The 72089-nt window shown below is 42.1% G+C and overlaps 2 protein-coding genes and 1 pseudogene across 6 annotated transcripts; 2 read left to right on the top strand and 1 right to left on the bottom strand.

Annotated features, from left to right (window-relative positions):
- Window positions 1-17596: 17596 nt before the first annotated feature.
- oxsm (3-oxoacyl-ACP synthase, mitochondrial) lies at window positions 17597-25718 on the bottom strand. Of its 4 annotated transcripts, none has more exons than XM_038966544.1 (6): window positions 25639-25718; window positions 20399-20481; window positions 19505-20080; window positions 19068-19300; window positions 18652-18879; window positions 17597-18398 (listed from the first exon to the last, which is right to left on the bottom strand). In XM_038966544.1, exons 3-6 carry the CDS (start codon window positions 20039-20041, stop codon window positions 17996-17998), a joined length of 1401 nt encoding a protein of 466 aa, XP_038822472.1. In that variant the 5' UTR covers window positions 20042-20080; window positions 20399-20481; window positions 25639-25718; the 3' UTR covers window positions 17597-17995. The 4 variants fall into 4 exon arrangements, with proteins under 4 accessions (XP_038822472.1, XP_038822469.1, XP_038822471.1 ...); XM_038966541.1 differs by having other exon boundaries at window positions 25586-25712; XM_038966543.1 differs by lacking the exon at window positions 25639-25718 and adding an exon at window positions 21144-21193.
- On the top strand, window positions 24366-28074 carry LOC120022297 (annotated as a pseudogene).
- Window positions 28075-29977: 1903 nt separating this feature from the next.
- LOC120022216 (DNA topoisomerase 2-beta-like) lies at window positions 29978-70372 on the top strand. Of its 2 annotated transcripts, none has more exons than XM_038966096.1 (36): window positions 29978-30457; window positions 35579-35800; window positions 36086-36176; window positions 40860-40923; window positions 43596-43741; window positions 43998-44095; window positions 44561-44773; window positions 45019-45192; window positions 45444-45545; window positions 45694-45831; window positions 46068-46206; window positions 46449-46606; window positions 46920-47045; window positions 47336-47446; window positions 47683-47788; window positions 48010-48119; window positions 48434-48526; window positions 49486-49600; window positions 49965-50086; window positions 53992-54140; window positions 54371-54602; window positions 54948-55082; window positions 55308-55508; window positions 55898-56093; window positions 56204-56295; window positions 56415-56570; window positions 56850-56933; window positions 57237-57434; window positions 57692-57857; window positions 58157-58318; window positions 59244-59540; window positions 59733-59825; window positions 68391-68429; window positions 68752-68892; window positions 69274-69374; window positions 69493-70372. In XM_038966096.1, exons 1-36 carry the CDS (start codon window positions 30416-30418, stop codon window positions 69679-69681), a joined length of 5001 nt encoding a protein of 1666 aa, XP_038822024.1. In that variant the 5' UTR covers window positions 29978-30415; the 3' UTR covers window positions 69682-70372. The 2 variants fall into 2 exon arrangements, with proteins under 2 accessions (XP_038822024.1, XP_038822023.1); XM_038966095.1 differs by having other exon boundaries at window positions 35561-35800.
- The last annotated feature ends 1717 nt before the right edge of the window (window positions 70373-72089 follow it).

Below are 72089 nucleotides of genomic sequence, written 5' to 3'. Positions count from 1 at the left end.
ATGATATTCCTACATTATATTATTATAGTATGAGTTTTGATATGATATAATGAGTGAACACTAATGATAAGGAGGACACCCCGCAGTGTGAGCCTGCTCGTCATCAAGATGAATTTCTTCCTATAGCGCACTCCGTGGCTCAACCATCAACCGTTAACCCTGCTCTCGAGCTCGGCGCCTGAATGCGACGTACTACAGGGTACCCGGCTCCCCTTTCTGACCCGCGCAGCTGTTATTTTCTACATGTAAAAAAATCACTGCCATGATTAAACTACAGTATTTCATTGCGGCATTCATGTAAAGATGTCACCCATGGAACAATGTCCTGTTCAAGTATTTACCAAGGACATAACAGCAATGTTATTGCAGGTATCCTATAATACCATTATTCTAATAGAGTAATAACAATACATTCGATATAGCTACCTACAATAAACAATATTTGAGTGATCAGAGAACATCAATGTAGCTGTGAAGCAACACATTCAATCGTCACATGGCACATGAATAATAATATTAATTTAAAACATGGTGGATTTTGAAATAACCCCCAAAAATGATATATATGACGACCCCAAACCCATCTATTTTCCTTTTTTCCCCTCATATCTGACTAACAACAATCACCAACTGAAAAGAAAAAGAAAGGTGGAAAGCCAGCATGAAAATGAGCTTATACATACGTATGTGTGTGTGCTGCGCGTGTAGAGGAGGTGCGGAGCAACAGGCGACATATGTTTCCATTCTCACCTGCAATAAAAGCAACCGTCAGTCTCTCAATTTCAGACTTTGACATTCTAAACGGATCGTTCCAACGCAATCTTCCTTCTCCAGTAGTTTCCTGTCCTCGTCAAAAATGTTGGAATAGCGCAGTTGAAATTCACATTTTTACAATTGCTTGTTGCTGCTCAGTATTGAACGTGAAAGGAGTGTGACTGAGCTCAAGCTGGCAAGGGAGGGGTTTGCGAGACGAGCATTGAAGGCGACAGTGTTCACCCGGAGCGCGCGCGGGGATGAACGGTCAGACAGACAGTAGGTGTTGCCCCAGTGTCTGTTGGGTTCTTCTGACTAATTCAATCCATTTATAATATATCATCACATACGTTCGGTCTTTTGCATCGTCGTAAAACTAAAAGGAGAGCTGTTGAGTTAAGACAAATTGTAGGTGCATTTCACTGTTAGTCTACACCTGTTGTTTACAAGCATGTGACTAATAAAATTGGATTTGATTTGTGTCCGGGTCAGTCATCCCACTCTATCTGCATAACACTTCAATCAGTCAATGGTAGAAATATTATCCAAAATATTGCTCTTTCAGTGATTCACGTTTGAATTGTAGTCTATCACATTGGTCCGCATTTGAAAATACTCTATACTAAAGACTTTTCTGTGACTATGAGTCTGCTCACACAGTAAGTACAGGTAGCCTACATAATGTGATCAGGAGCCCACATTTACCATGGTACTTAATGTGTAGCCCACATTTACCATGGTACTTAATCTGTAGCCCACATTTACCATGGTACTTACTGTGTAGCCCACATTTACCATGGTACTTAATGTGTAGCCCACATTTACCATGGTACTTACTGTGTAGCCCACATTTACCATGGTACTTAATGTGTAGCCCACATTTACCATGGTACTTAATGTGTAGCCCACATTTACCATGGTACTTAATGTGTAGCCCACATTTACCATGGTACTTAATGTGTAGCCCACATTTACCATGGTACTTAATGTGTAGCCCACATTTACCATGGTACTTAATGTGTAGCCCACATTTACCATGGTACTTAATGTGTAGCCCACATTTACCATGGTACTTAATGTGTAGCCCACATTTACCATGGTACTTAATCTGTAGCCCACATTTACCATGGTACTTAATGTGTAGCCCACATTTACCATGGTACTTAATGTGTAGCCCACATTTACCATGGTACTTACTGTGTAGCCCACATTTACCATGGTATTTATGAGTCACATGAAGCTGTCACATGAAGCGGTCACTGCCATGTGACTGTCAGGGGAATCTGAAGGGAACTGTATTTGTAAAATGGCCATGGTGGCCACCAGCCACCATGCCCATGTTGGCCAAGCAGGATCTCCCTCACTCTCTCACATAACAGGCAGGATCTCCCTCACTCTCTCACATAACAGGCAGGCACTCACTCACTGGATGGTCAGGACTGGGGACACCCAACTGTGACGATGGCATGAGGGGCCCTAGAGATTCCCTGGGGGCCAGACACCACATGACATCAAGTGACTTCTGAGTTTGGTCATAGCCTGACCAGGCTACCATGTGTAGAGTTTAAAATGACATTTAGGACTCAAGAGTTACGGTGCCTTCGGAAAGTATTCAGACCCCTTCACTTTTTACACATTTTGTTACGTTACAGCCTTATTATAAAATCGATTAAATAAATATTTTTCCGCATCAATCTACACACAATACCCCATAATGACAAAGCGAAAACAGGTTTTCAGACATTTTAGCAAAGGTATAAAAAAACAAAAACAGAAATATCTTATTTATATAAGTATTCAGACCCTTTGCTATGAGACTCGAAATTGAGCTTAGGTGCATCCTGTTTCCATTGATCATCCTTGGGATATTTCTACAACTTGATTGGAGTCCACCTGTGGTAAATTCAATTGATTTGACATGATTTGGAAAGGCACAGACTTGTCTATATAAGGTCCCACAATTGACAGTGCATGTCAGAGCAAAAAGGAATTGTCAGTTTCTGAAGCATTGAAGGTCCCCAACTACACAGTGGCCTCCATCATTCTTAAATGGAAGACGTTTGGAATCACCAATACTATTCTGACAGCTGGCCGCCAGATGCTAACTCTGACATAGCTCAAGTGTTCCTCTGAGGAGATGGGAGAACCTTCCAGAAGGACAACCATCTCTGCAGCACTCTACCAATTAGGCCTTTATGGTACAGTAGCCAGATGGAAGCCACTCCTCAGTAAAAAGCACATGACAGCCCACTTGGAGTTACCCAAAAGGCACCTAAAGGACTCTCAGACCATGGGAAACAAGATTCATTGGTCTGATGAAACCAAGATTGAACTTTTTGGCCTGAATGCCAAGCATCACGTCAAGAGGAAACCAAGCACCGCTCATCACCTGCCCAATACCATCTCTACGGTGAAGCATGGTGATGGCAGCATCATGCTGTGGGGATGTTTTTCCACGGCAAGGATTGGGAGACTAGTCAGGATCGAGGTAAAGATGAACAGAGCACAGTACAGAAAGATCCTTGATGAAAACCTGCTCCAGAGAGCTCAGGACTTCAGACTGGGGGCGAAGGTTCACCTTCCAACAGGACAACGACCCTAAGCACACAGCCAAGACAACGTAGGAATGGCTTCAGGACAAGTCTCTGACTGTCCTTGAGTGGCCCAGCCAGAGCCCTACAAACAATACCCCATAATGTCGAGGAGGAATTATGTTTATAGAAGTTTTTACAAAATATAATAAAAAATGTGAAGTCGAAATGTCTTGAGTCAATAAGTATTCAACCCCCTTGTGATGACACAGATTCAACCACAAAAATCAGACAGATTTTCCAATGCCTCGCAAAGAAGGAAACCTATTAGTAGATCGGTAAAAATAAGAATAAACAGACATTCAATATCCCTGTGAGCATGGTGAGAAGTTATTAATTACACTTTGGATGGTGTATCAATACACCCCGTCACTACAAAGTCCTTCCTAACTAAGTTGCCAGAGAGGAAGGAAACTTCTCAGGGATTTCACCATGAGGCCAATGGTGACTTTAAAACAGTTACATAGTTTAATGGCTGTGATAGAAGAAAACTAATGATGGCGCAACAGCATTGTAGTTACTCCACAATACTAACCTAATTGACAGAGTGAAAAGATGGAAGCCTGTACGGAATTGACATTTTCCAAAAAATGCATCCTGTTTGAAACAAGACACTAATACTCCAACAAATGTGGCAAAGCTATTCATTTTTGTCCAGAATACAAAGTGTTATGTTCGGGGCAAATGCAACACAACACATTACTGAGTACCACTCTCAATATTTTCAAGCATAGTGGTGGCTGCATCGTGTTATGGGTATGCTTGTAATCATTAAGGACTGGGGTGTTTTTCAGGATATAAAATAAATGGAATATAGCTAAGCACAGGCAAAATCCTAGAGGAAAACATGGTTCAGTCCACTCACTGACAATAACCTAAAGCACAAGGCTAAATCTACACTGGAGTAGCTTACCAAAAAGACAGCGAATGTTCCTGAGTGGCCGAGTTACAGTTTTGACTTCAATCTACTTTAAAGTGCTACGGCAAGACCTGAAAATGGTTGCCTAGCAATGATCAACAACCAATTTGACAGACTTTGAAGAATTTTGAAAAGAAAAATGGGCAAATGTTGCACAGTCCAGGTGTGGAAATCTCTTAGAGATTTACCCAGGAAGATTCACAGCTGTAATCTCTGCCAAAGGTGCATTGACTCAGGGTTGTGAATGCTTATGTAAATTAGATATTTCTGTATTTCATTATCAACAAATTTGTAAAAATCTCTAAAAACATGTTTTTACTTTGTCATTTTAGGGTATTGTGTGTAGACGGGTGAGAGAAAAAAATTATTTAATCCATTTTGAATTCAGACTGTAACACAACAACATTTGGAATAAGTCAAGGGGTATGAATACTTTCCGAAGGCACTGTATTTACATGCAACAGTCCTTTACTCATATTAAGCAGTTAGTGATAAGTTGAGTTATATCAACCACACACAAATCATCCAGTGATTAATTTGATTGGGTCTAGCTGCCTCCAAGACAAGAGACATTTTCCTTTTCGCCATTAAAAGGTTATGTTTTGTTACGGTTATTTGCATACTGAGTGTTTCATTATTTCCAGCCAATAAGAAGTTATCTGATGGATGATTTGGAGGGGAAAGAATGATGAATGGTTAGGTATATTACCTGTTAAGCATATCTATCAGGCCATTAGCCTTTCTGGGTAACCACAGCGATCAAACTCTGCCCGCAACACAGATAATGTTTATTTAAATGTCATGAGATGGGCCTATAATTCCTCAATTGCCATGTAATGGTTACCAATACATAGAATTCCTCAATTGCAATGTTTAAGCCTACAAGAAATCATTTTCTCAAGCCTGTCATTTCATATAGACTGCACGTACAAAACATTAGGAAGACCTGCTCTTTCCATGACGTTGTAGACTGACCAGGTGAATCCAGGTGAAAGCTATGATCCCTTCTTGATGTCACTTGTTAAATCCACTTCAATCATTATAGACGAAGGGGTGGAGACAGGTTAAAGAAGGATTTTTAAGCCTTGAGACAATTGAGACATGGATTGTGTATGTGTGCCATTCAGAGGGTGAATGGGCAAGACAGAAGATTTAAGTGCCTTTGAACTCAATATAGAAGCTCATCATTGAGAGTGTGATAATGGGTTAATACACAATCAAGTTAACACAATAAAGTTTAACAACATATTCCATTAGGGTCTTCTGGCTTTCATACCAGATACAGACTAATATGATGATACTGTGTGTTTGAAATTGGTGTGGGGACTTTTCTAATGAATCTGAAACATCTAGAGTGATATTCACTTTATTTGTAGAGCCAATACATACCTAGCAATAGTAAGTGACTAAGGGAGACTTATTGGTGCAACGTGTACACTAATAATCAGGAAGCAAGTACAGGGAGTGAATTCAGTAAATAAACGAACATGGAACAAAACAAGAAACAGAGTCAATAACACCTGGGGAACGAACCAAAAAGAGTGACAGATATAGGGGAGGTAATCAGGAAGGTGATGGAGTCCTGGTGAGTCTCATGAAACGCAGGTGCGCGTAACGATGGTGGCAGGTGTGCGTAATAATGAATAAACTGGGAGTAGACGTGACAATTGGAGAAATGTCCTATGATTCCTCATGTGGAGGGAGTGGAAAGACCGCTTCCTCTTCTTCATGCTTCTACACTAGGAGGGGAAAATCCCTATAGATGTGGCAAATTTTCCTATCCAGCTCAAAGGTCCGGTGCCAGCGTAAGCTGCAAGAACATCTGCGTAGAGGGAGAGTTGATGAATTTTGTACAGTAAGACTGTTCTACAAGTCCATTCAACAACCTGGGTGATCTGCACGCCACAGCAGAATGGGTTAGGTATTAGCTTGGAGAACTAAGGGAAGTCTTCACATGTGAGGGAAAGTAATTCATGTGAGTTTTGTTCACTAAACCCAAGTGGCGTAGCGGTATAATGCACTGCATCTCAGCGCAAGAGGCTACAGTCCCTGGTTCAAATCCAGGCTGTATCACATCTGGCCGTGATTGGGAGTGCCATAGGGCGGAGCACAATTGGCCCAGCGTCGTCCGGGTTTGGCCGGGGTAGGCCGTCCACTGTAATTAAGAATTTGTTCTCAACTGACATGTGTAGTTAAATAAAATGAAACATCTTCGTTACACTTAATGGTGGACGATGGGCTGCAGTACTCCTGTTGAGAAGAACTCTGTGGCTGGCTCAAGTTATGACCTCAACAATTTATACCTTCTAACAAGGATGGAAGAGAACCCATTTCTGTGTGCACAGCTAAGAACAAACCCAATCTCTATGCATGGTTCCTCGAAAGCCTGAAAGCTAGCCTTTGAAGTGCTTAGACAGAACTTAACTAATGACTTAGAAAGCATACACTTAAATTAAATACACTGGATCTACTGCATTAGCCAGAGAGAGGATCAAATTGAATTGACATAAAAACTATGGGCCGTTCTATCTCTCCTCCTAATCTGCATGGCAGAGTGCTATCTAATCTCAGTGGATAAGGTAATTACCATTTTGCGTTTGTATTAGATCAGTTCAAATGGCCTCTTTCTCCCTCCTCTGGGCCACATCAGATTGAGTCACTGTCTTCGTCCCAAATGGTACCCTATTCCCTTTTATAGTGCACTACTTTTGACCCGGGCCCATAGGGAATAAGGTGCCATTTGGGATGTGGTCAGTGACTCCGAAGCCTCTTCTTTTAAACATCTTCATCCCCAGTCTGTCTGTCTGGGACCTTGTGGACATTATGAAGAGAATCACTGACCTTGGAATCATAACCCTAGATTGTAGCCACTTGTCGCTGTGTGTTTGTGTAGCCACTTGTCGGTGTCATGTTTGACGGTTTCTGGAGTTTGCCAGGATTGGGCCGTTCTCTTGCCTTGATATCATTTTGTAATCTCTGTCTGCATTGACTGAGTGCACTGTAAATTGCAGCTGGGATCTCTCGTTCCTTTAATCCCTCCTTTCCCTCCTTCACTCCTTCCTTCCACATCTTCTTCCCCATTCCTCCATCCCTCCATCACTCCTTCTATCCCTCCTCATTTCATTCTTCTCTCCATCCCTCATCCCTAAAAACACCCCTTCGTTCTATCCCACCTTATTTTATTCTTCCTTCTCTCCATCCCTCAGTCCTTTCATCCCTTTATAATCATATTCACTGATACATTCAATGTTGAGATGTGTTCAAGGTTAGATCAGCCAATTACTGTCTTTGAATTGACCAACAGCTGTATGCCCTTGGGTTCTCACTGTTGTCAATGTCACATTGAGTGTGAAGTGTGGAGATTTTCATGTGATTTATTAGGATCCCCATTAGCCAACGCCAATGGAGACAGCTAGTCTTACTGTGGTCTGACACATAACGAAAAAAGACATTAGACAATAAACGTAACAATTTTCATACATTTAAAAACATTAACATGTAGTTTGTGTACATGTATCAGTTACACATGTCAGTACATACACACAAAAGTAGGTCAGATGGGGGAGAGGCGTTGTGCCGTGAAGTGTTGCTTTATTTGTTTTTTGAAACCAGGTTTGCTGTTCAATTGTGCTATAGATGGGAGTTCCATGCACTCATGGCTCTGTATAATACTGTTTCCTTGAATTTGTTCTGGACCTGGGGACTGTGAAAAGACCCCTGGTGGCATGTCTGGTGGGGTAAGTGTGTGTCAGTGCTGTGTGTAAATTGACTATGCAAACGATTTGTAATTTCCAACACAATGTTTCTTATAAAAACAAGAAGTGACACAGTCTTTCCTCAACTCTTAGCCAAGAGAGATTGACATGCATGGTATTAATATTAGCCCTCTGGTTACAATGAAGAGCAAGACGTGCTGCTCTGTTCTGGGCCAGCTACAGCTTAACTACACTAGGTCTTTCTTTGCAGCACTTGACCATATGACTGGACAATAATCAAGATAAGATAAAACTAGAGCCTGCAGGACTTGCTTTGTGGAGTGTGGTGTCAAAATGGATGAGGAGGATGAGCAGGGAGGGAGAGAGAGGTGGATGGAGAAGGAGGAGTAGGTGAGGGAGAGGGAGGAACAGATGAGGGAGGAGGAAGAGAGTGAGGAGGAAGGAGAGGATGACTACAGAAGATGTAAATATCAATGGCACTAAATGGAGTGAACCAGAGTTAATAGCGATAGCATCAGCAGCCCCATATAGACCTAACCTAGCGTGTCCAGTTGATCGTATGTACAGTAGAGACCTCAAGTTGCTTGTTGTCTGCCTGTCAAACAAATGTACATATGCTCAATACAGATTCAATATTATGTTATTCACAACAATAGTGAGGTCATGTCTCTCACCCTCACAGCTGTCTGCCACAATTGTTTAATCAATCAAACCATAAACAGTACTGCACTCACTAATAACTACAATATGTAATTGATTTTCTGCAAATCAACTCAGATCAAAAATCTGTTCCCATGCATTGAATCCCAAAATGAAGGTTGTGGGGTTTGCCTGAGCTCAGGAGATGTGCCTGCTCTTGTATCTTTTTAAGAAGTCTGATGGTCTCTCTCTCTCTCTCTCTCTCTGCCTCTTTCTTTCTTTCTCTCTTGGAGAAACAAGCCTTATCGAATAATGTGCCAGATATACACAGAAAAAATCTATACTGCATTGTGGACACCCGACATAACATACAGAGCGTTCGAAACACACAGACCAGAGTAGTGAAATACCATTTGAACCACACAGCATGCAATAGGAAGAATAAAGGCAGTCAATGGAGAGAACTATGTTGGAGCTGAACAACCAAGATATTGTCCATCACATTTTCACACTGGGTGTTTCTGCCTCTTTGTAACGTAAGGTTTGAATCACGATGTGCTCTTTTAACAACGAGGGGAACGGGGATAGAGTGGGTTGATGCCTTGGTCTCTCTCTCTTCCCTGGAATGCATTGCAAGTCCCATGCCACCCTCTCTCAGAACGCAGGGCTTTGAAAGGTCTCTCTGCTTTAAATGTCGGCATTTCGCTGTTCTCTTCATTATAAGTAGAATCCTTCATCCAAGCCAGGCTTCTCATGTATAAAACATAGAAGTCCAGATACAGCCTCCACAGACATGGATGGAGAGGGATACTCCACTATACAGGACCAGTAGCATTCTGACTCAGAATATTACATTTCCTTCTCATGCCTTCCACCAGAGGAATTCATAAAATGGCTAGTAATTCCACATTTCTCCATAATTTCATCTGTCAAAACCCATATTTCACATATTCAGCAAACATGGCATTTGAGGGTAATTACTCCAACTCTGGAAAACTCTTGTATATTAGAGAGAAGAATTCCAGGAATCTTTAAGGAGATAGCATAATTGTCCATGAGTTCTTTTGGGGAAGTTCTTCCCATCCAACTAAGAAAGGACTTAACAGGGATGAGGACATTTATCTAACCGCTCTGTGACTCCAGAATCCACAGGAGCTCCAAGATTCTTCTTTATTCTCACTTCTCATTGTCCCTCTCTCTCTGTACTCTGCCCCTGTGTTCTTCCACACCCCCTCCACCCTTACCCTTTCTCCCTGTTAGCAAGGGCTTCAAGTGGATGGAATGAAAAAGGTGTACGGTACTCATTTTAGGTGCCGGTAGGCTACTCGTTTTAACTTTAGTGGCAATGTTCTATGAGGTGCCGGTACTCAAGCCGTAGAAACCTCAGAGTGTCTGTATACTCTGTACCAGTGAGCACCGGCTCAAGTCAAGCACTGCTGTTCTAGTCTCAGGTCATTAAAATGCCATGGGACAATTTTTCCAATGGATCTCATATGAATCTCCAATGGCTAGATCGGAGAGGGAATATGCATGGTAATAGGTGCTGTTAATCTCTGCTATCATGTTTCCTAGGTGCATGTGTAGAGCAGGTGATTTGTTGGTCAGTTGACCAGTGACAGACCTGGCGGGATCTAATCCTAACAGTTACACATACAAATATGCACTTGATTTTATGAACTGGACTTGTAGGCCTAGTGTCCTAAAAGGCATCTGCCATACAAAATATTATTATTATTATTATTAACTAGCTGAGGAGTGAGTGGGGACCTTGTGGCCTGGTTGTCCATGTAGATGATTCGATTCACATTGAAACTGAACACAAACTCTGCAACAAGTCTAAACAACAGCCTCTCTATGAGCTGAACATCTCAACAGGTACCAAGGATACAGCTCTCTCTCTCTCTCTCTCTCTCTCACACACACACACAATCATTGGAACTGTCCCAGAGAGGATGAGGGAAAGGGGAAAGAATGAGACATTGAACGGGAAAGGAGACACAGGTAATGGATTGTGAAGTGATGGGAAAGATGGATAAGGAAAGTGGGGAAAGTTTGGAATGAGATATGCAGAGGGAATGAGATGCAACACACTTTCCAGGAAAAATAACACGCAATGAAACAGCTCTCTGCTCCTCTAAAGAAACTCTCTCTCTCCCCTCTTTTTTTGTACTTAAAGTAGAGTCAACACCTTTTCCTGTTCTTGGGGAAAATAAAGGCAGAAATGGTAGCTATATTGCAACAACAACAAAAAACTGTGTGACTGTGTCAGACATTTGAACACAAAAAATGCACTCCAACTTTATGGTTTGGAGACAGAAACATCACTGTTGACCAAGAAGTTTCATATGTCATTTTAGAGTTTCATAACAACAGAGCTGAGAAGGCTACAGAGGAAATGTACAACCATATAACTATAACAACCTTGAATGTTGAGAAACTTGTGAATAGCCACCTACACTTCATAGACAAAGACCATTGTGCGGTGTGGAAAAACAGAGGTTTCTGCTTGACAGGAAATTGCTTCTAATGCTCAGGGGGAACTTGAACTTTTTGATCCCCGCTAAATCACAGTGAATGGAGATGGACCCTCCTACCTCGAGGCTATTAATAACGCCACTTAAAAGAGCATAGGTCATTAGCCGTCCTAAAAGGAAGGAAACACAGAGTAGAATAGTGGAGAAGCAAATTAAGGAAACAGAGAGGAATAGTGGAGGCAGGTGAAGGTCTGTGGCCTGCCATTGAACACAATATCTAGAAGGGCAGCTTTGTGTGTGGAAGTCATATATTCATAGGAATGAAGAGGATTGAATTACAGATTTAGGATCTTAATTTGAGCCAGTTTTCTACAGCAGGAAAAGGATTCTGCAGCAACAGGAAATGTATATTATTATGTGGCTAATAATTAATGGACTTTTTTGAAGGGGTTGATTCATTTTTCTAAAGGGACAATCAAGTCTGAAATTTCAAAGTGGAAATTAAACTTCAGAAACCTTTTTAAACCTCAAATACACGACATGTTTTTTCCTGCAACAAAGTGATCAAATTAAGATCCTACATCTGGAGAAACCTATGTGGGCAGTTCTTAGAAATCAATTCAGAAAATTATCCTCCTGTGCAGTCATTATAATACACAGAATAGGTCTGAATGTATGATTTGCTAGATCAACCTTGTAATCTACAGCAGCACAACGACGACGGGGGTGAGGGGGGAGACAGACTCTCAGATTGTTGATTCTGTGAAATAAACACCTTCAGTGGAACCCATCAGAACATGCAGAGAGGACAGAAACTACATCAATTTACACAGGAGAACTACATTGAACAGGACAGGAGTATACATAGAGAGCATAATTTAGCCAAAGAGGATCAATAGTTTCAAAAAAATAACCGTGCATTAAGTTATCACAAGCACATACAGGTAACTGCCAAAATAAAGGAAACATAACATCTCTTAAAAGGGTGTTGCAGCACCATGAGCTGCCAGAACAGCTTCAATGCACCTTGGCATAGATTCTACAAGTGGACCTAAACCATGCTAGGAAAATGTACCCCACACCATAACATATGCTATGTATCTCTCATTTACGTAAGTGTTTCCTTTATTTTGGCAGTTACCGGTATGCCTACAGTCAGATAAGCCAGTTTGGGCAGCATGCAAACCAAATATACAGCTTGTTGCATTGTGGCCATAGACAATACAGTATAATCCATAGAAGGGTTTTGGAACCTCGTACCCTGGCAATAAAAAAAACAAAGCCCCGGAGCCTATGATTTCTTAATCCAGCCCTGCATCTGTCCCTCATTTTAAGGTCAACCCTGTTATGTGAACTGAACTCTCGTTTTAATATGGTGAAACTATTCCTTATTTAAAATAAAAAAAATATTCAAAAGAAACATTGAACATCTAATAGTCAAATCATAGAGTAAAAGCGGGTGAGCTGGTTCTACTCTTTTTGGACAATTTCTGGTGTTTTGTGGTGGAAAACAGAGGGTCGAGCATAACATGTCAATCCTGTTACCATAGATAGACAGGCTAGAAATGTTTTAACATTTACATTTGTTAGGTGAGGCTTGCATTCAATTGCCACTCCCTGTTGCACACTACAAGTTTCCATTTCCCCTGTCACAAGGGGATCTATGGCTGATTTAAGAAGAAATTGTCAACCCTTTTACAGTCAACCGTGTTACTTTATATGGCACTTAATAGGCACTTACTATAGTCTTTTTTAAATTTAACCTCTTGAGATGGGAAAACATGTTTTTTTATTAAGTTGAACATGTGGTCTTTATGACAGAATGTTAAAATTAAGTAAAATCAACAAAACAAAAAAATCTCCAAGTTATACTTCTCAAAAAGGCACAGAATTGTTGGAAGGACCCCTCTGTTTCTGAGGAACACAAGATAGAGAGAGCTACTTAATGATCATAGAATAAATGCACAGTATAATATATGTTCCTTAACTGATGCTCTTACCAGTTAAACTAAACACTTCCACAGTCACATCCAGTTCTAAATATAACACAGATCATTACGTGGGGATACTAATATGCTTAGTATCATCGTTGTGGGTTGTTCGCTGGAGAACCTCCAAGAGTAAACACTGTAGGCTTAGTCTACGTCAGGGAAACATACTGCTTTGTAATGCTACTCAACAGATGTTCAACAACGTGTCGGACACTAGTCACTATAGCCCCGTGAGAGCACGGTTTGTTCAGCCGTCTGTTTGGCCAATCAAATATGTTTTGCAGGACATGAATTACAGTTTATGTTACTAACTCACATAGGGACTTCTCATTGGCTGGTCATTGGGAGTATTGGAGATTTTGTGGAGCGATGGGTAACGACGCTTCGTGGGTGACTGTTGTTGATGTGTGCAGAGGGTCCCTGGTTCGCGCCCGGGTTGGGGCGAGGGGACGGTTTAAAGTAATACTGTAACACTAGTTTAAGTCAGTAGTGCTCCAAGGAGGAAGGATTGCATAGTTTGCCTGTCTCTGGTACAAAACGGGTTGAGAAACACTAAGGTAATAGAGCAACACCTCTGAAGTTTCCATGTGACCCTGCAAGTCACACCTTTTAATATAAAGGCGATGTTGAGTTGCACAAATACCACAGTCACTCAAAGCCACGCAGACCATAACTTCATTTAAAAAGAATGGTAAAAGCTGGATAATGATCGGGCAATAAAATAAATGTCTGTATCTATATATGTAATGTATCTGTATCTATGTAATGTTGTAATGTTCAGGGACCACAATGGCAATAAGTCTGATTTTTTTGTAATATCCCTGTCATGTATTTAAAATGTCTGTACTGTGTGTGTTTTTAACAGACTAACAAAAATGAATCAAGTCAACAAAACCAGTGTTTGTAGCCAAGCCATTGTTAATTAAACCAGGAAAATAACTTACTGACACCAACGGGTTCTTACCTACCGTTTGGGAAACACTGCCCAGTGACACAGCAACAGAGCCTCACACTATACTGTAAAACCATTTTTTTTCTCTTCCCTTTTTTCTCCACAATTTTTGTGATAGCCAATTGGTAGTTATAGTCTTTTCCCATCGCTGCAACTCCCCTATTGACTCGGGACAGGCGAAGGTCGAGAGCCATGCATCCTCCGAAACACAACCCTGCCAAGCCGCACTGCTTCTTGACACACTGCTCGCTTAACCCGGAAGCCAGCCGCACCAATGTGTCGGAGGAAACATCGCCCAGCTGGCGACCACAGTCCGTTTGCAGGAGCCCGGCCTGCCACAAGGAGTCGTTAGAGCGCAATGGGACAAGGAGATCCCGGCCCGCCAAACCCTCCCCTAACCCGGACGACGCTGGGCCAATTGTGCGCCTCCCGGTCACCACCGGCTGCGACACAGCCTGGGTCTGTAGCGATGCCTCAAACAGTGCCTTAGACCGCTGTGCCACTCGTTAAGCCCCGGTTCATTAGTGTCTTTATGAGGTTAGTGGAACACATCTCTGGCCATTCTTTATATATTACCACGCTGTAGTAAAAATCTCTAGGCTAACACAAAGGTCATAATCTGAACTATGCCTTTTGAAGAATGTGCATGGTCTTCCACCCTCCCTGTGTCCACTCTAGTTCGTCATAATATTCCAGAGCCTTTTAACCCGAATATAAACGTCTCTGCCTGTGGTTGTGTGATTCGGTTACACCAGGTGCTACTGTATATTGACCCTCATTGACCCCCTTCTCTCTCGGCCAGTTATAGCCGAGAGAGAAGCTCTAATTTTAGCATGCGTGCGTGTGTCTGTAGATGAACTAAAACCAGTTGCTCTCCTGTGGGACGGTCAGTCTGCTCCGCCTGATATCAAAGGGAATACATGCCGACTCTGTTGCCATGGTGAGCGCAATTCAGCTTGGATGTCTTCTAATTGGAAAGCATGGATGGACAGGAGAAAAGAGAGAGAAAAAATGAATCGGATCATCATCATTAATAAGATGCAATTGTCCCTGGCCTAGTGCAGTGCTCGGGTTGTGGCAGTATCGATAGGCGAAGGGGGAGGAATCAGAAGAGGCTTGTGACAGTGGGGAGGGAGGGGGTTCATACAGATCAATGGAGGAGCTGCTCACTTAGATTGCCACTCACAGTAGAAAGGCTAGGCAGAGAAATCCTTGGAAGCTGAACGTACTGTACGCCACAGATCATTTACATACTCTGGGTCCTCCCTCTAGCTGTCAATGTTTTAACACCTCCCGTTCTGTGAAATAACTGGCAGTGTGAATGCATTACAGTACCAGTGCCGTGAGGTGGGAAGGCAGGGGCACCTACTTCTGGCAGTAGGCGGGAGCTAGCCTTTTGTATAACGCTATAAAAACAAATGGAACTGTAAATGTCAATCTCCAATTTCATGCACCAAAAAGCAGCATTGCAGAATGGAATGAGGAGACCTAAAACTTGCTGCAGCTCTGCTCTGTCAGAAAAACCAACAAACAACAAATGGACCTTAGAGAAAGTCGATTGGAAACCATATTTGTGATCTCACATTTCTATGTCTATACTATACTTGGAATAGATCATTAGCATCTCTTAATCAACAATCAGTCATAACAGCACAATACTGCAGTGTGTCAGTACTTTTGATACATGATGGATGGCAATGCAATGGCAGCCGTTGAGGGGGACGTCAGGTCATCACTGAATGAGACTGCCTACAGTGAATCTTTTCTTACTGTGTTTTGTCTGATAGCCTGCATTATGTCCACTTTCCACCAATGTCGTTCCCAGACACTGCCGCCCAAATTCATTGCGTAGCAATAGACAGGGGAGGGGCTTAACTTCCACAAATAACTTTGAGAACAGCACTTGCTGCTGGGTTAGATCAGTTGTAAATCTAAAAAACGAAACTCTAAAAAGGTTCAAGACACAGATAAGGGATATCCTTCCTTCAAACTAGAAAAAAGCTTCCCATCTCATTTATCCATATAAAATTATTTATAATTAAAATGCAAATTAATAATTGATTTATTCATTAGTGGAAGATGACATCCTGTAAGAGTTAATAAAACTTCATCTCTAAAAATGGCCTTGAGAAAGAGACATCCCCCTGTAATTCATCATGCTAATTATTTTCACATATTGCATCTGCTATTCACTTCAGTCATGACTCGTGAGTCAAGTATTCAAGAAATCATACACTGAAGTGTTTTGTACGTTTCCAATAAATTGATAGAAAGACTGCATTTGTTCATATTAACTGACGTTCTTACCAGTCAATATTTACAGTGAAATACACTACTAGTACTTCATATGGAGTCTACCTCTCTATTGCCACTTTCAAAACAACTGAGAACTCAGCGAAAAAAAACTAGCACCGACTGGGAAAAATCGATTTGAACGTTCATCCAACTCGGAATTCCAATTTGGGTATTACCGCCTCTTTCAAACCTTAAGATCACTGACGTCATGTTTTCACCTCGTATTTTTCAGTTCCCAGTTGTTTTGAACGCGGCAAAAAGGAACGTCTTCGTCTGCTTCTATTCAATCACACTTATAGTAGCTTTCCCTCAGACTGAGCAACCCACATCCAGTGAGCCAGAGGGAATATTAAGAGGATAAGAGATCCCCCCCAAATCACCCTTCATACACAATCATTTCACATCTCCCTCAGGTTGGTTCAAGAACTGTTTTTCTTTTTCACAGAAGAGCGACTAGCACTGTTTATTGCTTTTACACATCGGAGTGGAGAAGAGTAACGAAATGTGAAAGCTTATTCCCCCATGTTTTACCCATTACCTCCATGTCTCCCTTGAGATAATGTATACGTCCTGAATGGCAACCTATTCCCTATAGAGCACATACATATAGGTCCTGGTCAAAAGTAGTGTGCAAGGGGAAATAGGGTGCCATTTGGGACATATGTCCTTACCCTCGATCACATCACTCCAGTCCTCTCCTCTTGTCTGCGGTACTGATGACATGTTGTTCACCCAAAGCCCAAAACATAGGCCATTTAACCCGACAATGTCTCTGAGAATCTCCATTGAAAGCTCTTTTTAGTCCAGGACTAGGCTTTTTCATCTGTTTCCCGGAAACCAGCCACCACAGTATCTAGAATATATTTTACAGGTCTGAATGGACGAACCCTTTAACTACCAGGAAATACACAAAATTCGCTAATTGGATGCATTGCTGATTTAACAAGCAAAACTAAAGCACTTTCAGAAAGAGAGAGAAGATTATTGGAAACATTAGATCATCACTCCAATAAACAGTGCTAAATGGGGCTGTAGAATTACACCAGTGGCTCTTTAGTTACTGTATCCGCAATGACATTTTGCTCAGCCTGGGGTAACCCGTGAGTACCCCCTCATGTGCAATATACCAGTAGGCCTATGTTCCTATGCGTCTTCCCAAGTATCCCCTGGTTTATCCGTACCTCAGGTTGAGAACCTCTGAATTCCACCAATAAAAACCCTGTTTTGGAGGACAGAAATTGCAAACCAGGGCTTTTGAGACCCAAATGAGTGACTGATGTTTATGCTCATGGTGGATCTTGAGAAATTACACTTTATGACCAACCAGCACAGTCTTCTATTACAATAAAGGCCTCGGGGCTAAAGCTGAACTGCCTGTGTAGACTGTATAAAAGGTAATAACCCATAGCCTCTCCAGGGTAGCCTCCATGTGAGACAGTGCCACCTGCTGGTGATAAATAAACATACTGCTGTATTTAAGTACACAAAGCATATCTGTATTTGAATGATCAAAATGGAAACTTCGATCAGAATTGTATGATTGATGTTTGCATTACATGTCCCAATATAATATTGAGAACATTTTGAAACTGAAATACTAGGAATCTATAAAGAATCTGAAATCAATACAAAACCAGTAAGAAGTGAATCCTTCAGACAAGCTTTTCAGACACTGGCGAGACACAGCGATGCGTTAGTCCCCCCAAACCCAAAAGAGTTTGTGAGAGCTACCCGCCTGCCCTCTGTCTTCCACTGCTGTGCTGTGCAGGGCACATAGTTCAGGTCAAACTCTGGCTCGGTGCGGTCCAGGTTGAGGGTGGGTGGCAAAGTGCTGTGGTAACAGGCCAGGGCAGTGAAGGCTGCCTCCAGGGCCCCGGCAGCCCCCAGGAGATGCCCCGTGGCCCCTTTAGTGGAGGAGACAGCCAGGGAGGCGGTGTGCTGCTGGAACAGTCTCTTGATGGCAGAGTTCTCTGCAGCGTCACCTAGTGGTGTAGAGGTGGCGTGTGCATTCACGTACGTCACATGGGCTGGTTCCACACCGGCGTCTCGGAGTGCTGCAGACATGCACCTGGAAGAGATCAGGAGGGAAATGAAAATGGACTGCAAAAATGTCATGACTTCAAATACGTTCACCATTTCATTTAAAAAAGTCAGAACCGTTGTGAAATAGGCTAACATTTGTTACAAATATTTATCTCATGGTCAAGTTGATAGATAGATAATGGTACAACCTACAGTACATCTCAATGGTTCCTTAAATCCTAACACAAATAGTAAGCACCTGGTGAAAGAGTGCTATAAACCCCATCCATGACTACTACCTGAAGGCTCCGTCTCCATCAGCAGTGGGGGCTGTGATGTGGCTGGCGTCCCCTGACAGGCCGTACCCCAGCACCTCAGCATACACCCTGGCCCCCCTCCTCACAGCATGCTCCCACTCCTCCAGGATCACCACCGCAGACCCTTCACCCATCACAAACCCATCCCTCTCTGGGTGGAAGGGCCGCGATGCCAGCCTGGGCTGGTCATTCCAGTGGGTACTCAGAGCCCTGCAAGTAAAAGTTCAAGTTGAATTACACTCACATAGTAGTCAGTACAAACTGAAATCCATGAACATACAAATAGCATAGACATAAGTCTTAATACATATGTAAAAATTGATCAAAGGACAGACTAGATCTATACTAACAACAATAACACAAACAAACAATATTATCCTGGGATCGTCAAGCCTGACCTCGCCCTGGCGAACCCCGCGATTGACAGAGGTCCCACGCAGGCCTCTGTCCCACCCGCTACCATGGCGACGGCATCTCCGTGGGCGATGAACCTGGCTGCGTCACCGAGGGCATGGGCTCCAGTGGTGCAGGCGGTGGAAACAGCGTGGTTGGGGCCTTTCAGTTTGTGCTTGATGCTGATGTGACCGGCAGCCATGTTGACAAGGATACGAGGCACAAAGAAGGGGCTGACCTTGAATACAAATACAATACAACTTTTATAAAATCTATCAAAATGTTTTATTTGCAGTCTGTTCTTATTTAATCCCAAGTTCTCAACCCTGCACTGCAAATAGGACACACTCCTACCTACCAACCCTGCCACACACACACGCACAAACACACATCTGAGAGTTTGGAAGCACCACAGCACACTTCAGCGGAACCCATAACTAACCTTACTGTAACCTTTCGCCTGGAAGATGGCCGACGTCTTGGCGATCTCGTCCAGAGAAACCATGCCCATCCCCACCGCCACCCCTGTGGTCAGCTGCTCCTCAGGGCTGCTGGGATACCACCCAGAATCCTCCAGTGCCAGCTGGGCGGCACCGAGAGCCATGACAGTGGCTGGTGACATACTGTTGATCTCCCCACGAGTGGCAAATCTCTCATCCTTGAACTGGCCCTCTCCATCCCCTCGGGGCACCAGGGCTGCCACTTTACAGGGAACTGTTTTATACATCTCAGAGTCAAGGGCGACGATCCCACTGGCACCACTAATCAGCTGGTTCCAAGGTAGAGTAGTCCCTGTGCCGAGAGGAGAGACAAGTCCTATTCCAGTGATTGCTACTCTCCTCCTGGACGGATTCTTTCCACAGGTGTAGTGTCTCAGATTGGGGATTGTTGAACAAACAGAAGTGCTCTTGTTGAGAAGTGTTCTGGTTGTGTGCTGTGAAGCCAAATATAACAGCAGCTTTGACCAACACGATGACATGCTGTTGTTTTATTTCTCTGCTATCTACCACAGTGGATCCTGTGGTGTAGAGAAAAAGAATAAACAGTTTAGCAGCATAACTCCTTCTTGAGCCATACATACCACCAATCATGTCAATACAGTATGGTATGTACATAGTACAAATGCTTTTATAAACTGGGTGGTTCGAGCCCTGAATGCTGATTAGCTGACAAGATGGCGCCGGAGGAGAGGGCTGCCATCTTATCGGCTCTTAACCAACCATGCTATTTTGTTTGTTTTTTCGCGTTGTTCGTAACTTGTTTTGTACATAATGTTGCTGCTACCATCTCTTATGACCGAAAAGAGCTTCTGGACATCAGAACTGGGATTACTCACCTCAAATTGGACGAGGAGTTCTTCTTCAATGAGTCTGACGCGAGGGATATACTACGGACACCCGACCAGATCCCCGTGATTCGCTGAAAAAAGAAACGTAGGTTTTGCGGAAAAAGATCAGGATGCCTTGTGAGGATCAGGTGACGAGTGGCTAATCTGCACTTGCCTTCCGTTTTGCTAGCTAACGTTCAATCGCTGGAAAATAAATGGGATCAACTGAAAGCACATATACCCTACAAACGGGACATTAATAACTGTAATATCTTATATTTCACCGAGTCGTGGCTGAACGACAACATTAAGAACATACAGCTGGCAGGTTATACACTATCAGCAGGACAGAACAGCAGCCTCTGGTAAGACACGGAGCGGGGGGCCTATGCATATTTGTAAACAATAGCTAGTGCACGATATCTAAGGAAGTCTCAAGGTTTTGATCGCCTGAGGTAGGGTATCTCATGATAGTGTGGTCTACAGCTTATCTACCTCGAGTTTTCATCTGTATGTTTTAGAGGTCGACCGATTAATGGAATGGCCGATTAATTAGGGCCGATTTCAAGTTTTCATAACAATCAGTAATAGGTCATTTTGGATGCCGATTTCGCTTATTATTATTATAATTTTTTCTTTTTTTACACCTTTATTTAACTAGGCAAGTCAGTTAAGAACACATTCTTATTTTCAATGACGGCCTAGGAACGGTGGGTTAACTGCCTTGTTCAGGGGCAGAACGACAGATTTTTACCTTGTCAGCTCAGGGATTCAATCTTGCAACCTTACGGTTAACTAGTCCAACGCTCTAACCACCTGCCTCACGAGGAGCCCGCCTGTTACACAAATGCAGTAAGAAGCCAAGGTAAGTTAATAGCTAGCATTAAACTTAAATCTTATAAAAAACAATCAATCAATCATTCATAATCACTAGTTATAACTACACATGGTTGATGATATTACTAGTTTATCTAGAGTGTCCTGCATTGCATATAATCGATGCAGTGCGCATTCGCAAAAAAGGACTGTCGTTGCTCCAACGTGTACCTAACCAAAAACATCAATGCCTTTCTTAAAATCAATACACAGAAGTATATATTTTTTAAACCTGCATATTTAGCTAAAAGAAATCCAGGTTCGCAGGCAACATTAACCAGGTGAAATTGTGTCACTTCTCTTGCGTTCATTGCACGCAGAGTCAGAGTATATGCAACAGTTTGGGCCGCCTGGCTCATTGCGAACTAATTTGCCAGAATTTTACGTAATTATGACATAACATTGAAGGTTGTGCAATGTAACAGGAATATTTAGACTTATGGATGCCACCCTTTAGATAAAATACAGAACGGTTCCGTATTTCACTGAAAGAATAAACGTTTTGTTTTCGAGATGATAGTTTCTGGATTCGCCCATATTAATGACCTAAGGCTCGTATTTCTGTGTGTTATTATGTTATAATTAAGTCTATGATTTGATAGAGCAGTCTGAATGAGCGATGATAGGCACCAGCAGGCTCGTAAGCATTCATTCAAACAGCACTTTCGTATGTTTTGCCAGCAGCTCTTCGCAATGCTTCAAGCATTGCGCTGTTTATAACTTCAAGCCTATCAACTCCCGAGATTAGGCTGGTGTAACCGATGTGAAATGGATAGCTAGTTAGTGGGGTGCGCGCTAATAGCGTTTCAAACATCACTCGCTCTGAGACTTGGAGTAGTTGTTCCCCTTGCTCTGCATGGGTAACGCTGCTTCGAGGGTGGCTGTTGTCGATGTGTTCCTCGTTCGAGCCCAGGTAGCCTGCGAGGAGAGGGATGGAAGCTATACTGTTACACTGGCAATACTAAAGTGCCTATAAGAACATCCAATAATCAAAGGTATATGAAATACAAATCGTATAGAGAGAAATAGTCCTATAATTCCTATAATAACTACAACCTAAAACTTCTTACCTGGGAATATTGAAGACTCATGTTAAAAGGAACCACCAGCTTTCATATGTTCTCATGTTCTGAGCAAGGAACTTAAACGTTAGCTTTCTTACATGGCACATACTGCACTTTTACTTTCTTCTCCAACACTTTGTTTTTGCATTATTTAAACCAAATTGAACATGTTTCATTATTTATTTGAGGCTAAATTGATTTTATTGATGTATTATATTAAGTTAAAATAAGTGTTCATTCAGTATTGTTGTAATTGTCATTATTACAAATAACATTATTATTATTATTATTATTATTATTATTTTTTTTATTTTTTTTTAAATCGGCCGATTAATCGGTATCGGCTTTTTTGGTCCTCCAATAATCGGTATCGGTATTGAAAAATCATAATCGGTCGACCTCTAGTATGTTTCGTAGCTGTCTACATACCACCACAGACCAAGGCTGGCACTAAAACCACACTCAATGAACTGAATTCCACCATAAGCAAACAGGAAACCGCTCATTCAGGGGCAGCGCTCCTAGTGGCCGGGGATTTTAATGCAGGGAAACTTAAATCTGTTTTACCAAATTTCTATCAGCATGTTAAATGTGCAACCAGAGGGAAAAAAAACTCCACACACAGAGACGTGTACAAAGCTCTCCCTTGCCCTCCATTTGGCAAATCTGACCATAATTCTATCCTCCTGATTCCTGCTTACAAGCAACAATTAAAGCAGGAAGCACCAGTGACCTAGTCTATAAAAAAGTGGTCAGATGAAGCAGATTCTAAACTACAGGAGTGTTTTGCTAGCACAGACTGGAACATGTTCCGGGATTCTTCCGATGGCATTGAGGAGTACACCACATCAGTCACTGGCTACATCAATAAGTGCATCGAGGACGTCATCCCCACAGAGACTGTATGTACATACCCCAACCAGAAGCCATGGATTACAGGCAACATCCGCACTGAGCTAAAGGGTAGAGCTGCCGCTTTCAAGGAGCGGGACTCTAACCCGGAAGCTAATAAGAAATCCCGCTATGCCCTCCGTTGAATCATCAAACAGGCAAAGCATCGATACAGGATTAAGATTGAATCCTACTACACCGGCTCTGACGCTCGTCGAATGTTGTAGGGCTTAAAATATTACGGACTACAAAGGGAAACCCAGAAGCGAGCAGCCCAGTGATGCGAGCCTACCAGACGATCTAAATGGCTTTTATGCTCACTTCGAGGCATGCAACACTGAAGCATGCACGAGAGCACCAGCTGTTCTGGATGACTGTGTGATAACGCTCTCGGTAGCCGATGTGAACAAAACCTTTAAACAGGTCAACATTCATAAAGCCACTGGGCCAGGCGGATTACCAGGGCGTATACTCAAAGCATGCACGGACCAACTGGCAAGTGTCTTCACTCACATTTTCAACTTCTCCCTGACCGAGTCTGTAATACCTACACATTTCAAGCAGAACACCATAGTCCCTGTACCCAAGGAAGCAAAGGTAACCTGCCTAAAGGATTACCGCCCCATGGAACTCACTTCGATAGCCATGAAGTGGTTTGAAAGACTGGTCATGGCTCACATCAACAGCATCCACCCAGACACCCTAGACCCACTCCAATTCACATACCGCCCCAACAGATCCACAGATGACACAATCTCAATTGCATTCCACACTGCCCTTTCTCACCTGGACAAAAGGAACACTTATGTGAGAATGCTGTTCATTGACTACAGCTCAGCGTTCAACACCATAGTGCCACGAAGATCATCACTAAGCTAAGGACTCTGGGACTGAACACCTCCCTCTGCAACTGGATCCTGGACTTCCTGACGGGCCATCCCCAGGTGTTAAGAGTAGGCAACAACATGTCTGCCACGCTGATCCTTAACACTGGGGCCCCCCAGGGGTGTGTACTTAGTCCCCTTCTGTATTCCCTGTTCACCCACGACTGCGTGGCCAAACACGACCCCAACACAATCATTAAGTTTGCTGACGACACAACAGTGGTAGGCCTGATCACAGACGAGACGGCCTATTATAGGGAGATGGTCAGAGAACTGGCAGTGTGGTGCCAGGACAGCAACATCTCCCCCAATGTGAGCAAAACAAAGGAGCTGATTGTGGACTACAGGAAAAGGCGGGCCGAACAGGCCCCCATTAACATCGTCGTGGCTGCAGTGGAGCGGGTCGAGAGTCTCAAGTTCTTTGGTGTCCACATCACCAACGAACTATCATGGTTCAAACATACCAAGACAGTCGTGAAGAGGCCACGACAAAACCTTTTCCCCCTCAGGAGACTGAAAAGATTTGGCATAGGTCCCTCAGATGCTCAAAAGGTTCTACAGCTGCACCATCGAGAGCATCCTCACCGGTTGCATCACCGCCTGGTATGGCATCTGACCGTAAGGCACTACAGAGGGTAGTGCGAACAGCCCAGTACTTCACTGGGGCCAAGCTTCCTGCCATCCAGGACCTCTATACCAGGCGGTGTCAGAGGAAAGCCCATAACATTGTCAGAGACTCCAGTCAGCCAAGTTATAGACTGATCTCTCTGCTACCGCACGGCAAGCGGTACTGGAGTGCCAAGTCTAGGACCAAAAGGCTCCTCAACAGCTTCTATCCCCAAGCCATAAGACTGCTGAACAACTAATACAATCGCCACTGGACAATTTACATTAACCTCCCCCCACCTCCTCCCTTTTGTACACTGCTGCTACTCGCTGTTTATTATGTATGCATAGTCACTTCACCCCCACCTACATGTACAAATGACCTCAACTAACCTGTACTCCCGCACACTGACTCGGTACCGGTGCCCCCTGTGTATAGCCTCGTTATTGTTATTCTTATTGTGTTACTTTATTCTTTTTTTCTAAATGTTTTATTTTAGTCTACTTGGTAAATATTTTCTTAACTCTTCTTGAACCGCACTGATGGTTAAGGGCTTGTAAGTAAGCATTTCACGGTAAAGTCTACACTTGTTGTATTCGGCGCATGTGACAAATAGTTTGATTTGATTTGGTTGCACTAATTGTACTGTTTTGTCCACATAACCTGGTTCAAGCATGAACGACAATACCCAGGAAGAAGACACAGTGACGCTGAAACGTTGGTGGTTAACCCAATAAATTACTGGGAGTTTATGCATAGTGTGCGACTCTTATTGTTTTTATAACTGATTCCTCACCACATGACAACAAACTCCAAGCGTCCAATTTGTCTAACTATGAAATAAACCTCCTTGAATCATCTATTTGCCACTTACCTTGTGAACGCTATTATAGATAGCTCAAGTGATTACGAATATAGTCATTATACCTCTGAAATCCTCTGCAAATAAAAAATAAGTCTCCTTCACACGCTCACAAAATCCATGCAACTAACTAACTGAGTTCATTTCAGGGGGATACTATCCAATTGCCTGCTCCCATACATTGCCTGCTCCCAAGCATTGCCTGCTTTCCATAACATAATATTATCAATGTATACATAGATTCAAGGAAATAGTGCATTTTATTAAATATCATTAGCTGATTTTGCAGTAAATTTGATTATTGAATAGTTATGATTTGTTCAGGCATTGCAAAGGCATCTATTTTGATTGGCGGTTGCTGTTGCTCAGGGTTGCCAGGTTTAGTTGATATTTGTAGCCCAATGACTACTCAAAACCCGCCCATAAGGCCTGAAAACTAGGCCCTTTTTCCAATAACGTAGTCGAACGAGTTAAGAAGGAATATCGACCTCCCTTCTAACCCAAGAAGACTCGAGGATGTAATCGCTTCCAAAGATGCTTCAACAAAGTACCGAGTAAAGAGTCTGAATACTTATGTAAATGTGATATTTCAATTTGTTATTTTTAATACATTTGCAAAAATGTCTAAAAAACTGTTTTTACTTTGTCATTATTGTGATTCGAGGAAAAAAATATTTAATACATTTTAGAATAAAGCTGTAACATAACAATGTTGAAAAAGTCAAGGGGTCTGAATACTTTCCGAAAGCACTGTATGTGAAAACATGTATAATGCTTCACTTGTTATGAGCATATACCTGAAATGTGTGTAGAGACCTCTCACCTGGTACGTTAGATTGTAAACATACAATAACTGTCATTCAAGAGGCATGTTAAATTTATTTTTTAAATAGATTTGTTTTGCTTAATGGCCCTGAATTTGCCAGTCAGCTCAAGAGACGGGGGACAGGACCACGGACTGCCCCATTGGTGAGATATACAGCCGTTTTACTGAGTCAAATAACTGCTTACTTCATTGCATGTTTGTGGACCGACTGGGACCACTGATACGAAAATGTTTGCACGCATGACTGTAGTTGCTTTGACTGTAGTCGCTTTGACTGTATTCGCTTTGACTATAGTTGTTTTGGATGATAGTGTAAATTGCATATATTATTACTGTATCTTATTATTCACTTTAATGGTCCTTGGAGTCTTTTTGATCTTTGGGTTCAATGGGGGCAACTGCTTTTTTTAAACAATGGGTTTGTGTTCCTCTCTCTTTCTCTCCCAGGATGCTGCAGCAGAGTTTGTGTTTGTTCCGACTGAGAAGGTGAAGAGTGGGAGATTATTTCATCTGCAGTACAACTCCACCAAGGATCACTACTGCAGGGTGTCCAGTGACAATGAGGACATCCAGGGACAAGCCTGTGTGGAGGAAAGAGTCTGTGTTCAGGAAGCTGAAGAATGACTGGCAGATGGTTTGTTTTCATCCATGTCATAAGCGATAAGATGCCATGCTCTTAATGATTCAATGCAGTTCTTATATTGACACATCAATGGGAATACTTTGTGCTGCTTTTCTGTCTTTTTTCTGTTGGTCAGTCTTTGTGATTGTTAAAGCAATGGCATTACTTTTTAGCAGAAATAATAATCTATTATTTATTGAGCATTTATCAATCTATCCAAACTTTGGATATGTTGCTTCTATAGGATATGTGTATATCAACTGTAAATGTTCCATATTTATTCTGTCTTATTCCTGTCAGTAAATGCGCGTTATGTCCTGTCAGGTGTATCTAGCTCGTAGAGAGGGCTCATCGTCAGGGAACATCAGTTGGAAGTTGGACTGTGCTCCTGTAGGGATGAAGATAAAGACTGTCTCAGTCAGAACATGCAGCCAGACCTTTCACTCTGGAACCGGCCGCTGGGGTCTGCAGTCTGGACAGAACACAACATCGTTCTCAGGAGGTGGATGTATGATTGATAGATTTTTGTCAGATAGATTTTTGTCTGGTTTATGTGACACATACCTTTCAGGATTAAGTTGGAAGCCTTTTTTCAAATCAATTTAAAGTGCAAATTGTAAACTGGTACTTAGTGATTTGTAAATGTAATAGATATATTATGATTTGATAGTCAGAGAGCTGTGACATTGATTTGCATGTGCACTTAACTGATCAACATTGTTTTCTTCCTTATCTTGCATAACAACAGCTAAACAGTTTTAATGTTTTGTCACATTTTTGAACACAAACAGGGAGATGCATTCTGTTCCGGGTCTTTCTTGATCCTTGGAGCTGGTCAAGGAGGCGGAGCTAGACGGAGGAGAGGGATAGTCGTCATGGCAACACTCCCAGATGTTCCGGCGGGCTTTGAATGAGCCGAAGGAATCCTCGTTTGAAATCCTTGTCAAGATGGAGGAGGACTACGCTTAATGAGTGTGTTCGATCGCTCTGAGCAAGGCGCTACGTTGGTTTGCTAATCTTAATAAAGCAATGCGTAGTTATTTTGGGATGCAACATGATGTATAGATCAGTGATTCTGCTCAGTGCCTTGCTCAAGATAATCACCTTGAATACACCGACTCTGTGCATAGTCATGTATAGTGTGTATATTCATAGGCATCTTGGTGCTTATGAGATAAACGGAGGAGTAGTAGTTTGGTGATATTGTTTGTGGGTATGGATGGATGGATGGTAAGATATTCCAATAATCATTCGGGATCTGTGTGTCTTGAATCAATAATCTTGTATTGATTACAGATCTTGTAATGATGCTGCTTGGATATTTACTACCAGTAATGTCGTGAGACCCAGACCCAGCTTCTGTATGACACAAAAGTCTTTGTTATCTAGACTGTCTCTGCCAAAAGAGGAGTTACTTACTTGACTTAATCCTCTTTGAGCCTTTGGGAGCACATGGCATCCACCATGGCTTTCCAACTCAAAGGGGACTATGGATCAGTATGGCCTGGCTGCAACAACCTGCCATAACAAGGTTCTGGCTCCTGACACAGAATAGGGATATATGACCTGTGAGCCTAAAGTCCATCTGCTATGGAGTTTCCACTCATCTTTTGAAGAAACCAATATTATATGTGTAATTGTTAAATGTAATGTTTGAATGGACACCAGAAAGCCATGTAACTATTGATAGGTTTTTATGTCTGTATCCACTTATGGTTATGGATATACTAGTATTCTACATTTATTTGTGGTGAATGCATGTATTAGTCACATGCACCGAATCCCACAGGTGTAGACCTGACAGTGAAATACTTACAAGCCCCAAACCAACAATGCAGTTAAAAAAAAATACAGATAAGAATAAGAAATAAACGTAACAAGTAATTTAAGAGCAGCAGTAAAATAACAAGAGCAAGACTATATACAGTGGGATACTGGTACAGAGTCAATGTGCGGGGGCACTGGTTAGTTGAGGTAATATGTACACGTGGGTAGAGTTATTAAAGTGACTATGAATAGATGATAACAACAGAGAGTAGCAGCGGTGTAAAAGAGGGGGAGGGGCAATGCAAATAGTCTTGGTAGCCATTTGATTAGGTGTTCAGGAGTCTTCTGGCTTGGGGTAGAAGCTGTTTAGAAGCTTCTTGGACCTAGACTTGGCGCTCCGGTACCGCTTGCCCTGCGGTAGCAGAGAGATTTTTGAGTAGTGAGTAGTCTATGACTAGGGTGGCTGGAGTCTTTGACAATTTTTAGGGCCTTCCTCTGACACCGCCTTGTATAGAGGTCCTGGATGGCAGGGAGCTTGGCCCCAGTGATGTACTGGGCCGTTCACACTAACCTCTGTAATGCCTTGCAGTCGGAGGCGAGCAGTTGCCATACCAAGCAGTGATGCAACCAGTGCTCTCGATGGTGCAGCTGTAGAACCTTTTGAGGATCTGGGGACCTATGACAAATATTTTCAGTCTCCTGAGGGGGATTAGGTTTTGTCGTTCCCTCTTCACGATTGTCTTGGTGTGCTTGGACCATGTTAGTTTGTTGGTGATGTGGACACCAAGGAACTTGAAGCTCTCAACCTGCTCCACTGCAGCCCCTTTGATGAGAATGGGGGCGTGCTCAGTCCTCTTTTTCCTGTAGTCCACAATCATCTCCTTAGTCTTGATCACATTGAGGGAGAGGTTGTTGTTGGAGTTAATGTGTTCTTGTTCAAATATGTAAATTGTGCAATCGTTATAATAAATGTTTATTTTTTACAGATTAAATGTGGTTTCATACAGTTTGCCTGGACTACATGGGTGCATTGGTTAGAGAAAGTACTGCGGTTGGTGTGTTTCTACTACCACCTACTGGTTACAAATTGCAAGTACATGTATTTTTTCATTGGCTGAATTACCGGTGCCTCGAAAAGCGAGCACCGGATTGGTGGGTTACGCTGTTGGGATTGTCGCCGTGCGGATGGTGGAGCCGGATGGAGGCAGGCGGCGGTGTTTTTATTTCTGAATGAACATTTAGGGTATTAAATTACAGCCGTATTAAAAACAATTTTATTTATACATTATTTCAATTGATTTTGTACTACATGAAATGTTGTGAAACTATTTAACGTTTGGAATTTGTACAGTAATTTATAAATCTAGGCAAGTAGCAAGCAAGCTTTGTTGAGGATTTCAGGCCTAGTTCTAACCACCGCTCGTCGATTTTAACAATAGCCGCGATACACTCCCTCATCCGGAACTATTTTGACAAGACATTTTTCAACTGGTACGAACACAGAAAATATCTCAATGTGGTCCGTTGACTGAAATAATTCCTGAGTTTATGGACTATATTGTATGCAGGACTTTTCAGTATTTTATCTGCTAGTAGCATCACGAAAATTTAGGGAAACAAAAGGAAGATGTCCAACGGCGCAGCAGGAAGCGGGGGTCTGACTTGGGTGGTAAGTTACTATTTTGTTAAATGTTGGATTACTGGACAGACTTACTTTATCGCTCCAGGTAGCGTTCATCATTTTGCCACGATGCACGAGAGAAATTCCAGTTTGTCACGAGCTGGACATTCTAAAATGGCCAGTGATGATGCTAACTAGCCAGCAGCTAATACACCCCTTTAAACTAGCATGCGCCTTTTAAAGACGGGCCATACTTTGGTATATTAATTTAGCTATGATTGCCCGGCACAAATACAGTCACAGATTGGTCCAACAACGTCAGAAGATACATTGTTTTTTGTAAACATGATGATGTCATTAGGCAACATTCCTTTCCTGCAAGGCACGGGTGAATGAGCCACTTGGCCAATGGCAATGCCCCAAAAAGTTCTTTGTTGCAATACACGTCAAGTGTGATTGATAGTCAGTTTGCATATTTTGCATGCACGCCGTTTGAATATAGAATCTTAAATGTGTCTCAAAATACAGTTATTCGTAGGTAGCCTAATCTATATAAAAAAATATGCTTACATATTCCTTAAATGTATTTGCACAACATTTGACCAGCTAGCTATAGCAGCTTCCAGCCCGTAAATGCAGTAACACAATTTGGGACCTGTGCGAAGCTAGTCAAATAAGGATTTAGCGACAATAGTGGAATTTGCGGTTCGGCTTCAAAATAAAAATCCACCATTGAAAGTGATTCAAACGGATACAAATAGTGGAATCGTGCCATATTTGGTCAAGAAATTAAACAAAAGACAAAGTTAATTTGACAAATGTTTTTGGTTGACTTTAGAATTGCATTGGGGGCATACCCGCATGCACTGTACAGCCTAACCTATTGATGTTGCACCCATGGAATGGGGAATCAGCCTACTCCGTGACACTCACAAAACACAACTGTCTAGAGATTACACAAATATTAGCATCTTCGCTCTTATGGCAGGACTTTGTGGGAAATCACCTTTCCAGTCAGTCTATTTTGTGTATTACATGCTGACCACACCGCTGGCGTTCCAAAATAAATGTACACATGCATGTTATACAATCATTGCACCCACACTGCTCGCGAGCGTCTGCGTAGCCAGGCGCTAAAATACAACTTGTTTCTATTTGTGACGCTTGACGCGCTGCAAGTCCCGCCTCTCCCATCTCCTCATTGGTTTTTAGGAGGATATACCCACGTGGGTGATGAAAGATTAACTGAGGTCCACACTCCAGTCCAGTTGGTAGTGGTAAGGCACCTTAAAGTTGGTTGCCAGCTGGCATATAAAGTCCAAAGAAGAAGAATCCTGACGGAGGAGAGATTAATAGAAACAAACTCGATTTACCCATATATCTGTGGATTAATTGTCAGAGTAGAGGACCGGGTGCATTTAATTTAAAATGCTAAATTGCCATAAATGTTTAATGCTTTTCGACCTGTCTGCAAGTTAATATAGTTGGTTCAGAGTTCGTTTTGATATTTCAACCTGCGTGTCCTGATCGCGTCTGTTGTGGGTAGACAAAATCAACATGCGCGTGAGCAGTCTGGTCAGCATGCCAGACATTCATATTGCACTGTACAGCCTAACCTATGGATGTTGCACCCACGAAATGGGTAGTCACTCACAGAACACAACTGTGTAGAGTTCACACAAATATGAAGCTCTTATTAGAGAACTTTAACTGTGGGAAATCAGCTTACTATACAGCCTATTGTGCATATTGAACCTTCATATTGGACTGTACAACCTAAAATAGAGATTGTGCACCCATGAAATGGGCTATCAGTCTTCTCTGTGACACCCAAGTATTCAGACTCCTTCACTTTTTCCACATTTTGTTACGTTACAGCCTTATTCTAAAGTTGATTAAATTAAAATGTTCCTCAATCGACACACAATACCCCATAATGACAAAGTGAAAACAGGTTTTTAGATATTTTTGCAAATGTATTCAAAATAAAAAAACAGATACCTTATTTACATAATTATTCAGACCCTTTGCTATGAGATGTGAAATTTAGCTCAGGTGCATCCTGTTTCCATTGATAATCCTTGAGATGTTTCTACAACTTGATTGGAGTCCACCTGTGGTAAATTCAATCCATTGGACATTATTTGTAAAGACACACACCTGTCTACATAAGGTCTCACAGTTGTCAGAGCAAAAACCAAGCCATGAGGTTGAAGGAATGGTCTGATGAAACCAAGATTGAATTATTTGGCCTGAATCCCAAGCGTCACATCTGGAGGAAACCAGGCACCACTCATCACCTGGCCAATACCATCCCTACAGTGAAGCATGGTGGTGGCAGCATCATGCTGTGGGGATGTTTTTAGCGGCAGGGACTGGGAGACTAGTCAGGATCAAGGGAAAGATAAATGGAGCAAAGAACAGAGATTCTTGATGAAAACCTGCTCCAGAGTGCTCAGGACCTCAGACTAGGGCAAAGGTTCACCTTCCAACAGGGCAATGACCCTAAGCACACATCCAAGACAACGTAGGGGTGGGTTCGGGACAAGTCTCTGAATGTCCTTGAGTGGCCTAGCCAGAGCCCGGACTTGAGCCCAATCGAGCATTTCTGGAGAGACCTGAAAATAGCTGTGCAGCGACGCTCCCCATCCAACCTGACAGAGCTTGAGAGGATCTGCAGAGAAGAATGGGAACTCCCCTAATACAGGTTTGCCAAACTTGTAGCGTCACATCCAAGAAGACTCGAGGCTTTAATCACTGACAAAGGTGCTTCCACAAAGTACTGAGTATATTGTCTGAATACTTATGTAAATGTGATATTTCAGTTTTATTTTTTATAAATGAGCGAACATTTCTAAAAACCTGTTTTTATTTGTCATTTATTGGTCTGAATACTTCCCGAATGCCCTATATAATAGGCTGAATGCTTAATGTGGCTCATTTCACACGGGTTTTTAGAGTCTCACAATAAAAAGCTAAGATAATATTTGTGTAAACTCTACATAGTTGTATTGTGTTCTGTGCAACATCGAGGTTAGAGTGGGAATTACACCATGACATTGGGGTAGGGGTCTGTATTGAGCAAGTGCGTCTACATTTTTTTATGGGCCTAATAATAAAGATGTAATTTAAACATACAAATATTTTCCTTTCATTGTGGCATGAACACAACCAGTCATGACATTTTCATCTGATTGTCAAACAAATCACTTCAAAAAGTAGGCTACCTGTGCATGTTCGTCCACTCAAAATAATACCAGCATCCAAACTGCATGCATATTCACGCCATTTGATGAATGGAAATAGACATCTCTTACAAAACACCACGCATAATGGCGTTCAGTGATTGCCATTGGTGAGGCCTATATTAATTGGTGCGTCTTGCTGACAAATTGCTGAAACTGTTGCGGGTAAGACGGGATGGTCAACTGACTAGACTGGGCTACAATGTGTACTACCATGAACTTCACATAGGCCTACCGGTAGTTAGTGGTAAAATAAATAGGTGGGTAAACTGATTCCCGGTCTCGGTGAAAAAAGTAACGCTCCCTATCATTTCAATGCATTTTTCTGAAAAAGGTTGGGTACAAGGCGTTTACCCTCCACTAGGCCTTACACCACTGCCGGTAGCCTACCCTCTCAGCCAAGGCAATTTTTAACACATGGACACACAGAATAGGTAGCCTACATTCAATATAATAAATTAGTTGAATCAAAACACGTTTTACACCCTACTTCGTGAGTTAATGCCTGGAGTCTTCACATCCTCCGTGAGATGCAGGCAGGGATGCCATCTCGAGGTCATGCAGGATTCTTTCAGATCGTTTAAGCAACCAAGATTAGGTTCTTAGCAGACCTAGTATTTAATTCTCTCAATATTGCTTTTTTGTAGTTATCTTATCAAAGCAACTATCCCTGAGTGGTGGACTATCATGTGAGTTAAATGGATGCTTTGGCTTGATAAGATGATTATGACTTGCTGTGAGAGTTGGGGTGAACCATGGACTATATTGGGTGAACTTTCTTTGGTCCACTGTTTGTTACTAAAAGGTTGATGAGCATTGTGAGGGTCTGTTGCTCAGATACCTCCCCATAGAGTAATGTAAACTGGTCTCAAGGGCCACAGGTGACAGGGACTGCATTATTCTCAACCACTGTGTTTGTTATTGCACAGTTTATATATGCCTATTGCATGCTCAAGGGCTCTGGATCAATTGTATACCTTACCACACAAATACACTTTAGATCAGGGATCATCAACTAGATTCAGCCGCGGGACGTTTTCTTTCTTCTTGAGCGGATGGTCAGGGGGCCGGAACATAATTACAAATAATTTGTATACAAAAAAATTGACCGCAATAAGCCCAAACAGATATATTTGACTAAAACATAATAATTTCAAAATGAGAAAAAATAATCTTTTTTTTTTTCTTCTCATTTTGTCTGTCATAGTTGAAGTGTACCTATGATGAAAATTACAGGCCTCTCTCATCTTTTTAAGTGGGAGAACTTGCACAATTGGTGGCTGACTAAATACTTTTTTGCCCCACTGTACAGTATCTCTATTATGCGTGGGAATACTTGGAGCTGGTGTTTTTAGTCTTTTATGTCCAACAATTTACAAAAATATATATTTTTTTTAAGTAGTTTTTTTTGCTCAGAACTTGGGGCAGGATATAAAATCCCCTGCGGCCCAAATTGTTCCCGCCTGCTGCCAGTTTATTTTCCCATGCTTGCAATATTTACATTTTTATTTGATAAAGTTTGCTCCTCAGGTACTGTCACTTTTATGGCCTCTCCTTAGGTGCATTCCTAAGTATTTAACAATGAGATCCACTGCCTTAAACAATGGTGTCTTCTGTGTGCGTGTGTGCCTGGCAACTAGCCTACCCAAGTAAACCTTCCAAGTTGCAACCAACCCACTAATCGAGCAACCAACCAAATCGTAAAGGAGCATTGAAGGAAAAATTTGAGGCTACACTGGACTAGTCGGACTATCCAAACAGTAGAAGTGGGGGGGAAACGGCTACTGCTGTGCCTTTTCTAATGGGCAGCTCTGATAATGAGCTGCTAGTGCCTGCAGACACAGAGTTCAATTATTTATCTTTAGTGTAATTTTTAACAAAGTTGTGCACATGTGTCTAATACCAGACCCTCTTTGATAAGAAGAATGCTGCCAAAAAGAGGGAGGAGGAGGCAGCGGCGGCCGCGGCAGCGGCGGCTGCGAACGGCAGGGGTGATGGGGGCAAGGCGGAGGGAGGAGGTGGAGGAGCCAAGAAGAAGGGAGGAGATAAGATGTCAGTGGAGAGGGTGTACCAGAAGAAGACCCAGCTGGAGCACATCCTACTGAGGCCAGACACCTACATCGGCTCTGTGGAACCTGTCACCCAGGTGGGTTAGGTTCATCATGTCTGTAGATGTCTAGCTTGTGTTCAGGAGGGTGCAACAGAAAACAAAATTGTGCAAATTTTTTTTGGGGGGGGCGGGTAACGTCTTCCTGTTTCACTCCTGTTTTGTGCCTACAGAAGACTCATTTTCTAAACAACATTAGTCACAACAACATCCAGTTCTGTACCTAGATCTAACAGAGAAATCTGGTGTTGCTCTTTGTTGTTGATGTGTAGTGAGGTATTATGAATGGTTAATCAATAAAGATATTTATTTCTCCCCTTTCAGCAAATGTGGGTTTTCGATGAAGACCTTGGGATGAATCTACGAGAAATCACTTATGTCCCTGGATTATACAAAATCTTTGATGAAATTCTTGGTAAGTCTATCAGGATCTTTTAAAACAGAACATACACAGGTGACAAAGTGGTCATTATGAACTAGCTAAAGCCCTCAGTTCATTTTTATTAAGCTATATGTTATTACTGTGATGGCCTCTGATGGGCCTTCCCTCAAGGTAGATTAACGGTGAACCAAAAAGCAGCTGGATTGATTCCCCGAGCCGATTATGTGAAAAATCTGTCTGTGCTCTTGAGCAAGGCCCTTAACCTTAATTGCTCCTTTAAGTCGCTATGATTAAGAGCATCTGCTAATTGACTAAAATGTTTTTGGTTGAGTTAGATTTTATTTTAGGTGTACTTTGCTATGTCATTCGACCAATTTTATATATATATACACACACACACACACACACACACACACACACACACACACACAGTCAAAGGTTAGGACACACCTACTCATTCAAGGGTTTTTCTTTATTTTTGCTATTTTCTACACTGTACAATAATAGTGAAGACATTGAAACTATGATATAACACATATGGAATGTAGTAACCAAAAAAGAAGTGTTAAACAAATCAAAATATATTTTAGTTTCTTTAAAGTAACCACCCTTTACCTTGATGACAGCTTTGTACACTCTTGGCACTCTCTCAACCAGCTTCACCTGGAATGCTTTTCCAACAGTCTTGGAGTCCCCACATATGCTGAGCACTTGTTGGTTGCTTTTCCTTCACTCTGCGGTCCAACTTGTCCCAAACCATCTCAATTGGGTTGAGGTCGGGTGATTGTGGTTGTCAGGTGCAGCACTCCATCACTCTCCTTCTTGGTCAAATAGCCAATACACAGCTTGGAGGTGTGTTTTGGTTCATCGTCCTGTTGAAAAACAAATGATAGTCCCAAGTGAAAATCAAATTGTATTGGTCACATACACATGGTTAGCAGATGTTAATGCGAGTGTAGCGAAATGCTTATGCTTCTAGTTCCGACAGTGCAGCAATATTTAACAATTCCCCAACAACTACCTAATACACACAAATCTAAGTAAAGGAATTGAATAAGAATATATACATATAAATATATGGATGAGCAATGACAGAGCGGCATAGGCAAGATGGTATAAAATACAGTATATACATAGATGTGTGATGCAAGAAATGTAAACATTATTAAAGTGACTATTGATCCATTTATTTAGGTGGCCAATGATTTCAAGTCTGTATGTAGGCAGCAGCCTCTCTGTGTTAGTGATGGCTGTCTTAACAGTCTGATGGCTTTAAGATTGAAGCTGTTTTTCAGTCTTTCCACCGGTCTAATGTCCATTGCTCGTCTTTCTTGGCCCAAGCAAGTCTCTTCTTCTTGCCTCCTGAGTGGCGCAGTGGTCTAAGGCACTGCGCCACTAGAGATTCTGGGTTCGAGTCCAGGCTCTGTTGCAGCTGGCCACGACCGGGAGACCCATGGGGCGGCGCACAAATGGCCCAGCATCGTCCGTGTTAGGGGAGGGTTTGGCCAGCAGGGATGTCCTTGTATCTTCATATTGGTGTCATTTAGTAGTGGTTTCTTTGTAGCAATTTGACCATGAAGGCCTGATTCACGCAGTCTTCTCTGAACAGTTGATGTTGAGATGTGTCTGCTACTTGAATTCTGAAGCATTTATTTGGGCTGCAATTTCTGAGGCTGGTAACTCTAATGAACTCATCCTCTGCAACAGAGGTAGTTCTGGGTATTCCATTCCTGTGGCGGTCCTCATGAGAGCCAGTTTCATCACAGCACTTGATGGTTTTTGCGAGTGCACTTGAAGAAACGTTCAAAGTTGTTGAAATGTTCCGGATTGACTGACCTTCATGTATTAATGTAATGATGGACTGTCGTTTCTCTTTGCTTATTTGAGCTGTTCTTGCCACAATATGGACTTGGTCTTTTACCAAATAGGGCTATCTTCTGTATACTACCCATACTTTTTCGCAACATAACTGATTGGCCCAAATGCATTAGGAAGGAAAGAAATTTGACAAATTCACTTTTAAGAAGGCACACATTTGAATTTAAATGCATTCCAGGTGACTAACTTATGAAGCTGTTTGAGAGAATGCCAAGAGTGTGCAAAGCTGTCATCAAGGCAAAGGGTGGCTACTTTGAAGAATCTCAAATATAAAATATATTTTGATTTGTTGGACACTTTTCTTGGTTACTACATGATTCCATATGTGCTATTTCATAGTTTTGATGTCTTGACTATTATTCTACAATGTAGTGAGTAGGAGTGTCCAAACGTTTGACTGGTACTGTGTGTGTAATAATACAATACCATTTCTAAGTGAAGTAGAAATGTCCTTGTTTTTGAAAAAAAAGCACACACATTTTGTCCATTAAAATGACATCAAATTGATCAGTGTAGTCTACAGTGTAGTCATTGTTAATGTTGTAAATGACTATTGTAGCTGGATGGAATTTTAATGGAATATCTAAATTTTTCAGCAACCATCACTCCTTTGTTCCAATGGCACGTTGTTAGCTAATCCAAGTTTATCATTTTAAACGGCTAATTGATCATTAGAAAACCCTTTTGCAATTATGTTAGCACAGCTGAAAACTGTTGTCCTGACTATAGAAGCAATAAAACAGGCTTTTTCTTTGCAACTCTGCCTAGAAGGCCAGCATCCCGGAGTCGCCTCTTCACTGTTGACGTTGAGACTGGTGTTTTGCAGGTACTATTTAATGAAGCTGCCAGTTGAGGACTTGTGCGGCGCCTGTTTCTAAAACTAGACAACTAATGTACTTGTCCTCTTGCTCAGTTGTGCACCGGGGCCTCCCACTCCTCTTTCTATTCTGATTCGAGCCAGTTTGCGCTGTTCTGTGAAGGGAATAGTACACAGCGTTGTACGACATATTCAGTTTCTTGGCAAATTCTTGCATGGACTAGCCTTCATTTCTCAGAACAAGAATAGACTGACGAGTTTCAGAAGAAAGTCCTTTGTTTCTGCCCATTTTGAGCCTGTAATCAAACCCACAAATGCTGTTGCTCCAGATACTCAACTAGTCTAAAGAAGGCCAGTTTTATTGCTTCTTTAATCAGGACAACAGTTTTCAGCTATTTGCAAAAAGTTTTCTAATGATTAATTAGCCTTTTAAAATGATAAACTTGGATTAGCTAACACAACGTGCCATTGTAACACAGGAGTGATGGTTGCTGATAATGGGCCTCTGTACGCCTATGTAGATATTCCATAAAAAATCTGCCGTTTCCAGCTACAATAGTAATTTCCAACATTAACAATGTCTGCACTGTATTTCTGATCAATTTGATGTTATTTTAATGGACAACAAAAAAATCTTTCAAAAACAAGAGTTTCTAAGTGACCCCAAACTTTTGAACGGTCGTGTATATGGTTAGGGTATATATTTTTTAAAGGAACTCCTTCCTGCTTTAAACTTACTCTCTTTGAAATTGTAATAGTACAATGCACAAGGTGCAATTTTGAAATTGGGTAGTGCTTCATCAGTTCCTCTTGTCATGTTAGTCATTGAATACCTTAGAGAGCTATTTATAACTTGTCAGAAATGTCCAGATCAACTAGTCCATGTCAGCTAACGTTTTTTTATTTAGGTTTTTAGCCCATAGATATTTTTGTATTTTTTTGACACTCAAATCACACACATACACATTAGACATGGCAAAATGTATAGAATTGCAAGAAATAAGCTTTAAACCTACAAAATTCTCCCCACCGCCAAGAGGGGTGTGAACAGTTTGTGTCATGAACAGTGGAACCCCTGATTTAGCAGACAGACTTACAGTACATTCAGTAAATCTATTGTTGTAGGTAGGATGATATCATTTTTGTACTCCTGCCCAGTGACTGGAGATGAAAACAAGCCTTTTATCTTGTCCAACAATATATCTGAAACATCTATTACATTTAACCTGTTGTGTAGAGGAGCTTGCTTGTTCCTGTGTGTTCTGTGGACAGCCTGTCCCCCCCTCCTTGCTCTTACTCATGTAGCCATTTGTCTGGAATGAAGAGCCGTCTGATAATCTTTTATTGGTTGTCAGTTACACACTGATTAAGACAAGCGGCAGCAGCATCTGGTCTATGTTATGTGTTTGGCTGACTGGCACATTCAATATGGGGTACAACCAATTATTGTATTGCAAAATGTCAGGCTTCTGCATTGATGAATACCCTGTCCTGAAATAGTATGTTTATACCAGGCACTACCTTGAGTGATCAAGCAACTGGAAATCCAGTCATATGCAATGGAAGAAGACATGAGATTAGAGTTTTTTTGCTCCGCAGTGTTAATTTAGCTGTTTTATAGTGGTGATAAGGTAATGACAGCAGTCTGTCCTCGCTGCTCAAATATTCACTAGTTCCTACCACGTCTATATAATTACTGACTAGACATAACTCACACATGGTCAGTCCACACATGTCACCTTACAACCCAAGCAAAAGCTTGAAATGAAACAGGCCAACCAAACCGTATAACCGACAGGAGACTTGACTGAGTCAATTTGACTTTTCAATATGTTTCCAGTATGATAGACTTGAAAGGATGTGGTTTTGGATTTTAAAGGCCAGGCAACATTTAGGCTATTGATTCTCAAGTGTGTCTAAAGCTCTTGATGAAAATGTGAGTATCTTCTCGATAGTCTATCGACACAATTGAATCCCTGCAGTCTACTTCTCATTTGAACATGTTTTTCTCTACTCCACAGTCAACGCGGCCGACAACAAACAACGGGATAAGAGCATGTCAACCATAAAGATCTCCATTGATCCGTAAGTACACATGCACAGTCAGCAGTTGTCGATCATTAGTCAAGTCCAGTTTGAGCCCAAAACCCCTACTGTGCATGCTGCAGAGGTAGGCACAGTAGCTTCCCTCTGTTGCAGTTAGTTGTCGTCTATCCGTCATTATCATAAGTTCTGTTTAACAGTCCTGTTCTATGACGGCAAAGCCGTATGCTCCCCTGGAGGTCATGCGTAGCAGTGTTGGAAAAGTCATTTGAGCATAGCAGCACCGCCCCCCCTAAAAATTGTGCAGTGCATGCTGCCTAGGTAGGTGCAGCGGCTTCTCTTCATTGGAAAACAATGGCTCCCCCAGCCAAATACCATTTTTGCTGTTAGAATGTAGGTCTCTCTAGACTGGCTTTTAGACTGGCTTTTCAGTGATTGATAAAATAAAATTGCGGAGTTAGTTACTATGGAAATGGTTCTGGTTGACCAATAAAATAAGCCTGCAGCCCAGTAGTTCAGCTCACTAAGTAGCCTTCTAAATATACAGTGCCTTCAGAATGCATTCATACCCTTTAACTTATTCCACATTTTGTTATAGCCTGAATTGAAAAACAATGTAATCCATCTACGCACAATACCCCAAAATGACAAAGTGAAAACATGTTTAATTTTTTTTTGCACATTTATAGAAAATGGAATACAGAAATATCTCATTTACATAAGTATTCACATCACACCCCTGAGTCAATACATGTTAGAATCACCTTTTGGTAGCGATTACAGCAGTGAGTCTTTCTGGGTATGTCTCTAAGAGCTTTGCACACCTGGATTGTACATTATTCTTTTTAAAATTCTTCAAGCTCTGTCAAATTGGAAGTCTTGCCATAGATTTTCAAGCATGCTTAAGTCAAAACTGTAACTCTGCCACTCAGGAACATTCGCTGTCTTCTTGGTAAGCAACTCAACCGTTTTAGGTTATTGTCCTGCTGAAAGGTGAATTCATCTCCCAGTGTCTGGTGGAAAGCCACCACTATGCTTGTGTTGTATTGAATTTGCCCCAAACATAACTCTTTGTATTCAGGACAATTGCTTTGCCACATTTTTTGCAGTATTACTTTAGTGCCTTGTCGCAAACAGGATGCATGTTTTGGAATATTTTTTATTCTGTACACTTGTCAGTTAGGAGGCTAGTATTGTGAAGTAAGTACAATGTGATTGATCCATCCTCAGTTTTTTCCTATCACAGCCATTAAACTTTGTAACTGTTTTAAAGTCACCATTGGCATCATGGTGAAATCCCTTAAGAGTTTCCTTCCTCTCCGGCAACTTAGTTAGGAAGGACACCTGGAGCTTTGTTGTGACTGGGTGTATTGATACACCATCCAAAGTGTAATTAATAACTTCACCATGCTCACAGGGATATTCAATGTCTGCTTTTTGTTCTACCAATAGGTGCCTTTCTTTGCGAGGCATTGGAAAACCTCCCTGGTCTTTGTGGTTGAATCTGTGTTTGAAATTCATTGCTCGTCTGAGGGACCTAACAGATAATTGTATGTGTGGGGTACAGAGATGAGGTAGTCATTCAAAAATCATATTGAACACTATTATTACACACAGAGTCCTTGTAACTTATTATGTGACTTGTTATCCACATTTTTACTCCTGAACTTATTTAGGTTTGCCATAACAAAGGGGTTGAATACTTATTGGCTCAAGACATTTCAGCAATTCATTTTTTATTGATTTGTACAATTTTTGAAAAAACACATAACTTTGACGTTATGGGATATTGTTTGTAGGCCAGTGACTAAAATCTCAATTTAATACATTTTAAATTCAGGCTGTAACACAACCAAATGTGGAAAAAGTCAAGGGGTGTGCATACTTTCTGAAAGCACTCTCAAGGCATGCAGATTTTTCTGTGGGAGAATGTATTTGAAAAATGCGGAGCATCCATTTTGTTTGTGATATGCCCACTGTGATGTGTGTGTGTTTTAAAGCCAGCGTTGTGCATGGTTCTGCGGGGTATTTAGCCGTACGTTGATCTTAGGCACAGTGTTAGCTAGCAGCAGGGAGTTGTGGTGGAGGCTGATAGATTTCTGGAGAGGGAGAGAGGTCTTAATGAACAGTCGGCTCTGCAATTCAGGGAGCTCATTTAACATGCTGTTCACCTACGGCACGACATCCACAGCAATCTGCACACACAGCAGACTGCTGAACGTCAGAGTGTCCTTCAGAGAGCTTCCCTGTCTCCTCCCTGTGAGGCCAGGCCTGTCTGCATGTACCCTGCCCTTTCATATCTCTCTGTGCTTTTTCCTTTCCTCTCCTCTGTTGCTCTCAAGGGCTGAAATTTCTAATGGTTTTATATGAATGTTGGAGCCCCGTTCCAGAGCTTAAATCATCACACGTTGGGCTTATTTAGTTTTGCTGTGTTGCTCTTAAAATCACAACCCTAAATCCACTGGTTTGGCAAATGGGGATTGGTTGCAGTATTGTAAAATGTTGATGTTTATATGTCAGAAAGGTCTGGCTAAATTTATATTTATTGAACTAAATATAATTTTACATCTTAATCTTATTATTATTTTTTTTAAATTTACAAATATTTTATTTATGATCTTAATGTAAAGATTAGTACAGCTTATTCTGTCTGTCCTGTGAAGTTCTTCCACCTCCTTGTTTATTCCTCTGTTCCTCCTCCTCTCTTCCTTCAGTGAGTCCAACACCGTCACCATCTGGAACAATGGTAAAGGCATCCCCGTGGTGGAACACAAAGATGAGAAGATGTACGTTCCCGCTCTCATCTTCGGACACCTCCTCACCTCCAGTAACTACGACGACGAGCAGAAGAAAGTCACAGGTGGAAAAAATCACTCTGAAAACGAGAATCTAATTCATTTATTCATTATTCTTTGTCCCTTTATGTAATAACATTTCATATGGTTTCGATAAAGCTTTAGACAGAACGTCTAACCTGAAATGTTTAGCTACTGAATAGGTGAATAGTTTTGTAGTTCCCCTTGCAGTGCTTAGTAACACTACACTGGAATTAGTGAATGACTATAGGTCAATCTCTCCACGAATGAAAGCACGTCTCCCTTCTGTTTTCCTTATAGGTGGAAGGAACGGGTACGGTGCTAAACTCTGTAACATCTTCAGCACAAAGTTCACAGTGGAAACCGCCTGCAAGGAGTACAAACACAGCTTCAAACAGGTACAGACGACCAGAAAGCACAGCGTGATTGACATCTGTTGTTTAGTCAACCTTGAAAAGAGTGTTCTTCAAACAGCTAAGCACCAGTTGATGTTTTGTAGGAGTACAGTATGTGACTTGTAAACATGTGAGGGGGTGAGTATGAGTTGATTCTCACTGTCAGGTGTGGTCTCTCAGGATTCTACGTTGATATTGTAGGATTCTACATAGTTTTGGGGGATTTCTGTAATTTCTCATAAACCAGATGGTTTTTGTGGTTTGTCCTATAATTGTCACTTTCAGTGAAATTACTAATCAAAATAGTGATAGTTTGTTCAATCAGTTACACATGGCTTTTTATTAACTCTTATCTCTTTGATGGAATTTCACAATACAACCTCATGATTCATTCTAGTTTCCTTAACATGTGAAGAATGTAGTACATTTCATGACAATCTCTCTCCCCCTTTTTCTCCCTCTCCCTAGACTTGGCAGAACAACATGGGGAAGACGAGCGACCCCAAGATCAAGTTCTTTGACGGGGACGACTTCACGTGCGTGACCTTCCAGCCGGATCTGTCCAAGTTCAAGATGGAGAAGCTGGACAAGGACATCGTGGCTCTGCTCACCAAGAGGGCCTACGACATCGCTGGGTCCTGCAAGGGCATCAAAGTCATGCTCAACGGGAAGAAACTCCCTGTAAGTCCCCCCCATTTAATCACACATAGTAAGATGGGATGTCCCATATACACAGAATACATGCTGTACGTAAGGTGCCAAGTCTTGGAAGACCCTGGGCGAAACATTTTGAAAGGAAATAAAACGGCTCATTTCACTACACCTGTTTCAATACAGTGTCATTTGCTAATAACTTTTCCAGAACCGTAGCCACAATCCAAACCCAGTGTAGGCTCTTCTCACCTGTCCTTTCCCTCTCCTCCCAGGTGACAGGGTTCCGCAGCTATGTGGACCTGTATGTGAAGGACAAGCTGGACGAGGTGGGCGTGGCCCTGAAGGTGGTCAACGAGTCGGTCAACGAGCGCTGGGAGGTCTGTCTCACTATGAGTGAGAAGGGATTCCAACAGATCAGCTTCGTCAACAGTATCGCCACCACCAAGGTAACATCCCCTCAGGGAATTATGTTGTTAAAACAGTCTGTTATATTACCAGAACTATACCCTTTGATTTGGAAAACTACGACTTGACCAATCTAGGAATAATGGACAAATTAAGTGTGTTTTTTCATGTGTAAATATACTGGGATGCATGTTCATTTTGATGCTATTCACATGTTGTAGTATGACTTGAATCAATTTCAACCACATCAGACATGTTTTATGTACTATACTGCTTGTTTTGTGTCATTCAGGGTGGCAGACACATTGATTACGTGGTGGACCAGATCGTAGCCAAGCTGATAGAAGTGGTGAAGAAGAAGAACAAAGCTGGTGTCTCAGTCAAACCCTTCCAGGTTAGTTATTACCATCTTATTAATGTGTTATTACTATCGTGTTACTACAATAGTGTTACTAGTAATTCCATTGTTAGTGAACTGGGATAAGAGCAACTTAATGTAACGTTCAGCTACAATCTTAGTGCTTTACTTTTGTCTGACTCAGGTGAAGAACCACATCTGGGTGTTTGTGAATGCGTTGATCGAGAACCCGACCTTTGACTCCCAGACCAAGGAGAACATGACCCTCCAGACCAAGAGCTTTGGTTCTAAGTGTCCTCTGTCTGAGAAGTTCATCAGAGCAGTAAGGAGATGCTTCTTCATAAATGACTGTTCTTTACCACAATGAAATATCACTACCTCGTGTGATGTTGGGCCTTCACTCTTCACATACACTGTTTCCTCACAGAGAAAGTCAAGTTATTTACATTGAGTTGATATCATATGATCTGTAAAATCAGTTCCAGGTCCTTGTGTTCTCGGTTCACCTGGAATATTAAACAATGATATATCATATTCAATTCTTGATTTTGTCTGCAGGCGACCAACTGTGGCATTGTGGAGAGTATCCTGAACTGGGTGAAGTTCAAGGCCCAGACACAACTCAACAAGAAGTGTTCTTCAGTGAAGTACAGCAAGATTAAAGGCATCCCCAAGCTTGACGACGCCAACGATGCCGGTAAGACAACCACAACTACACTGCTCTCTGTGCATAAGCCCTACGATGTTGCTAATCTACTTATCCACCAAGAGGGCCTCTTTTGCCAATATTTATATTGAAACTAGTTGAAGACTTTAAATTAGGATGGGGGAACAGAGCTAGGTTGTTGGGCCCACCCCTTTTTATAAAAAATGAGGGGAAACACTAAATTGTTTAAACACACACTGAACTGCGCGTCTTACCTCCGTCTTCACCCCCAGGTGGTAAACACTCGTCAGAATGCACTCTGATCCTGACTGAGGGAGACTCGGCCAAGTCCCTGGCCGTTTCTGGCCTTGGTGTCATTGGGCGAGATCGCTATGGTGTCTTCCCACTACGAGGAAAAATTCTGAACGTACGAGAGGCCACACACAAACAGGTTAGTGTCAGGTTAGTGTCTAAAGAGTGGTCAGATTGGGCTGGGATTGTGTATGAGTGATTACAATCGAGATGATTAATATCTCGAGCGTACACCAAAATGATAAATCTTGTAAACAAATAAATACTCAAGGGATTTACGTAGATCGTTTGTCAAAAGTGGCGCAAGGACCGTTCCGATCAACATAATTGTTTTATTAAGATCAGCTGAAGCCAAACTCTTTTGGGTTAAGTCCACCAGAGCCAAGGTGGCCCATCCTGCCTTAGTCAGGTAGGGGAAACACTGACACGGCCATGTTTCTCTTTCCCACCAGATCATGGAGAACGCAGAGATCAACAACATCATCAAGATCGTGGGTCTGCAGTACAAGAAGAGCTACGAAGACCCAGAGTCTCTGAGATCCCTACGCTACGGCAAGATCATGATCATGACCGATCAGGTTCTAACACTTAATCAATCCCACCAACGACTGACGTCTACAATTGACCCATGTCTTGCAATTATCATCATAATCAATAATTGTAATAACTATGAGCGTAAAGCATCTTTCATACATTATCCATGCTCTTAAGGTTAATCTGAAATGGCGTGCTATTCCCTATATAGTATGGTGTAGTGCTCCAAAAGTAGTGCACTACATATGGAGTAGGGTATCATTTTGGATGTACCCTTGGGTCATAACAATCCATCCTAATAGAATGTTTCTTTGTGTTGATGATCTGCTGACAGGATCAGGATGGCTCCCATATCAAGGGTTTGCTCATCAATTTCTTCCATCACAACTGGCCGTCCCTGCTCAAACACACCTTTCTGGAGGAGTTCATCACGCCTATCGTCAAAGTAAGACTCATACATTGGTACAGCTGGTCCCAATTTTCTCCCTACCACTTCCCCTTGGCCCAAACTCTTCACTGTTTGCAAATATACACCGGCTGAAACCTCCATCATAGGACTACATGACACAGTCGTGACTGCCGATGTTTGAAGTCAGTTGCCATAAGCGGACACTGTTTAGATGGGCTTGGCTTAAAGCTAGCAACCATGGTTCTAATGCTGCTTTTAACTCTTTCCTGCAGGTGAACAAGAATAAACAGGAGCATGCTTTCTACAGCATTCCAGAGTTTGACGAATGGAAGAAACAGACGGTCAACTTTAAAACCTGGCATATAAAGTACTACAAAGGTTTGTTCATCACATGTGGATAATCCTCCAAACTAACCATTATTGTTAACCAATCTATTCGGTTCCACACTACCGAGGCAATTCGAGCCAAGCTGTTCTGTGCTGGCCTGAATATACGTCCACCATAGTTGCTGGACCATGCTGAACATATCTGAGCCAGCTCAGTACAGTTTGGGTTGGCATGATAGTGTGAAAAAGGTTTGTGTTTATTTGTGTTCCAGGTTTGGGTACCAGTACAAGCAAGGAGGCCAAGGAGTACTTTGCAGACATGGAGAAACACCGGATCATGTTTAGATACGCCGGGACAGAGGACGATGCTGCCATCACACTGGTGGGTTTACCATGGACACCACTCTCTCTCCTTTTTCCCTATCATGGTCTTTCAATAGTTTCTCATTAAATATACAGAAAATAGATAGAAAAGTTAAAGTTAACTGAAAAATGGCTAGACGAATGTATTCATCAAGCTAGTTTTGCTGTCGTACAAAATGTATTACCCAACCTTCTATCAACTTACACAAGATGGTTTTGGACTTTATTTGTCTATGCTCTGCTTGGGAAATCCTTGTCAAATGGAGGGGGGACTGACAGTGATGTCATTTGACTGACACTAACAGTGATCTATCCATTGCTGTCTGTCTTTAGGCGTTCAGTAAGAAGAAGACTGACGACAGGAAGGAGTGGCTCACCAACTTCATGGAGGACAGGAGACAGAGGAGGATGCACGGCCTGCCAGAGGTGGGTGGGGCTAACTGTGTGACCGACTGGGTTGAAACCTGGGTCTCCTGCATACCAGAATACTGTTAGCCCACCTTGCTTAAAGAAAAGATTCACCCATTTTTAATGTTATATCATATTTGTGCATCTCTGAGGGATATTCTGTCGATTCCCGGGGTAATTTCATGTTTTCATGTGTATCTGTGCCATTTACCATTCAAGCAGGCTGAAATACAGCCACTATAACACGTTTTGCATACCTCCTATAGAGTAAATCTTCAAGTCTCTACAGTGGTTTCTCAGCACACGAGTGTGCTAGGTTCCATCTGCGCTGTGAGAGACTGTCCAGATCATTCACATCAGGGCAGATGAAGGAAAGGAGGCGTGGAGAGGAAGCAACAGACTATTGAGATGCACCCTGTGAGAGACTGTTGGATATTGGAGTTTGATGAAAGGAAGAGGACGTAGACTGTTTTAGATCTGTCTGTTTGTCTGTCTGTCAAACAGGCATCTCTCCACCATGGGAGTTACTTGGACCATGACGTATCACAGCTTGTTTAGAGTCTTCTAGCTGGCTCCTTTGATTCACAAGCATCTGATGAGTTCTGCTGTCAGTGTTCCTCACATATCCTAAGCATTGAAATGGAAATATTCCCCAAAAACACGCCAATCAGCCTAGTTATGTTGTTGACGTTTAGTAAAATGACTCTCTTTACTGTTTATCACTGATGTAAAGTAGCAGCTGCTTTCCCCATGGGAATCCCATCATAGCCAGGTCTGAAGTTGATAACATCACAGCGCTGTTCATTTCTCTCTCATCCTACAGCAATACCTGTACGGAACACCGTTTTGTAATTGACTCTGTTGCTGTCGGTCGCTGATGCAAAGTAGACACCGCTCTCCCATGTGGTACTGATAGACCATAACAACATCATAGCCCTGATTTCAAGTCCTCAATCTCTTTTATCATCCCCACTCAGCAATACCTGTACGGCACACAGGCGAAACACCTCTCCTACAACGACTTCATCAACAAAGAACTCATCCTCTTCTCCAACTCTGACAACGAGAGATCCATCCCATCCTTAGTGGACGGTAGGTATGCAGCGATGCACTAGACTAGCTATCTCCCTGGATGTTCTGTCTTTCTAGCTTTTGTTGTGTTTGTTGTCAAATGGCTTTTGAAGTTTAAGGGAACTGAAATGCCTGGAAACTTGTCATTAACAGAATTCTTCACTGTCCTCTGGCTGCTCTGTTTATGTGTGTGATGTGGTCTCCTTTTGATGATGGCGTGTAGAATTATTTGTTTATTTCAATCCCCATTAGCTGTTTTGTTGCAACACCCACTCCTCCTGCGGTCCACTTGTGATCCCTTTTTGAAGGGGTGTGTGTGTGTGTGGGGGGGGGGGGTGGGGGGGCGGGGGGGGGTGGTCCCCTTTTGATGATATCTTGTGTGCAGGTATGAAGCCAGGTCAGAGAAAGGTACTTTTCACCTGTATGAAGAGGAATGATAAGAGGGAGGTGAAGGTGGCTCAGCTGGCTGGTTCAGTGGCAGAGATGTCCGCCTACCATCATGGAGAGGTTCTACACTCTTACTCAGCTATAGGAAATATACTTACACAGCTATAGGAATTATACTTACACAGCTATAGGAAATATACTTACACAGCTATAGGAATTATACTTACAGAATTATAGGAAATATACTTACAGAATTATAGGAAATATCCTTACAGAATTATAGGAAATATACTTACAGAATTATAGGAAATATACTTACACAGCTATAGGAATTATACTTACACAGCTATAGGGATTATACTTACACAGCTATAGGAATTATACTTACACAGCTATAGGAAATATACTTACACAGCTATAGGAAATATACTTACACAGCTATAGGAAATATACTTACACAGCTATAGAAAATATACTTACAGAATTATAGGAAATATACTTACACAGCTATAGGAAATATACTTACACAGCTATAGGAATTATACTTACAGAATTATAGGAATTATACTTACAGAAATATAGGAAATATACTTACAGAAATATAGGAAATATACTTACAGAATTATAGGAAATATACTTACACAGCTATAGGAAATATACTTACACAGCTATAGGAAATATACTTACACAGGTATAGGAAATATACTTACACAGCTATAGGAATTATACTTACAGAATTATAGGAAATATACTTACAGAATTATAGGAAATATACTTACACAGCTATAGGAAATATACTTACAGAATTATAGGAAATATACTTACACAGGTATAGGAAATATACTTACACAGCTATAGGAATTATACTTATAGAATTATAGGAAATATACTTACATAGCTATAGGAATTATACTTACACAGCTATAGGAATTATACTTACACCGCTATAGGAAATATACTTACACAGCTATAGGAAATATAATTACACAGCTATAGGAAATATACTTACACAGCTATAGGAAATATACTTACACAGCTATAGGAAATATACTTACAGAATTATAGGAAATATACTTACACAGCTATAGGAAATATACTTACACAGCTATAGGAATTATACTTACAGAATTATAGGAATTATACTTACAGAAATATAGGAAATATACTTACAGAAATATAGGAAATATACTTACAGAATTATAGGAAATATACTTACACAGCTATAGGAAATATACTTACACAGCTATAGGAAATATACTTACACAGCTATAGGAAATATACTTACAAATATACTTACACAGCTATAGGAAATATACTTACACAGGTATAGGAAATATACTTACACAGCTATAGGAATTATACTTACAGAATTATAGGAAATATACTTACAGAATTATAGGAAATATACTTACACAGCTATAGGAAATATACTTACAGAAGTATAGGAAATATACTTACACAGGTATAGGAAATATACTTACACAGCTATAGGAATTATACTTATAGAATTATAGGAAATATACTTACATAGCTATAGGAATTATACTTACACAGCTATAGGAATTATACTTACACAGCTATAGGAAATATAATTACACAGCTATAGGAAATATACTTACAGAATTATAGGAAATATACTTACAGAATTATAGGAAATATCCTTACAGAATTATAGGAAATATACTTACAGAATTATAGGAAATATACTTACACAGCTATAGGAATTATACTTACACAGCTATAGGGATTATACTTACACAGCTATAGGAATTATACTTACACAGCTATAGGAAATATACTTACACAGCTATAGGAAATATACTTACACAGCTATAGGAAATATACTTACACAGCTATAGGAAATATACTTACAGAATTATAGGAAATATACTTACACAGCTATAGGAAATATACTTACACAGCTATAGGAATTATACTTACAGAATTATAGGAATTATACTTACAGAAATATAGGAAATATACTTACAGAAATATAGGAAATATACTTACAGAATTATAGGAAATATACTTACACAGCTATAGGAAATATACTTACACAGCTATAGGAAATATACTTACACAGCTATAGGAAATATACTTACAAATATACTTACACAGCTATAGGAAATATACTTACACAGGTATAGGAAATATACTTACACAGCTATAGGAATTATACTTACAGAATTATAGGAAATATACTTACAGAATTATAGGAAATATACTTACACAGCTATAGGAAATATACTTACAGAATTATAGGAAATATACTTACACAGGTATAGGAAATATACTTACACAGCTATAGGAATTATACTTATAGAATTATAGGAAATATACTTACATAGCTATAGGAATTATACTTACACAGCTATAGGAATTATACTTACACAGCTATAGGAAATATACTTACACAGCTATAGGAAATATAATTACACAGCTATAGGAAATATACTTACACAGCTATAGGAAATATACTTACACAGCTATAGGAAATATACTTACAGAATTATAGGAAATATACTTACACAGCTATAGGAAATATACTTACACAGCTATAGGAATTATACTTACAGAATTATAGGAATTATACTTACAGAAATATAGGAAATATACTTACACAGCTATAGGAAATATACTTACACAGCTATAGGAAATATACTTACAAATATACTTACACAGCTATAGGAAATATACTTACACAGGTATAGGAAATATACTTACACAGCTATAGGAATTATACTTACAGAATTATAGGAAATATACTTACAGAATTATAGGAAATATACTTACACAGCTATAGGAAATATACTTACAGAATTATAGGAAATATACTTACACAGGTATAGGAAATATACTTACACAGCTATAGGAATTATACTTATAGAATTATAGGAAATATACTTACATAGCTATAGGAATTATACTTACACAGCTATAGGAATTATACTTACACATCTATAGGAAATATAATTACACAGCTATAGGAAATATAATTACACAGCTATAGGAAATATACTTACAGAATTATAGGAAATATACTTACACAGCTATAGGAAATATACTTACAGAATTATAGGAAATATACTTACACAGCTATAGGAAATATACTTACACAGCTATAGGAATTATACTTACAGAATTATAGGAATTATACTTACAGAAATATAGGAAATATACTTACAGAATTATAGGAAATATACTTACACAGCTATAGGAAATATACTTACACAGCTATAGGAAATATACTTACAAATATACTTACACAGCTATAGGAAATATACTTACACAGCTATAGGAAATATACTTACACAGGTATAGGAAATATACTTACACAGCTATAGGAATTATACTTACAGAATTATTGGAAATATACTTACAGAATTATAGGAATTATACTTACAGAATTATAGGAATTATACTTACACAGCTATAGGAATTATACTTACACAGCTATAGGAATTATACTTACACAGCTATAGGAAATATAATTACACAGCTATAGGAAATATACTTACAGAATTATAGGAAATATACTTACACAGCTATAGGAAATATACTTACAGAATTATAGGAAATATACTTACACAGCTATAGGAATTATACTTACAGAATTATAGGAAATATACTTACACAGCTATAGGAAATATACTTACACAGCTATAGGAAATATACTTACACAGCTATAGGAATTATACCTACAGAATTATAGGAAATATACTTACACAGCTATAGGAAATATACTTACAGAATTATAGGAATTATACTTACACAGCTATAGGAAATATACTTACACAGCTATAGGAAATATACTTACACAGCTATAGGAAATATACTTACACAGCTATAGGAAATATACTTACACAGCTATAGGAAATATATTTACACAGCTATAGGAAATATATTTACACAGCTATAGGAAATATACTTAACTATCTTCCACTTTAAATCAATACTGTTTACAGATAATGGGTACAAAAACATTGTTTTGACACGTGTGCCTCTGTATGTGTGTGATCATCCAGCAATCCCTGTTGATGACGATTGTAAACTTGGCCCAGAACTTTGTGGGCAGCAACAACGTGAACATTCTGCAGCCGCTGGGTCAGTTTGGTACCCGCATCAACGGGGGCAAGGACGCTGCCAGCCCCCGTTACATCTTCACCATGCTCAGGTAAAGCCTCCCAGGGTCAAAGGTCAAAACATAATTGTCTAAGTCTACTACTTGTATGATTTGTATGGGCCATCCTGAAGTGCAGTAATACCTGTTTGATTAAAACAAAAGAAGTGAAAAAAAGGTTAATGATACATTTAATGTCAACTTTCTTTATACATCACCTTTCATAAAACACACTCAAAATGCTTAAAACATGTATTTATTATGAAGTAATGTGACTTCCTCAGTCCCCTGGCCAAGATGTTGTTCCCGGCGGTGGACTCCAGCCTGCTGAAGTTCCTGTTCGATGACAACCAGAAGGTGGAGCCAGAGTGGTACATCCCCATCCTCCCTCTGGTGCTGGTGAACGGGGCCGAGGGCATCGGGACGGGCTGGGCCTGCAAGATCCCCAACTACGACCACAGAGAGATAGTCAACAACCTGTACCGCATGCTCAACATGCAGGACCCTCTGCCCATGGTGAACATTTGGAAGTTTGAAACTTAATTGATTGCATAAGATAAGATCAACTTTATTGTGCCAGAGGGGAAATGTGTCTTGGACATACAAGCAGCACTGTTGTCCATTTGGTGTAAGGATTTTATTGCTAAAAACATATCAACTCAGATAATATTTGTGTAGATTGATACCGTTATACATTAAAACATTTAGCTAAAACCCATTTTTGAGTAGAATTGGATAAACCACCAACTTTCTGTGTCTGCTGTTGGTCAGTTATAATCAGATGTAATCCTATAATGAGTAGGTCATGTACTGTATCATAATAACGGCTGACTGAATATTCCTACCTCTCTCCTCTCCCAGCTGCCCAGCTATAAGAACTTTAAAGGAGTGATCCATGAGTTGGGTCAGAACCAGTACATGGTCAGTGGCGAGATCTCTGTGCTGGACAAGAACACCATTGAGATCACTGAGCTGCCCGTTCGCACCTGGACACAGGTACACTACTGCAGGATACATCACACCTGTCCAGCACTTCTGGTCATCTTGTTGCTTTGACTGAATTCATAAATGAATGAAGGATATATTGACATGTTGTTTCTGTGCTGTGATATTGTTTGTTAGTTTTTGTAATGGACTTTCTCTCCCTCCCTCCCTCCCTCTCTCTCCTCCCCTCTCTCTCCTTTTCCCTCCCTCTCTCTATCTCTCCCTCCCTCCCCCCAGGCCTACAAGGAGTCGGTACTAGAGCCCATGCTCCAGGGGACAGAGAAGACTCCAGCTCTGATTAATGACTATAAGGAGTACCACACGGACCAAACCGTCAAGTTTGTAGTCCGCATGTCAGAGGAGAAGCTGGCCCAGGCCGAGGCTGCTGGACTACACAAAGTCTTCAAGCTACAGTCCAGCCTCACCTGCAACTCCATGGTTAGTACCCCTCCTCAAATCTGGGTCCTATTCACTAAGAAAATGGACTGAAACGGGGAGAAACTACCTGAGCTTGTCCAATCATAAATGCTTATTTTCGTTATCCGTTGCAAAAGGTTTTGCTACGGTGTGCCCTATATGAGTCCCTACTCTGTATTTGAGTTGAACTGATACCTGTATTGACTCACACCTCTTTGGATGAAGTGCTGTTTTGTGTGTATATAGAGGACTCCTCTTATAGGAATCACATCTGTCTGGGATGATGGGATTCTTTGGAATGAATCTTTCATCTTAAAGTGAAGAACATTTTGAAGTGTTCCATGGTTTTAACCAGTTTTAGTGTTTCTATTGTGGAAAGGAGAGGTGTCTGAAGAAGTTTCTCCCCTCAGGTGTTGTTTGACCACATGGGCTGTCTGAAGAGGTATGACTCGGTCCAGGACATTCTCAAGGAGTTCTTTGAGCTGCGGTTGCACTACTACAAGCTGAGGAAGGATTGGCTAGTGGGGAGCCTGGGGGCAGAGGCTTCCAAACTGTCCAATCAGGCACGATTTGTGCTGGAGAAGATCGAAGGAAAGATCACAATCGGTGAGAATTTTACCTGCATGTCTCTCTCTCTCTCTCTCTCAAAGGGAAGGATTCTTTATTTCAGTTTGCAATTTGGTATAGAATACTGATATATTACTGTTTGTCTACAGAGAACAAGTCTAAGAGGGAACTGATCAGGATGCTGGTGCAGAAAGGCTTTGAGTCGGACCCGGTGGCGGCATGGACCAAGGCACAGGAAAAGGTACTGTTAGCATCCTGCCACTGTCCATCATTCAGCCCTCTGATTGGCTGAGACCGCTTGACGCTTCAATACCCTGTATTCTTATTGGGACTATGTGTCTTCCTGGTCTCTCTCTATAGGCTCTGGAGGAGGACGATCGTGATGGTAACAACAGTGACAGCTCTGTGGACTCTGGGTCGTCGTCGGGACCAAACTTCAACTACATCCTCAACATGCCTCTGTGGTGCCTGTCCAAGGAGAAGGTGGACGAGCTGCTCCGACAGAGAGACATCAAGGTACTGACTGCTGACTCCGAGAGGAAGCGTGTAGACACCCGACTGTCAAGGACTTCAATTCAAAATATCTTTATCGTCCCCAAAAGGCTATTAATTTGCAGCAACATTACACACCATTACACAAGTAGGCAAGGTCTTCTAACGGTTGTGTGTGTTCTGTTCTTGAGGCATATCAGTACTTTTTTAGTATGTGTATGTGGTCCTGGCGGGAAATGAACCCACAACCTTATTGTTGCTAGCACCATATCTTTAATCAACTGAGTGTGTGTTGTTCAACAGAAAGGAGAGTTGAATGAGCTGCAGAGGAAGTCTCCTGAGGACCTGTGGAAGGAAGACCTGGCTGTCTTCATTGAAGAACTGGATGTGAGTGGTACTAGCTCTACATGCAGTGGTGCCACTCATCTCTGAGTCACTGTTTAAGAAGAGACCACTGTGATTTTACCTGCTTGTGTGAGACTGCTTTTGTTGAGGAGGTCGGTTACCTTCAGGGTTTCTTTCTCCTGGCCTTACTAAAGCCAGTTCTATTTGTAGAAAAGTAATTTATTTTGTTTGGGTTTTATTATCTTCTTTCATTGTAAACCGTCAACATTGATGTCACCTCAATATAAGTGACTTACACGATTTACAAAAGGTGACGGGTGTATTCTCTCCCCGTCTGTGCGACAGAAAATCGAGGCCCAGGAGCAGGCAGACATATGTGCAGGTAAAGGCACCAAGCTGGTGAAGGGCAAGGTGGGCAAGCCCAAGGTGAAGAAACTACACCTGGAGGAAACGTTACCCTCGCCGTACGGCCGCAGGGTTGTACCCACCATCACACAGGCCATGAAGACTGACGCCTCCAAGAAGATGACCAAGAAGAAGAAGGTAACACATTTTGTTTTTTAAAATGGATTATGCCTCATTATTAAAGGCCCAGTCTGTGGTATTTTATGACAATTTCGCTAATTAAATTTTTTAATTTATACCTATTGATTCTTGAAGAATATCACTTATCAATGCCTTATGACCATAGTTAAACTGTATAACTCCATCACAAAATAAAACTCCATTGTTTGCGCTGGTCTCAGTGTGTTTTCAGGCTGTAGACATGACATATCACTGTGTGTGTGTTGTCCTCTCAGGGTGATGCGGATCTGGTGATGAAGCTGGAGTTTGATGATGAGATGGGAGTACTGGGATCAGATGGAGGAACAGGGGAGAACTCCCTCAACTCCTCCTCTAACACACCAGCCCCAACCCCAGCCAAGCCCAAGGCCCCCCGGGTCAAACGGGAGAAGAAGGAGCCAGGTCAGCAGATGTTCCATTCTCCTTTCATGTGTCTGTCATCTTAGTGAGATGGGTTCAGTCATGAATTAGGAGAGAGGGGAGACAGAGGGATACACAGTGAGGAAGTTGGTGGACCCAAGGATTTTATCCCCCCCTCTTGGGGCAATTTGTATATGGGAGTCAGAAGTGCCACTACACCGAACTCATTCATTTATTTTAATCACACATGAACTCTCAAACATCGACACATTTTCGGGACTTCATGGCTATTAAATGAAAGATTAAAAATCAGAATGAATAAGCCTTTTTCTCTATACCAGGTACTCCCAGAGCCAGGAAACCCCCCACACCCAAAGGATCATCTGGTAAGAAGGTGAAGAAGCGTAACCCCTGGTCGGAGGACGAGTCCAAATCAGAGAGCGACCTGGAGGACAGTGAACCTGTAGTCATCCCCCGAGACACCAAGTCACAACGGGCCTCAGGTAACCACTTTCCTGGATTGTGTTCATTAGGGCACGCCATTTAAAATGGAAAGCGTGAACAAGTGTTTTTTTTGTGGATAAGTTCAGACAGTTTTATTTCTATTTATTTTATTTAACTAGGCAAGTCGGTAGCTCCCTGTTTCACTCTGTTTTGGGGTGTTTTCTTCATTTTCATGTACACTGACCTGTTAGGACTAGGGACAGGCATTTTTCTTGACCACATCAGTTAACAGTCGTTAACTAGGTCCTAATCTCAGTTAACCCAGCTAAAGTCTTGCATAATTCTCCAGCTGCTCGATTAAGTTCTGGGTGAATACATGTTAAGAGAAGAGATCAAAGTGTAGTAGACCTTACAGTGAAATGCTTAAGGGCTTGTAAGTAAACATTTCACGATAAGGTCTACTACACCTGTTGTTTTCGGCGCATGTGACAAATACAATTTGATTTGATGAAGAGATGCTAGAAAGAGGAGCGGAACCGGGACGAGTAGCTCGCTCTCTCTCTTTGCAAGTTACTTGCTGAATGTCCCTTTCTGAAATCTGAAAGATTCTTAAACCTACAAAATTGTGAAATGTCCAAATAACCAGTGGCGAAAAACCCAAACACCGGAACTACTGCTGCTCGTCCCATTGCTTCCCGACAGATTGTACGGTACCAGTCATGTTGACGTAGATCTTTCCACGAGAGATTAACTGGGCCCAGAGTTTTTCCTGGTCTGGTCACATGGTCGATTGGTTGATCTTTCTACAACTGTTTTAACCAATGGCATCATGTTTTTGTTTGCATCTTTTTTGTGATTTTTGGAATGTTTAAAAGCCTCATTCCTTCTTATTTCTGTAAAACCCCTGAATAATGCCAAAAGCCGAAATGCGTTGGTTCTTCTGCAATAAACACACACTTATAATGAACTTTGTCTGTTCCTCAGCGGTCAAGCCCAAGTACACCTTTGATTTCAGTGAGGAAGAGGATGGAGGAGAGGAAGAGGAGGAGGATGATGAAGATGCTGCGTCCTCGCCCGTCCGGCCCTGCAAAGACGACTTCACTGCCTCCTCCGAGACTAAAGACCGATACAACGACCACAGCGACGATGACGAGAATGATGAAGATATCTTCCCCCCGCCCAAACAGGCAACCACCACCGTCTCACCAGCAAAGAAGGAACCAGAGAGTATATTCTCTTCCTCCAAATCAGCCTTCTCCTCTGAAAAGAGCAATGACAGTGGTGAGTTCACACAACAAGATCAGCATGTTTGCCTTGTCGTGTTCTTTCTTTAGTAAAAGGTTAAAGATGTTTACCATCTTGTCGTTATTGCCAGTCTTGTGTGTTTGTCTATGAAAAAGGACTTTGTCTGTACATAAGCTCCTAGTCTCAGTGTTCATCTGAGGGTTAATGTCTGTTACTCTTCTCTTCCAGACGATCTGAAGTTGGACAGTGACGAGGAAGACAAGGCCTTCTCCTCATACTCCAGCAGCTCGGCCTTCGACAAACCTGTCCCAGCTAAGAAAGGTAACACACAGAACAATATAATATAAAAATCTCCATCTACAGCCTGGCCACATTAAACAGACGTATTTGTCTACCTCCATTAAGTATGATACTGTACAGTTGAAGTCGGAAGTTTACATACACCTTACATACACGCCAAATACATTTAAACTCAGTTTTTCACAGTTCCTGACATTTAATCCTAGTAAAAATTCCCTGTCTTAGGTCAGTTTGGATCACCACTTTATTTTAAGAATGTAAAATGTCAGAATAATAGAGTGATTTATTTCCTATTTTATTTATTTCATCACATTCCCAGTGGGTCAGAAGTTTACATACACTCAATTAGTATTTAGTAGCATTGCCTTTAAATTGTTTAACTTCTTATGGCTGCATCCCGCTACCGGGATCGATATGACAGCAGCCAGTGAAAGTGCAGGGCGCCAAATTCAAACAACAGAAATCTCATAATTAAAGTTCCTCAAACATACATGTGTCTTATACCATTTTAAAGGTCATCTTGTTGTTAATCCCACCAAAGTGTCCGATTTCAAATAGGATTTTCAGCGAAAGCACTACAAACGATTATGTTAGGTCACCACCAAACCACAATAAGCACAGCCATTTTTCCAGCGAAAGATAGCTTTCACAAAAGCAGAAATAGAGATAAAATGAATCACTAACCTTTGATTATCTTCATCAGATGACACTCATAGGACTTCATGTTACACAATACATGCATGTTTTGTTTGATAAAGTTCATATTTATAACAAAAAATCTGAGTTTACATTGGCGCGTTACATTCACTAGTTTCAAAAACATCAAGTGATTTTGCATAGCCACATCGTTTCAACAGAAATACTCATCATAAATGTAGATGATAATACAAGTTATACACATGGAATTATAGATATACCTCTCCTTAATGCAACCGCTGTGTCAGATTTCAAAAAAACTTTACGGAAAAAGCAAATCATGCAATTATCTGAGACGGAGCTCAGAACAATAGCCAAATTAACCGCCATGTTGGGGTCAACAGAAACCAGAAAATGCATGATAAATGTTTCCTTTGATGAACTTCATCAGAATTGTCAGGACCTGGTGTGAGAAACAGTCACTATTAGTCGGCAGAACCCAGAAGATGAGGCAGACACAGCAGTACTAGAGACGATGGTTTAATAAAGGAAAAAGATCTTCAGGCAAAAATATAAATCCACAACGTCAAAAGTAAAGCCAAGAGGAAAAAATGAATATCCTCCAAGAAACAAAGAAAATCCACAAAGTGGTAAGAACAGCAGGGAAAAAACAAATCTCAAAAGAATAATCAAAAATTAACAAGAACAAAACCAGAGTACCTCAGGAAAATCCAACTAGAGACACCAATGGTCACAGCATGGCTGGGGCTGGGTGCTAACATACAAACACAGTGCAAAGAACTGAGGAACACTAAGGGTTTAAATACCTACAAGGAAATGAGGCACAGGTGAAAACAATAACTAGAACAAGGGAAAAACAAAAGGTTCAAAAAGGCGCAATGGGGGCATCTAGTGACCAAAACCTGAATAGTCCTGGCCAAAACCTGACAGAATCCCCCTCCTAGGAACAGCTCCTGACGTTCCTACCAGCCTTCTCAGGGTGGAGGACCCTGAACTGACGAATGAGGTCAGGGTCCAGTATGTCTTTGGCAGGAACCCAGGAGCGCTCCTCGGGACCGTAGCCTTCCCAGTCCACCAGATACTGCCAGGACCGCTGGCCCGGCGGGAATCCAGTATCCGATGGACGGTATAAGCCGACTGGCCTCCGATGACACGGGGCGGAGGGGGAGGTCTGCCTGCCGGGATAAGGGGAGAAAAAACAACAGGTTTTAATAAAGAAATGTGAAACGTGGGATTAATCTTAAGGGATCTGGGTAAGTGCAGGCGAAAAGTAACAGGGTTCACTCTCCTGGCAACCTTAAAGGGACCGATGAATTTCTGGGACAGCTTGCGAGACTCCACCCGTAGCGGTAAATTCTTAGTTGAGAGCCATACTCTCTGGCCGAGGCGCAGGGTAGGCCCGGGACGGCGACGTCTGTTGGCTTGTCGTTGGTACCGCTGTGAGGAACGCAGAAGATTAAGACGGACCTTCTTCCACGTAAGCCGACAGCGTCTGATGAACCTCAAGGCTGAAGGCACTCTGACTTCTGCCTCCTGGTCCGGGAACAATGGAGGAGCATAGCCAAACTGACACTCGTGCGGGGACATACCAGTGGAGGAGGAGCACAAGGTGTTGTGCGCGTACTCGGCCCAAACCATGAAGGACGACCATGTGGACGGGTTGTTGGAGACCATACATCTGAGGGTGGTTTCCAGCTCTTGATTCATCCTCTCGGTTTGGCCGTTGGACTCCGGATGGTACCCTGAAGATAGACTGGCAGTGGCCCCTATGAGTTGGCAGAAGGCCTTCCAAAACCTTGAGGCGAACTGGGGACCTCTGTCGGAAACCATATCTTGCGGAATGCCGAAGACTCGGAACACATGGTTAATCACCAACTCAGCCGTTTCCTTGGCAGAAGGTAATTTAGTCAAGGGGACGAACCTGGCCGCCTTAGAAAACCTGTCGATGATGACTAGGATAGTAGTATTACCATGGGACGGAGGAAGGCCAGTAATAAAGTCCAATGAGATATGGGACCAGGGTCGGTGGGGAATAGATAAAGGGTGAAGGAGTCCTTGAGGGCGGAGGTGAGAAGATTTTCCCTGGCAGCACACGGGACAGGCCTTGACGAAAGTGGCAACGTCTTCCTTTATGGTGGGCCACCAGAACTTTCGCTGGATGAACTCCAAGGTGCGACCTACGCCCGGGTGACAGGTGAGGCGAGAGGAGTGCCCCCACAGAAGGACCTGGGTCCTCGCTGCCTTGGGAACAAACAACCGATTGGCAGGACCTCCTTTAGGACCCGGTTCGATGGCTTGAGCTTGTTTCACGGTATCCTCAACTTGCCACGAGATTGGAGCCACGATCTTAGTGGCAGGAAGGACAGGCATGTCAGTATCTCGAATGGCAGGAGCGTAGACTCGTGACAAGGCGTCCGGTTTGAGATTCTTCGACCCGGGTCTATAGGTGAGAATAAACTGGAATCGATTGAAGAAAAGAGACCATCGAGCTTGTCTGGAGTTCAACCGCTTCGCCTGTTGGATATACTCCAGATTTTTGTGGTCCGTAAGCACTTGAAACGGTTGAGAAGCCCCCTCGAGCCAGTGTCTCCATTCCTTCAATGCCATCTTAACCGCTAGGAGTTCACGATCCCCCACATCGTAGTTCCTCTCGGCCGGGGTAAGCCGGTGAGAGAAGAAGGCGCAAGGGTGAAGCCTCTTGTCTTCACCCCTCTGAGACAGGACAGCTCCAACACCAACCTCTGATGCGTCTACCTCCACCACAAAAGGTTCATCCGCCGTCGGTAGTGTCAGGATGGGAGCAGAGAGGATGCGCTGCTTGAGTCCTTGGAAGGCCGTCTCAGCTTCTTCTCCCCACAGAAACCTTGCGTTGCCACCCTTGGTTAAAGCTGAGAGAGGGGCTGCCACCAAGCTGAAGTTCTTGATGAACTTGCGGTAAAAGTTAGTGAAGCCCAGGAAACGCTGAACTTCCTTAACGGACTTGGGGGTGGGCCAATCCGCTACCGCCCCTACCTTCCTGGGGTCCATCTGGACTCGACCGGGTTCCACTACAAATCCCAGGAATTGTACTCGGGAGGAATGGAATTCACATTTTTCCGGCTTAACGTACAAATGGCTGTCTAGGAGGCGGTTGAGTACTTGTCTGACATGCTTTGTGTGTTCTTGAAGGGAGCTCGAAAAGATGAGGATGTCATCCAAGTAAACAAACACGAAGATGTTAAGCATATCCCTAAGCACATCGTTTATGAGCGCTTGGAACACAGCCGGGGCGTTGGTCAGGCCGAAGGGCATCACCAAGTATTCGTAGTGACCAGTAGGCGTGTTGAAAGCGGTCTTCCACTCGTCACCGGGTCTGATCCGCACAAGATGGTATGCGTTCCGCAGGTCAAGCTTAGTGAAGACAACTGCTTCCTGGAGCATCTCAAAGGCTGTGGCCATAAGGGGTAGCGGGTAGCGGTTACGGACGGTTATGGCATTGAGTCCCCGGTAGTCGATGCAAGGACGTAATCCACCGTCTTTTTTGACCACAAAGAAAAACCCTGCTCCCGCCGGCGAGGTGGGTGGACGCATGAGGCCTGCTGCCAGAGCGTCCTTGATGTAGGTATCCATAGCAGCTCGTTCGGGAGGAGATAGGGAAAAGATCCGACCCCTGGGGGGGCAGGTGCCCGGAAACAGGTCGATGGGGCAATCGTAAGGTCTATGGGGTGGTAGTCTGGTGGCCCTCTGTTTGCTAAATACCGGTTTGAGGTCATGGTAACACTCGGGAACTCGGGACAGGTCGATGGATTCTAGAGACTCGGGAGGGGAACTCGGGAAGATACAAGTGGCTTGGCACGTAGGACCCCACTGCTTGATAGTGCCCACAGACCAGTCGATGTGAGGGTTATGGCTGTGAAGCCAGGGGTATCCAAGGACGAGAGGGAACTCGGAACAGGAGATCAGATGAAAGTTCATCACTTCCTGGTGTTGGGAAACTGAAAGTCGCAAGGGGGTAGTGACACGAGTGACAAGTCCAGATCCCAAAGGGCTTCCATCCAACGTAGTAACCCTTATGGGGTCACTTAAAGGTTCAGAGGGAACGCCATTCTCCTTCGCCCAGACACCATCCATGAAGTTACCTGCGGCTCCAGAGTCTACCAAGGCTTGAAGGGGAAGCTCGTGGTTGTCCCAGGAAAGGGTAACTGGAATGAGCAGGCGGGAGTTGGATGGATTGGAGGAGGTTATGTTTCCCGTTACAGTCCTCCCAGGCCTGCACGGGAGAGTGCGTTTCCCTGGAGCCCGGGACACGTGGAGCGGAAATGGTTTGCCGCAATATAGACAGCATCGCTCCCTCATCCGGCGGTCTCTCTCAACCTGGGAGATGCGTCCAACCTGCATGGGTTCCGGTGGAGCCAGTGAGGATAAAGGTGGAGACTCGGAGCTGGGACCGATAGGAGCTAGGGTGAGAGGTCTACGGTTGAGTTCTCTCTCTCTCAGACGCTGGTCTATGCGCGAGGCCAACTTGATCAGGGACTCAAGGTTGTCCGGTGGTTCCCGAGTGGCCAGTTCATCTTGGATGGTGTCGGAAAGACCCTTCAAAAAGCACACTGTGAGCGCCTCGTCGTTCCAGCCACTCGCTGCTGCCACCGTGCGGAACTGGATGGCATAGTCCGTCACGCTGCGCCGGCCTTGGCGGAGAGTCAGGAGCTGTTTGGCTGAGTCAGGGCCGCTGGTAGGACCTTGAAACACTCGCTTTAATTCTTCAGCAAAGGTAGAGTAGCTGGCACAGCAGGGACTTTGGGCATCCCACACAGCAGTAGCCCAGGCTAGGGCTTTTTCCGACAGCAGGGTGATGATATACGCTATCTTGGACCGGTCGGTGGGAAACGACGAGGGTTGCAGCTCGAAGGAGAGAGAACATTGGGTGAAAAACCCCTTACAAACACTCGGATCACCTGAGAACCGTTGGGGAGGTGGCAGACGAGGTTCAGCCAGGGGGTTAACTGCCACGGGCACTTGAATCTGGTGTACTGGGGCAGAAGCGGTTGCCGGGGAAAGTCGATCAGAAATCTGCTTTATGGAAGTCAGCATCTCCGACAGAAGTTGAGAATGTCTAGCCATTAAGGCCTCTTGCTGAACCAGAGCAGCTTCGTGACGTTGGACAGTCCCCTCGTGGTGGGACAGCATGGGAAAAAAATCCTGGGTACTGGCTGCCTCTGGGTTCATTTTAATGGCGCTGTGTTTCTGTCAGGACCTGGTGTGAGAAACAGTCACTATTAGTCGGCAAAACCCAGAAGATGAGGCAGACACAGCAGTACTAGAGACGGTGGTTTAATAAAGGAAAAAGATCTTCAGGCAAAAATATAAATCCACAACGTCAAAAGTAAAGCCAAGAGGAAAAAATGAATATCCTCCAAGAAACAAAGAAAATCCACAAAGTGGTAAGAACAGCAGGGAAAAAACAAATCTCAAAAGAATAATCAAAAATTAACAAGAACAAAACCAGAGTACCTCAGGAAAATCCAACTAGAGACACCAATGGTCACAGCATGGCTGGGGCTGGGTGCTAACATACAAACACAGTGCAAAGAACTGAGGAACACTAAGGGTTTAAATACCTACAAGGAAATGAGGCACAGGTGAAAACAATAACTAGAACAAGGGAAAAACAAAAGGTTCAAAAAGGCGCAATGGGGGCATCTAGTGACCAAAACCTGAATAGTCCTGGCCAAAACCTGACAAGAATGCAATCCTAGGAATCCCAGGTGCACAATAAATGCTTGATTTGTTCGATAATGTCCGTTATTTATGTCCAATTAGCTACTTTGGTTAGCGCGTTAGCGGTAAACAATTCCAAAGTCACAAAGCACATCCACTATAACGTGACGAAATGTCCAAAAGTTCCGTAACAGTCAGTAGAAACATGTCAAACGATGTACTGAATCAATCTTTAGAATGTTGTTAACATACATCTTGAATAACGTTCCAATCGGAGAATTAGATTGACTTCAGAAGAGCGGTGGAACGGAGGTCCTCCTCATGTGAAGGCGCGTGTTCAATGCGTGGTCACCTCATGGCAGTGATTACTAATTCCTGTCTCCTTCGGCCCCCCTTCACATTAGAGTCATCAGACAAAGTTCTATTGACTTGACATCTAGTGGAAGCCGTAGGAAGTGAAAACTCATCAATATCTCGCTGTAATTTCAATGAGAGCTTGGTTGAAAATCTGCCACCTCAGAAACAATTCAAACAGGAAGTGGAACTTCTCAGGTTTTTGCCTGCCATATGAGTTCTGTTATACTCACAGACATAATTCAAACAGTTTTAGAAACTTCAGAGTGTTTTCTATCCAATACAAATAATAATATGCATATATTAGCAACTGGGACTGAGGAGCAGGCAGTTTACTATGGGCACCTCTGTGCACCTTTCATCCAAGCTACTCAATACTGCCCCTGCAGCCATAAGTTAACATGGGTCAAACATTTTGGGTAGCCTTCCACAAGCTTCCCACAATAAGTTGGGTGAGTTTTGGCCCATTCCTCCTGACAGAGCTGGTGTAACTGAGTCAGGTTTGTAGGCCTCCTGGCTCGCACACGCTTTCAGTTCTGCCCACAAATGTTCTATAGGATTGAGGTCAGGGCTTTGTGATGGCCACTCCAATCCCTTGACTTTGTTGTCCTTAAGCCATTTTGCCACAACTTTGGAAGTATGATTGGGGTCATTATCCATTTGGAAGACCCATTTGCGACCAAGCTTTAACTTCCTGACTGATGTCTTGAGATGTTGCTTCAATATATCCACCTAATTTTCCCCCCTCATGATGCCATCTATTTTGTGAAGTGCACCAGTCCCTACTGCAGCAAAGCACCCCCACAGTTCTATTTTTGTTTCATCAGACCAGAGGACATTTTGTCCCCATGTGCAGTTGCAAACCATAGTCTGGCTTTTTTATGGCGGTTTTGGAGCAGTGGCTTCTTCCTTGCTGAGCGGCCTTTCAGGTTATGTCGATATAGGACTTGTTTTACTGTGGATATAGATACTTTTGTACCTGTTTCCTCCAGCATCTTCACAAGGTCCTTTGCTGTTGTTCTGGGATTGATTTGCACTTTTCACAACAAAGTACGTTCATCTCTAGGAGATAGAACGCGTCTCCTTCCTGAGTGGTATGACAGCTGCGTGGTCCCATGGTGTTTATACTTGCGTACTATTGTTTGTACAGATGAACGTGGTACCTTCAGGCATTTGGAAATTGCTCCCAAGGATGAACCAGACTTGTGGAGGTCTACAATTAGTTTTCTGAGTAAAAAAAAAAAATTCCCATGGTGTCAAGCAAAGCGGCATTGAGTTTGAAGGTAGGCCTTGATATACATCCACAGGTACACCTCCAATTGACTCAAATTATGTCAATTAGCCTATCAGAAGCTTCTAAAGCCATGACATAATTATCTGGAATTTTCCAAGCTGTTTAAAGGCACAGTCAACTCAGTGTATGTAAACTTCTGACCCACTGGAATTGTGATACAGTGAATTATAAGTGAAATAATCTGTCTGTAAACAATTGTTGGAAAAATTACATGTCATGCACAAAGTAGATGTCCTAACCGACTTGCCAAAACTATAGTTTGTTAACAAGAAATGTGTGGAGTGGTTGAAAAACAAGTTTTAATGACTCCAACCTAAGTGTATGTAAACTTCCAACTTCAACTGTATGTAATGTTACATTTCATATTAAATAATGGTCTGGTTACTTAAAACAGAATGATGGGGAGGTTGTTCGGGAGGATGGGTGGGTGTATACTGCGACTGTCTAGCAATCCAAAGGTGGTGTTTTTGAGTCACGTCGGGGACAACTGTGGCATTTTAGCTACCCCTTCCCCTAGCCCTTTTCCTAACCATAACCTACTTCTCATTACCTTCTACGGAAATTCTCCTAACCTTTGTCGTTAGGACAAGAAGCAGCCCGGTCTCAACAAGAAGCACAATACTGTAAGTCCTCCAAGATGTATGATACATTACGTCCTCCAATTCGTACGATATTTTATGGCCGCTATTACATTCTTAATGTAACATATTATATACTAAATGGAGGGACTCAGATCTTACGAATTTCCCTGAGGACAGGTTGATCTATGACTCCATCTGCCACTAGAAGGAGCACTAATGCAAATCTCACTACCAAGAGGGGTTAAAAAGATACTGATAATGTTGATGCTGCTGAATGTAGTGCACTATATAGGGAGTAGTGTGCCTTTTTAGATGTAGTCATGGTGTCTTGCTGATATTGATTGGCTCACTCTGTTACTCACAGCAGCTAAGAAGCTGTCGGATGCAGCTCCCAAACCCAGGAAAACACCAGCACCCAAAACGCCACCAAAACAGAAGCTTGACACATCTGTCTGGGACTCTGACTCCGATACCGGCTCCAAGAAGCCTTCACCAGCACTCAAAGGTACAGGCTTACCTCACAATGACCAGTGGAGAATCAGTCACCGTACAATTCTCGATGAATATAAAAGATTGACAGTGTAAACTGACTTTAACATCCTGGAGAGCTTCTGGCTGTGCAGGTTTATAATCCAGTTCTTCAGTAGCACGCCTGTTTTAAAATAGTCATCTATTCCTCTTCAGTCTGAATCAGGTGTGTTACTGCAGGGATTGAATGAAAGCCTGCATACCCAGTAGCTCTTCAGGACCAAAATGTTGAAAAACCCTGGACTGTAGCTTGTTCTCTGAACATATAATCTGTTCTGAGTGTAACCTGGGTGTGCGCTGAGTGTAACCTGGGTGTGCGCTGAGTGTAACCTGGGTGTGTTTCTCCTGACCTGTGCAGGTAAAAGCGGAGGGAGGAAGAGGAAGCAGTCTGGATCTGAAGAGGATGATTTCAGTCCCAAGAAGACACCTGGGAAATCACCCAAAACCCCTGCCAGCAGGGTAAGAGAGTGTGTGTCATTGAATCATGTAGGATATAGGAAGATACTGAAAAAACAAAGACTGTAGTAACCATACAACAAGATACTTAAATGTCATCTCTTGTCTTCCCCCTGTGTAGAAGCCATCAAAGAAAGTAGCCGTGACCCCGCCCCCCATGTCAGATGATTATGATGATGTGGACTCCAACCGTTTCAGCCAATCCAGCGTGGCGTCCCGAGAACGACCGGGCAGAGGCAGGGCCAAGAAGGAAGTGAAGTACTTTGCTGAGTCAGGGTCAGACGATGATCAGTACGACATGTTCGACTAGACCGTGGAATCCCTCCCACACACAGGCTCTGTTCCAGTGCTATTTAAATGCTTCCTCCCTCCCTTGAAGTAATCACAGATCTTCATTGGTTGGACTGGGGAAAGTAATAGGTTGGTACCCTTGCTGTCACCTATCCAATCACTTATGCTCTGTGACCACCTCTAGGAAATCAGGAAGGATGGATTTTTAAACAATTTGAACAGAGCTATTTACACACCGCTTGAGTAATTTTAACGTGCATCCTTCCTTCTTCACTTCCTAGAAGAAATCATCTGAGAGGTGGGGGATAGGTGGAAGCAGTGGTGGTGTACCTATCCAGTCATGTCCGATCAGTGATTATTTCAATGTAGAAAGGAAGGATTTCGTTTTGAAGTATTCAACCAGGACCAGATACACGTTCGTGGAAATACCCGTGCTGCAGACTTTTGTACATCCCCCCCCCCCCTCTCTTTTATTTTATTTTAATGGTGACGTTTAATGCTTTCTACTGTGTAGGTGTTTTACACTTTTTATTATACATACAATACAATTTTGTTTTTTATTATTACCATGGAAATGTTCTGTATTTGTCCTAAGCAGCTTTTAGAAGTTAGGAACGCGGTGCTTCAGCACATTTTAACTGTTAAAAAGTCAAAGAGACAATGTACCTTTTTGAACAAGAACTTGGAAGTAAACAATGAAATGTAAATTATTCTCTGGCCGTTGGGTTTTCTGTCCTTTTGAATGTGATTTTCTTAATTAACTTCACTCTATTTCCTGCAGAGCAGAACCTTAGGAACATGATATATACACACACACACAGTATTCAAGGCTTCGAGGTTACAGTAAATCAAAATATTCAGGTTATAATACATCCACGCATTATGTATTTTAAAATAAATATATTTGTATTACTTTGCCAGGACATTTCATGGTAAAGTTAAACAGTATATTAACATAAAAAGCATTGTTAATGTACAGACAATATTGAAAATGGAGAATGAAAACAAGATAGAAGCTCACTGTAAACCTCCTTATAAGGACTTCCTGCCCTCTTCCCACCAGGCCAGCAGGAGGTTCTGGGTAAATGTATTATCACCATGACAACCCCTCCCTGCTGCCCCGCCCACCCTCAAGTCCAGTAAGCCAAAGAAACCTCAACCATAATTTGATCATGTCTCTTCATAATAACTATACAACACTGCATATATGATGACAATGATATTTTTCTCATACCAATGGCATTATCTGTAAATGTTAAACTTTTGAACATTGACACTTTTTTGAACAGGCATAACAACAGAGCTGCTTTCGTTGGTGACATTTTTTTAGGTTCACAATCATGTTCTCTCTGGCTTCTACGGAATAGTTGGATCATGAGCCCCGTTCAGTAGGGCACACAGCATTGCGGTACATTCGGATAGAAATATGTTGCGTAGAACATACACCACTGATTTGAAGAGTATGGAATCATCACGCTAGCTCTATTCAGTGTATTTCTATCTGCGGTGTTTAGTAAATTGCCCCCTTCCTGAACGCGATCCACATGTATTGATCTTATTCCGTTATTGACTTAACCAAATTGCTGTCAGTTGATTGGTTGATTGTGACAGCTGCTTGGCATTCCAACTAAAGCGCGGAAAGCATCTCTGTCGTTTGATCATCGATGACATTGGGGGCAACTAGGGTTTCAAAATTCCGGAAATGTTTCCAAAATTCCGTAAAAAAACAAAGCAAATAGTGTTCCACGTTGGAATTTCCTTTAGCTTATTACCTCCAGATTCCGAAAAACCTCCAACCATGATTCCTTAAAAAAAAAGGGCATTTTGGGAACATTTCTGGAATTTTGCAAACCATGCTCAGGTTCTGAGACCACTTGGTCCTAAATGGTGTGGAGGTGAGCAGCTGCTACCCAAGAGGGGCTGGCTATGAGATGAAGCTCAGAGGTCAGGTAGCTAAGCGCTGCCATTCATTGAAAAGCAATGCACACTACACACACACACCATCTAATACATGGAGTCTGCAGTGAGATAGTAGTAGTAAATATTAACAGTTACATCGGTACGACATTCAACAGAAATCAACATAGTAAATTCAGTATTGTGGAATGGATCGAGTTCCCTGCCGTGTCACCTGCCTGTAGGCAGCGCTGTGGACACTTTAGGGAGTTGGATGTAGACATTCTTCAGCTGTTAAATAACTTTTCCAGCTTCAAAGACACTCAGGGTAAAACTCAAAAAGTCTTTTGTTGATTCCTCACCTCCTCAACAACACACATTGGCGGAGAAGGTCTGAGGTTCTGCACCCTTTCCTTCAATGTGTTTTGAGAAGTTGGATAGGAATGTAGGGAAGACTATTGAGATTCACCCACTCTGCTCTTGTGATGAGCCACCAGGATTGTTTCCCCCTACATCCTTCTCTCCCTTACA

Source organism: Salvelinus namaycush, chromosome 27, assembly GCF_016432855.1.
Source record: "Salvelinus namaycush isolate Seneca chromosome 27, SaNama_1.0, whole genome shotgun sequence".
Taxonomy (NCBI): domain Eukaryota; kingdom Metazoa; phylum Chordata; class Actinopteri; order Salmoniformes; family Salmonidae; genus Salvelinus; species Salvelinus namaycush.
The sequence above is the reverse complement of the archived record's forward strand: the minus strand, read 5'-3'. Positions and strand labels throughout refer to the sequence as shown.

Excerpts from the sequence above, each read along its gene's own strand:
- oxsm (XM_038966544.1), bottom strand. The coding sequence starts at position 20,041 with ATGTCATCGTGTTGGTCAAAGCTGCTGTTATATTTGGCTTCACAGCAC. Across the intron at positions 19,301-19,504 it reads AGGCGAAAGGTTACAGTAAG|GTCAGCCCCTTCTTTGTGCC; the intron begins GTTAGTTATGGG and ends TTTGTATTCAAG. Across the intron at positions 18,880-19,067 it reads GCGGGGTTCGCCAGGGCGAG|GGCTCTGAGTACCCACTGGA; the intron begins GTCAGGCTTGAC and ends TTTTACTTGCAG.
- LOC120022216 (XM_038966095.1), top strand. The coding sequence starts at position 30,416 with ATGTCCAACGGCGCAGCAGGAAGCGGGGGTCTGACTTGGGTG. Across the intron at positions 30,458-35,560 it reads GCGGGGGTCTGACTTGGGTG|ACCCTCTTTGATAAGAAGAA; the intron begins GTAAGTTACTAT and ends GTCTAATACCAG. Across the intron at positions 55,083-55,307 it reads CCGTTCGCACCTGGACACAG|GCCTACAAGGAGTCGGTACT; the intron begins GTACACTACTGC and ends CCCTCCCCCCAG.